Source organism: Zea mays, chromosome 7 (genome assembly GCF_902167145.1).
Source record: "Zea mays cultivar B73 chromosome 7, Zm-B73-REFERENCE-NAM-5.0, whole genome shotgun sequence".
NCBI classification, from domain to species: Eukaryota; Viridiplantae; Streptophyta; class Magnoliopsida; order Poales; family Poaceae; genus Zea; species Zea mays.
This window is the reverse complement of record NC_050102.1, coordinates 98526762-98598850: the sequence shown is the minus strand read 5'-3', so window position 1 is coordinate 98598850 and position 72089 is coordinate 98526762. Positions and strand designations below refer to the sequence as shown.

The window sequence follows — 72089 nt, the reverse complement described above, 5'->3', positions numbered from 1 at the left end:
TGCTTGAAGAGAAGCTACCAGATCTGAGTTAGTTATGCCCAGTCCTCTGCATACGTTGGGTAGTGAAGTTTTTCTTCACTTTGGCTAGAGCCCTGCATGTATGAGAGGTAACGGGTAGCCTCGTGTTTTGAAAAACTCTATTTGTGTGGCCCCTAGGGCATTTCAAAATGAATTTCACTTGATGTTTTCTTCCCTTTTGAGTGCATATGTGATGCTTTAAAGTTAGTGCTCATAAGTTGCATTTAGCATAGTTCTCAATTCAGGAGCCAAACAATAGTAGTTATGCTTAGCCCTGAATCTAAGTAGTCCGTGCTTTGGAAAAACTCTATTCTTTCCTTATTCAAAACATTTGATTTGTTTGTGCTTATCATTGCTGAGCTTGTGTGTTTTCTTTCTTTTTAAAGAAATATTTTCTCTAAAAACGTAGATCACAAATTAGAGCTAATCCTCACCTTATGCTTCCATTCTCATCTTAACCCATCTCAAGAGAAAAGCACCTTACCCAAGAAGATACCGAGAAGCTTACCCTTGAAGCCTGGAATGAGCTACAGGAGAAACATGTCTAGTCGATCAGTCAAAAGGACCGATTGTGAGAATCAAAGCACTGCCCCTGAGTCAAAGTAAACAGAAAAAGAGGACAGAAGGAGTTATTACCATACAGAGAGGCAAAGATTCTTGGAACCAAAGTCCACAAACATCAGGATCATCGACCCCACCACCCACTCGTGCCCCCCGCACGCGTGCCCTACCTCCAACCACTGCCCCACTCCCCCTTGCAGCGCACTACCGCCGCCCATGCCACCTTTGCAGCGCACCCACCACCATTACCACCAGCAACACCATCCCCCCTTCATCGCACTTGTTGCCTTGTGTCACCTGCTCCATCACCACCACTCCGCAACCGAGCACCCCTACTCGCCTATAAAACCCCCACCAGCTCCCTCAACTCCCATCTCGCTCAAAGCAAAGCACACTCCAGATAAATCCCCTCTGCCAAATCGCATGCAACTCCATTTTCCACTCCCTCGCCCCTGAGATCACAATGCTTGGTGATTCTTGGATTGAAGACTGTTGTACATGGTTCATAGTCTTCGGTTTCCTCCTCTGTATGATGGTAATACTCTTTGATAGAATCCTCCAGTGGGAAGAGCAAAGAGAAAGAAAGGGTCAGTGAGAAAAGGAAAAAAATAGTGAAGACAAGATAAGAAGAAGGTTCTCCCAGAATCAACCCTGCGTCAGTCATTTCTCTGCAGCCTGCTCAAGCAGCAACAGCAGAAGAAGGCCCCATAACACCCTTGTTATGTGGTACTTCAAGGAGTTCAAATCCCCAAGATTCAAGAGTTCTACCCTCATTCTTTTTAAGTGGGGTAGTGTTCCAGCAAGGTTCCTACTATGGAGAAGAAGAAGAAGGCTTGTAGCAAACTTGTGGAGGACCAAATCATCAAAGCATATAAGTTTCTGGATGAGAAGTGGTCACCCAAGTTCCGTTGATGAAGCACCAGAAGACCAATCAAAGAAGGAATCCATGTGGGAGTTCGCAAGAGGAAGGTTTGTGTGTTGGCATCGTTGCTTCTTCAATAAGCTAGCTACCAAGCGAAAGCCAGAAGCCTGAAGATGATTTTTTGAGTAGCCAGAATCAGCGTTTGTAATCAGCAACCAGATGCTCCTCAAAGGCCGGATTTTGTTGAAGTTCCACCTCCTCGATGAGTCTACAAAGTGAAGATATGTAGCTGAAGTAAAGCTATACCCATAACCCTTCTAAGCCAAATCTCGAGGACGAGATTCATTTTAAGTGGGGTAGATTTGTAGCATCCCAAAAATTCAAATCTTGAAATTTTCTCAAACTCGCTCTAACTTCAAAATGAATTTCAAATTTCATTTCAAAATGTTCATTTGCAAGTTGATATCAGCAAATAAAATATAGTGGTCTATATTCTCTCCAAAATCCTCCTCAAATATCCTACAAATATTTCCCTAGTGATCACCCTCAAATTTTTTCCAGAAATACTGCCCAGATATTTCCCCAATAATCCCCCTCAAGTTCTTTCCAGAAATACTGCCCAAATACTCCACCAATATATCTCCAAGTATTTTCCTCTTGAGAAATACCTTCAGAATCATTTTTCAAGTCCCTACAAATATTTTCTTCATAACTTTCCTCATGCTCATACGTATATGTATGCCTCCGATGTCATACATTGAGCTCTACAAGCTAATTACACTCATATAAGACAAATACATGCTAATCTCCCACTAATTCTCTCATCCTTCCACTAATCCTCTCATCCCTCCCCCTAATCCCCCACCATGGCTATAAATAGAGGGGCAAGGGCCTCCTCTCATCCCACCCCAAGCCATTTCATGGCAACTCTCTCCTCCCCCCCACACACGCTCACTCCACTTTCCACACAAGCACACACTAGCACAAGGATCGTTCGGTCGTTCTTCGATCGTTCGTCCCCCTATTCTTAGTTTGTTCATTCGTTCATCCGATCGTTCGATCATTCGTTCGATCGTTCATGGTTCGTTCGTCCGATCGTTCGATCGTTCGTCCGATCGTTCATGGTTCGTTCGTCCGTTCGTCCGATCGTCCGATCGTTCGTCCGTTCGTTCGTCCAAATAATCTTTTTCCTGCCATTATGCTGCCGAAATTCCGATTGTTTGTTCGTTCGATCATTCGATCGTTCATCCGTTCGTTCATAGTTCCTATTCATCGTTCATCGTTCGTTCATACTCCCTATTCATCGTTTTTCTAGATAATCTTTTTCCTGTCGTTATGCTGCCGAAATTCCGATTGTTCGTTCGTTCGATCATTCATCGTTCGTTCATAGTTCCTATTCATCGTTCATCGTTCGTCCATAGTCCCTATTCATTGTTCTTCCAGATAATCTTTGTCCTACCGTTATGCTGCCGAAATTCCGATCGTTCGTTCGTCCGATCATTCGATCGTTCGTCCGTTCGTTCATAGTTCTATTCATCGTTCATCGTTCGTTCATCGTCACTATTCATCGTTCAGCGTTCGCACGAACTATTCACCATCACTATACATCGTTACTATTCACCGTTACTATTCACCATCGTTAGTATTCATCGACACTGTTCACCATTGTTACTATTCATCGTTAGTATTCACCGACCCTATTCATCATTGTTACTATTCATCATTGTTACTATTCATCGATGATATCTATAATTACTTTTTCATCGTTATTATTCATCGTTCATCCGATCACCCCAAATTTCAACTACTCATCCATCATGCTGTCCTGTCCACCTAAGACCTGCCAGATCAATATTCTAGTCATACGAACTCCCGTGACTGTGATTTTCCTTCCAGTGGGAACTTTCCATCTGGACACCCATCCCAGGTTTCTCCAAGCTGAGCACGCTTAACTTCTCCAAGCTGAGCATGCTTAACTTTGAGATTCCTTCGAACCAGGCTTCCAAACTCCGATTCCAATAATTCTTCTTTCTAAATTCTTATCGAACTATTCCCTATCCAACCATGTCATCCCTTAAGCATGGTCCATATTGCAGAAAACTCCCAAAATACTCTTGTCCCATATTCTGCCTATAACTCTCATGTTCATACTAAGTCAGACGATTCATTCGTCACTATTCTCACCAACAGTAAACTTCACTGTGCTACACCACATACACCCAGCTATAAATACACCCAGCTACCCTCTCCCTCTCCACACACACTCAACACCCTCAGCCAAGGCAAACACCCCACCCACTCAGTTACTAAGCTCTACTGGCTACACGCATAGTGTCGCTTCGCCTCCAGTCCACCCTCCTGGTAAGCACCTCCACTCCACCACCAGTAATATCACAACACCATATGACACAGATTCTGCTCAAGACTCTACCCATCTATATATCGCTATTCTAACCACTATACTAAATATTTGTTGGTATACTTGCTGGTTTGTATGTTTGCTTGCTCATGTTGAATAGTTATCGGAGCGTTCGTGCCGTCTCATGGAGGCTAGATCTGCAAGTCCACACCAGGCAGTGGAGCTAGAAGCCAGATCTGTAAGGACGTGCGAGGAAAGAAAGAGATTCGGCATTCGGGTCTCACGACGGTGAGATCACAGAAACCGGACTAGTGGGTAAATTGTACCCCCTGCGCAGAGTTTCAAACCTATTCGAATAGTCTGTGTCCACAGGAATGGACGAGTCTGGTGTGGTATGACAATTAGTGTTTTGTTTTCAAAAAAAGGGTGTGTTTGAGAAAAGTGGTTTTTAAAAAGGTTCGGCGGTTGAGCCATGAGCTATGGTGGACGGGAAGTCCAGTAGCTGTTTTTGAAAATGAAAACCAGTGGGAAACTGCTGAGATACCTGGATGGTTGTACTCACCCTTGCTTATTTGTTGTTTTCAGAAAAAGGAGATCGGGTAAGAGTTACGACTGTTCCCAACCTTGCCTGTGGCTGTTGGACCGGTGATTTGCTTCGCTGCGTATATCGGGCTGCTTCAGCCCCACTATGATGATATGTCCCAAGTTGTGGACCAACTCTTAAAGTTGATTGCCACCTTTATAGGTTTGTCTTGTTTAAGCAGATCTAGAATCATCTGATGTATAAATGTGTTTACTAGCCTCCTGGGACTAGTAATTGTATCATATTTGAGTCCCAGAGGATTGGGGCACTTCAGCGTGGGGGCAGGGTGGTGCGGCTAGCTGGGCTGAGGATCAGTAATTCGGCCCATGCGCGGAGAGAGAGTCTTCTTTTTTTATTTATTTATTTCTGTTTTCATTTTCTTCCCTAAATTTCAAACTCTAGTATTTGAATTCAAACTTGTTTGTGGGTTCACACACAGGTTCAATGCCCAAACAAAGTTCTAGTATGAAGAATTATAAGTATTCGTATATTCCTTCCATTTCTATTTCGTTCTCCTTTCTTCTTCCTCTTTCTATTTTCAAGTTCTATTTTCCAAAATAAACTTGTCTCACAAATTTGAATACAAATGCGAAAATACAGGAACTCCAGTATGATATGCATTTTTTCTATATTTATTTATCTGTTGTTTAACCTATATAATTCCATTAACTGTATATGCACAAATAAAACAAACTCAAATGATCTCCAAGGGTTCCATAATCCCAAAACACTATATAATTATATTTTTTTATTTATCTCATTATTATTATTATTATTTTCTTGATACAAATTTTGGGCTTCACAAATCCTACCCCTTAACAGAAATCTCGTCCTCGAGATTTGTAAGAAGAGGGATACAAAGGATTGGTTTGTAATTCGGCTTTTAGTCTATAATTGGTTCAAAAATTCAGAGTCTCACTTTTTTATAGTCAATAGTTGGTGATTAGGAGAGCATAGGTATCCAACTACTTACTATGTGGGATAAGAAATGGATAGGTTAGGACAAGAATAGATTATGGCAAGAAAAGACTTTATCCAAGATGTTTGAGTCCTGATTCATCTCGAGATTTGCTTTGACTGTTATATCCTTCCTTGTCGATGTCGATCTTTTCTTCTCCAGACTTGGTCTTATAGATTCGAGGTTAGTGTATATCATCGGAGTTAGGAAATATGGTTAAGATATATATGGATGATATAGACTACATGATGTAGGTCAAAAGTTTGTTTGAGGTTAGGTGGGGATAGATAGATTATGCAATCTATCATGACACTATTGGTTGGGTTAGCTCTTATGCTCATGATTGAGTTGGTCTAATGCACTAATTTAGGTTTAAGTGCATGAGGGGAGAGCAAGGTTCATAAGACTAGGATCCAGTTTATTTCATTAGTGTTAACTTGTTAAGTGACTGTCCTTAGGTTAGCTCAACTTAAGGTTAGACTTCGTTAGGTTAGATTAACTTGTTAGGTTGGATCAGATCTAGAATAAATTGATATGACTATTTTAGACTAGATAAGATCCAATTAATTTGGGTTAGATCATGATCATGGTGGGATAAATCATGTCGTTTTAGTCACACAAATATAACTTAGATCTGATACCATTATTTTGGATTAGATCCTAGTTGTTACTTTAGGATGAGATAAGTAAAGAGGTTAGGATAAGATGAATCCTTCAAGATAAGATGTATCTATTAAGATAAGAGAGAATCTTTTAAGATAAGATGGATCCATTAGGCTTGATATATTTTTAATAGGGAATATTCTGGGTTGTTTATTTTATAAATATTTTCCCTTATGTCTAGGTGTATATGCAGATGCAATTATGGACATTACTCCACAACCCATCACACTCAATCAAAGATCCAAATCAGACAAGTATCATAAGAACAAGCACTCAAGCGTATAGATACTTATAAAAATAGTTTTGTTTTTGTTCCTAAGAGTAGGTCTCCTATTCCTAAAGGTCACTTTAGGCACATGATTTCAAAGTGTGAAATCCACATTTGTCTTTAGAAGGAAAAGGTAAGAATAATCAGAGTAAGCGGAAATAGATGAGAAAAGATTAAGAAAAGTTTGGATAAGAATCAGAGTAAGGTAAGTTGGTAAGGTTTTGTCCATTTCTATCTAGGTTTCATCCTACAGTCAACAATCCTCTCATACCACTTCTATCACACCCGAGTTTCAGGGCACCAAGACCCGGGCGCGAACATAATCACCAGGTGTGCTAGGACCAAGTCTCACACATATGATGAATCATAGCACAGGATCAAATGTCACAACTTTACTATATAATAGGAGTTCTGTACAAAATAAATAAATAATTACATTATAAGGAGACAACGGTCCAGCAACCCAAAGTTGACTAGGAGACGACGGCCTAGACCTCTCACGAACACAACACAGCATCCTCCATGCGCCTCATCCTACGGTACCTGTTCTTGACCTATGGGGGATGTGAGATAGCAAGAGTGAGCTCACATACGTTCATAGCTCAACAAGTTGTGGGGAATAATGTGCATGAACTCGCCAAAGGTGGGAGCTCACGTGAAGTGTAAGGCTTACCAAGGAGGATGTTTGAAGCTGAGCATTGCTTTTAAAGTTGGTCAAAATTTTATTAGCAATTACTAAGTATAAGTAAATACCAACCCAATTAAGTAGTAGAACAAAACTAATAACAACACCTGCAATGCAATGAATATGACAAATTGGATTTAAGTTCCATAAATTAATCATGTGAGTGTCCGAGCTGCTCATGACCGTGAGCACGGCTAGTATACCAGTTTTACACTCTGTAGAGGTTGCGCATCTTTACCCACAAGTCATGTTACCCATCTGCCAAGGGATCACGACTTCCCATACACCTCTACCGAGGAGGCGAGGCAGGGTAACACTACGAGGCCTTTATAAAGTTCCACTAGCTTCAGAAAACCCGCTACAGTTTCTAGGAAGCTCCAATGCAAGAATCCCTCGCCTGACCGCCATCGCAGCAAAATCAACCCGAGGACCTCCCTACACTGACCACTCCCCTACTGCCCTTGCCCCTTTCGAGTAAGGTAGTACTCCACTAGCTTTCCTAGTTAGTCAGCCAAGGGCGTCCCATTCCACCCTTGTGGTAGCACTGTTTTCCCTGGTGGTTCTCCATGTTCCAATTAACATAATCATCTTAACATGAACAGTAAATAACAACTGATAATAACGGTATAATCATGAATAAAGTGTATCTCTATACCCAAAACCACATAAAGCAATAGCAGGTACTACCCAAAAATTCAGTGGTAAACAAGGTATAAAGATAGTCAAACTAGGGTAACCTATTGGGTCCCATCAAAATTAACCTATGCAGATCATTATGCTTAATCAAAACATGACAGGGTAATAAGAAGTGATCAAGGGCACAACTTGCCTGGGACTTGAGATTCCAGGTACCAACTTGCTCTTCAGGTGGCTCGTAACCTCGCGCTAGTCGTAGCAATACAAACAAACATGGTATGGACAAAATTTACATCACACCAAACATATAAACAAAATACATAATAATCTACATATTAAAATAAGATCATAGGAAAAAGAATCATTAATTTTGGAGTTATAGATTTTAAGTTACGAATTTCCAAAGGTTTTATTTATTTGATACAAGATTAATAAAGAGATACATTTTAATATGGTTTTCGTATCAAAACAGAGACACTAGATGGTAAACAATATTAAAATAAAATTAATGTCTCTAGAATGAATTAATTTGGAGCTAAAATGAATTTAATATGAATTATATGAGTTTCTGGATTTATTTTTATATTAAAAACCATTTTTCTAAATAAATTCTAAATTTCCCATGGCTGCTGGACTAGGGACACTATTTTCCAGAAGCCCAGGGGGTCACAAGAATATTTCAGGACCCAAGCGTGATGATCTTATCACTATAATGGATGGCGGGTTGTTTTAACACAAGTGCAGGGGCTTTTTTTTCAAAAACGACCAGGGCCGAAGGGGTATGCTCATATCTCCACCGTCCGATCACACTAGGATGGAGCAGATCACATTGCACGCTTATGAACCGGTATCCACCCACAGCCATCCGATGACATCCCAACGGCCTGGATCTAATTCAGTGAAAGGGTACCATGCATCAAATCCGAGCCCTCCGATTTCATCCCACGGTTCACATTCAACAGTGAAGAGGTATGTTGCAACTTGATCTCCACCGTTCGATGATAGATCGATGGCCAGGACCCACATTTCCCCCCAGGCCAGCCAGACGTGGCGGCGCCGTCGAGCTCCCACGGTGGATGCACACCAGCGTTTAGGTGATCCGGCAGCCCAGCCCTCCCTTGTAGATACAGACAAGAGCTAAACGAAGCGGAGAGATCAACGATGCTAGCGAGGTAGCCCTTACCAGACATGGTGATGGTAGTGGCCCTCCCACGAGTTCTTGCGGCTAGATGGCTAATCTTTACTCCGGTGAGCAATTACTAGGCGGTCCGGAGCTTAATCCGCCCAAGTGATACCATGGTTGTGACCCCCAAGGTTCGGTGAAGCACCTAGGTTGGCACCGAGATGAGGACATGGGCCCACAACGGCGACCATCAGCTTCCTTCCCCGTGGCGATGTAGATTAGGTCGATAGGTCGAGGCGAAGTTAGGGCTTCTTATATGGGCAAGCTTCGGCCAGGGAACCGCATAGTCGAGATTCACAGAAATCACCAGGAGAGGATCACGGCGATGGATCTGCCTGCTGTTTCGCAGAAGTTGTTGTGCGGCGGTGGATTGGAGAAGACGAGCTGTTCGAGCGACCCAACGATCAGTGATCTAGAGCAAGCGCGCGTGAGCAGGGTGGCTAGCGACATGGGCCCACTTGGCCGGTGACTTAAGAGCGCACGATGGGTTCTGTCCATGGGGCCGCGATGTCAGCGAGACGGCCAAGGGTGGGCCGACAGGAGAGAGGAAGCAGCTAACCAGGACGGCCCACACGTTAGAGGCATAAGGCGGGACCAAGCGTCGGCGCAGGGTGGTGCGGCTAGCTGGGCTGAGGATCAGTAATTCAGCCCATGCGCGGAGAGAGAGTCTTCTTTTTTGTTTTTATTTATTTATTTCTGCTTCCATTTTCTTCCCTAAATTTCAAACTCTAGTATTTGAATTCAAACTTGTTTGTGGGTTCACACACAGGTTTAATGCCCAAATAAGGTTCTAGTATGAAGAATTATAAGTGTTCGTATATTCCTTCCATTTCTATTTCGTTCTCCTTTCTTATTCCTCTTTCTATTTTCAAGTTCCATTTTCCAAAATAAAATTTTCTCACAAATTTGAATACAAATGCGAAAATATAGGAACTCCAGCATGATATGCATTTTTTCTATATTTATTTATCTGTTGTTTAACCAAATAATTCCATTAACTGTATATGCACAAATAAAACAAACTCAAATGATCTCCAAGGGTTCCATAATCCCAAAACACTATATATTATATTTTTTTATTTATCTCATTATTATTATTATTATTATTATTATTGTTATTATTATTATTATTATTTTCCTGATATAAATTTTGGGCTTCACATTCCAAGAGATCATCCTTCTCGTTAATGGATTCTATCAATTCATTTATCTTTTTCTTTTGGTCCTTGGTAAGGTTAGCAAAAAGAGAAGTTAAATCATCTTCATTATCACTAGAGCTACCCTCATCATCGGGTATAGTATATTTAGGGTTATCTCAGGAATGTACCTTCTTCTTGCTCTCCTTAGCCATGAGGCACTTGTGGCCGACGTTGGGGAAGAGAAGGCCCTTGTTGATGGCGATGTTGGCGGCGTCCTCGTTGGAGGAGAAGTCGGTGGAGCTCTCATCAGAGTCCCATTCTCGCCCCATGTGCGCCTCGCCACCCTTCTTCTTGTAGTATCTTTTCTTCTCCATCTTCTTCTTCCCTTTCTTGTCGTCGTCCCTGTCACTGTCACTTGTATATGGACATTTTGCAATAAAGTGACCGGACATACCACACCTGTAGCAAACCCTCTTGGAACGGGGTTTGTAGTCCTTCCCCTTCCTTTGCTTGAGGATTTGTCGGAAGGTCTTAATGAAAAGAGCCATCTCCTCGTTGTCGAGCTTGGAGGCATCGATTGGTAGTCTACTTGGTGTAGACTCTTCCTTCTTTTCTTTCGTCGCTTTGAATGCAACGGGTTGCACCTCGGGTGTGGAGGTGGCGCCTTGCTCCAAGTTGACAATGTGTTTGGAGTCTTTGATCATGAGTTCAAAGCTCACAAACTTGCCAATAACCTCCTCGGGGGACATCTATTTGTATCTAGGATCTCCATGAATTAATTGAACTTGAGTAGGATTACGAAAAACAAGAGATCTTAGAATAACCTTGACCATTTCATGGTCATCCCATTTTGTGCTCCCGAGGTTGCACACTTGGTTAACCATTGTTTTGAGCCGGTTGTACGTCGCTTGTGGCTCTTCTCCTTTGTTGAGGACGAAACGACCGAGTTCTCCCTCGATCGTCTCGCGCTTGGTGATCTTAGTCACCTTATTCCCTTCGTGCGCCGTCTTGAGGACATCCCAAATTTCTTTGGCTTTTTTTAACCCTTGCACCTTATTATACTCCTCTCGACACAAGGAAGCGAGGAGTATAGAAGTTGCTTGAGAATTAAAATGCCTAATTTGGGCGGCCTCATCCGAGCCGTAGTCCTCGTCACCCGCCTGTGGTGCCTGCGCTCCAAATTCAACAATATCCCATATGCTTTCGTGGAGTGAGGTTAGATGGTGCCTCATTTTATCACTCCACATACAATAATCTTCACCATCAAAATATGGTGGTTTGCCTAGGGGTACGGAAAGTAGAGGAGCACGTTTTGGAATGCAATGATAGTGTAGAGGCATCTTACTATACTTCTTGCGCTCTTGGCGCTTCGAAGTGGTAGACTTAGCGCCGGACGTGGAAGGTGATGAAGAGTTGGTCTCATAGTAGACCACCTTCTTCATTTTCTTTTTCTTCTTGTCACCCTTCCTATGTGACTTGATGGAGGAAGCAGATTCCTCCTTGTGTTTGTCGTCGGCCTCCTTTGATGGAGTCCGTTCATTGTTCTTGCTTCTCGAGGCTTCGGCCTTTTCGCCGGTGACCATCTCCCTCTTGGTGTGTTCTTCCGACATCACTTTGAGTTGTTAGACTCTAATGAAGTATCGGGCTTTAATACCAATTGAAAGTTTCCGAGAGGGGGGTGAATAGGCAAAACCTGAAATTTACAAACTTTAAACACGCACTATGCTCGGGGTCAGTGTTAGAAATAATTCTGAATGCGGAAGATAGTTCTCCTTGCTATGAGTGCTCAATCAATGTGGATAACTTTGGGAGCAAACTCAAATTAACAAGAAAACTTTTAGAGAGAGGAAAGAAGGGAAACAAATCGAATGGAGATCAACACAAATGAACACGACAATTTGTTTACCGAGGTTCAGTTCCAAAGAACCTAGTCCCCATTGAGGAGGCCACTAAGGCCGGGTCTATTCCAACCCTTTCCCTCTCCCAATCGGTCACATAGACCGGTCGATTGCTTCTCCTTGATCACTTGGGTCACTAAGACCCCGCAAGGATCACCACACACTTAGGTGTCTCTTGCTAGCTTTACAAAGCACTTAGAAGAATTAGAATAGGAAGGAGAAAGCAATCCAAGCAACAAAAGAACACAAATGATCCTCTCTCAAGTCTCTAAGCAATTGAGTTAATTTTGGAGCTTGGAGGGAATTGAATGCTTTGATTGTGTCTTTGGAGTGTTTGCCTTTGCTCTTGTATTGAATGTGTAGTTCAGAAAACTTGGATGGCTTGAATGGAGGTGGTTGGGGGGTATTTATAGCCCCAACAACTATTCTAGCCGTTGTTGTCGATGGTGCACCGGAAATGGTACTGTTCACTGTCCAGTGCCTACCACGTCAGCAGACTATTGGGGTTTGGAGCGGTTGACCATTGGTCTTTTGTCCTCTTGCTGCACAGGACAGTCTGGTGGCACACCGGACAGTCCGTTGCGTTCTGACTTCGCTGCTCTGAGTTTTGACTTCTGCAATGTGCGCTTTTACTATCATCGCAGTCGATCGTTGTGTGCAGATGACCGTTGCTCCGTTGGCTCACCGGACATGTCCGGTGTACAGAGGATAGTCCGGTGAATTATAGCGGAGCGTTTTCTAGAAAAACCTGAGAGTGGCCAGTTCGCGAGGTGCTCGGTCCAGTGCACACCGGACTATGTCCGGTGCACCACTGGCAGCACCATTGCTAGTTTTTGCTCCAATATTTGTTGAGTGCCCAACTTAATTTCTTTGTTGGTTTATGTTGAACTTTATGCACCTGAGATAAATGATAACTAGGCAAACTAGTTAGTCCATATGGTTTGTGATGGACGTCAACCACTAAAATCGATTACAGAAAATGTGTAAGCCCATTTCTCTTTCACCTACCCACACACCCTAGCGACTTTTTGAGCCCCACCCGCACCCTCTCTCTCTCTCTCCCTGCCTCATTTTGCCCATGCTCGCCCTCTCTCGCACTCTATCGCTGATGCCAAAGCCCGTCAGAGATCCACGCCCGTCGTGCCAGCCGCCCAGAGCCGCGCCTGGCCTTCCTGAGCACCGTCCCGACGTGAGGAACTCGCTCCCGTGCTCGGTTTCTCTTAATTCTGCCCTGCATTAGCTAATTCGGCCTCGCTAGAGTTCGGCCGCGCTGGATCGCCGCGCCCGCGTGATGATCGGTTGATTTAGAACCCATCCCGAGCCCTTGCTTTTGTCCATAGCGTTCCACTTACCTCGTCGGAACTAGTCCGAGCCATAGTACGCCCGATTCCCCCTCCCCGCGGCCGGGATTCTTCGCCAGAGTTACCCTAACCGACCTGGAGCACTCCCTCCGTTGTTCTCTCGTCTCTGGCCGTGTTCTCATGGCCGGAGCCTCGCCAGTGTGTTCGCCGAGTCCTCCTCAACAGTTCTAGCCAGCTCCGGTGACCCCAGACCCCCTGGCGGCCACGTCTGCCTCATCTCCAGCGACCTAGCCGCTATGGATAGGAGCGGCGCCGGCCACTGAGGCGTAAACCCCTGTGCGCTAGATCCTAACCACCCATCTCTGATCCAGCGGTCCGGATCTACAGATACCGCTTTGTGTGAGCTCGCCCTGCCCCTAGGCCCCACCCGTCAGTTGCCTGCGCCCCCTAGCACTGGGCCCGACTGGTCAGCCTATGTTCCCTCCCTAGTCGCTGACCCCTGGCCTGCCTGTCAGCGCTCAGCCGCGCGCCCACATGTGCTCGCGCTCAGATCTAATCATTGTCGTCGAATTATGATTGGACAGTCGAGATCACCCGGTACCCGTTCGTTTGGAAAACTTGTTAAAAGCCCCCTTGGTTTTCTAGATATCAACCCGTTGTCCCTGTGTTTTGCACGCAGACCCCTGGAATTTTGCAAAGAAGCCCCTGACCTTTTATTTTATCACAAAAATAGGCCCAATTTTGTATTTTGAGTTCCAAAACTTGTTTATTTCATATCTTTTGCATATGAACTCCAAATTGGGTGGTTCAAATTGCAAAATGTTCATAAAATCATTCTCTATCAGTTTAAATGATAATCTTTCACTGCCTGCATGTCTTAATTTTATGTCTAGACTATAGGTTGGTTTAAGTAATGGTTTATTTATTTATGGGAAAATAAAAGGAAAACCCTAATGAATAGTTAGATGATCAACTTTGTGAAAGTAGTCTCATGTAATGTATGAACCCATCCCTAGTATAATTTTAATAATTCATTAAGATAAATGAAGTTAATTTATGTGATCCCCGAGGTAGACAGTACTTAGACAACCACAAAACCCTAAGTGTAATTATCCACCTTAGAACATAGATTTCGCTCTTGCGTTTATACTCTTCTTTTGAACTTGTCTTCACTTGATTGTGTATGTTTGGTGTACTGTTTCTTTCTCATTTTCCAAATGTGTTGAATGCATGATTGATTTACGTAGACAACGAGCAGTCCGTGGTTCCTGAGTGTGTTGCTGGAGACTTCCCTGAGCAGCAACCTGGTGAAGGCAAGTGTCCTCTGACCCATTATATCCTACTTACTTTATTAATTCACTGTCCTGCATTACTTAATTGAAACCTAAGGATTGACTAGCTTTGCAACTACCTTGTCCTCGATTACCTTTTGGGTTACTATGGGTAGCTTCATGCTATTGCTTTACTCTAAATCAACGAATATGATGAGAATACTTATGATACGATGATGTTATCTTGATTATGATGATGATCTTGTAATTCCTTAGGGGACTCAGGTTGTTTCCTGATTACCTCTCTGTAAGGACCTGTTCGTTGAGAGACCACACGGGATAACAGTACAGCCATGAGGGTGGAATGGGACGCCCTTAGCTGATTAATTAGATGAACTTGGGGGTGTAGTTGGCTTAGCCGGAGGGCCATCAATGGGGGCTAGGGCATAGTGCTGGCTCTGCTAAGGGTGGGTGTCGAGGCTCATTTGATTTGGTTTTGTTAGTCACCCACCTTAGGGAGGAGTATTGTGTTTGTACGACTGGTGAAACCTAACGAGCAACTGCACAGCAGGGGAATCTTTGTAAAGGCTACATAGTGTATCCCTGGCCATTCACCTCGGTAGTGAAGATCGAGTCTTGCAAACCCAATGAAGGGATCACGACTCATAGGTAAAGTGTGCAACCTCTGCAGAGTGTTAGAAACTGGTATATCAGCCATGCTCACGGTTAAGAGCAGCCTTGGGATCCTCTTTGATTAGAATAACTCTAGATATATTATGATGATGATTAATGGTGACGATTATAACTCTGGTTTCTGGTATATTCCTCATGGAGGGAGTACTCCTGGGTAATAACTTGGGTTTATTACTAAAAAACATGTCTTTTCTACTAGTAATAAATACCTAACCAACTAAAAGCAACTGCTTTAACCTTAACCCCACATACAGCTAGTCCACCTTAACCAAACCGGACATTTGCTGAGTATGTTGATGTGTACTCACACTTGCTTTAAACCCCTAACCCTAGGTTGTCCCCATTGCAATTAGTGCTCAGGAGGAGTTGAAGGGAACATGGAGGACTTTGAAGAGTTTCAGGATTATGATGAGTTCTAGTCATGTTTAGTGGCAAACCCCCAGCCAGCTTCCTGTGAAGGCCTTATCTTCTATGTTTCGTATTCTGCACTTTGATTATGTTAATGTCTGTGTCAAGTTAATGGCTTTGTGGATGTCTTGGACATCTTGATGTAATAAAGTACTATTTCTGCTATTTATTTTGAGCAATGTGTGATGATGTCCAACTATGTAATCGCTATGTATGTGAGTTTCTGATCCTGTCATGTACATGGTTCACATTCGGTTTACCTTCCAAAACCGTGTGTGACATAAGTGGTATCAAAGCTTTGCTGATTGTAGGACCGCTAACCTAGACTAGAATGGTCGTTTTAAAGACTATAGACCCTTACCCTTACCTTGACCCATGGTGTTACTTCAAAAGTTGGTCATCTCGACCAATTCTATGTTATATTACTACCTATATACTCATCTTACAAAAAAATTATCTCACTTTGCTTTTGGTTTACTTGCTGGTCATATAGTTCTATTCTCACTCGTTCTTACGATATCTTTTGTAGATGGCCCGTCTTAGATGCACTACACGTAATCGGTGATCCCTTTCTTGCCCTCTCGCCTTGCGGAGCGTCCATTGCGCCACACGGTGACAGGACAGTCGAGTCACCTAGAGAGACTACACCACTGCCTACACAAGGAGCAGCAGCAGGAGGACTTTTCCCCTTCGCCTAAGTAGGAGGTGGAGTCTAGGAGGCAACCCTCCCCTGCGCCGCAGCTAGAGGTGCCCCTGCACCACCACAGGGCACCCTAGCTGCTAGACGAGACCCTGACAAAGACGACGACGACAGTGGTAGTTCAGGCCATAGCATAGAGCTTTCGGAGGAGCATGAGCGGGAAGGATGGATCGCCCGACCCAGCACCCGTGACGCCGCTCGTGGTTGTCATTTCCACGATGCTCTCGACAACTTGCTATGTCGGGCCTTTGACTGACACATTTTGTCCATCGAGTATCGTTGTGTGGTCTACCAGCACCATCGCGGGTTATACCCAGACCAATGGGAGGCTATTGCTTGGTGCGCCATCCGGACGATGATCTCCGGGGTGCGAAGGCGTACTCAAAGCATTATTCTATCACTGAGCGAGACACTGCCGAGGCAGCCATGCAGGATGCTGCATGGCGTGCGCTTTCACAGTACTGTTCGTTGTTCAGCGGGGTAGCTGACAGCCTCGACCTGAAGTACTACCCCACCACTCGACCGGCAGTACTGGAGGTGTGATTGTCTCACCGGTTAACGAGGGCAATCCCAGATTGAGCAGCATAGTCAACCTGGTCACCGTGCTCAACATCGAGCTGGACCATGCCCTTGACAAGTTGGGCAAGGCTCAGGCAGAGATTGCGGAACTACATGCTGAGCGCACAGAGCGCCGCCATCAGGAGAATGGTTCCCTCGCTCCTGTTGGGACTCAGCACCTTACCGCTTGCCGCCCCGTGGTCATCATACTTATGGCACCCCTAACTGCAGGACCAAGATAGACTTGTAGCCCTAAATCGATAGAGTCGAAGTCTATAATAATGTTTAAACTAGTGTCAGAGTCTTAATCAGTCTTGGTTAGTTTTAGTTTGCTTATAATGTCTACATCGATAGACTCATGATGAAGTTGGCTCTTTGTGATGATTGTCACCAAGGTGTGGGCATCCCCTGCAACTTGGTGTAGTTATTAATAAAGTTAGTCATTTAGTTGGGCAACCTTTTATTTCCACTTTCCTCTTTCTCTAAGAAGTTGTGTTTTGCTATGTTGAGAGTCAGTGAATATGCTCATTTGTTAAATGTTATGAAGACTTCTATATATCTTTTCTTATACTCAAAGACTGCATGGTCAGGTCTGATGTGTGTATGCTTGCTACAGATGTTTGACAATAGGCGCTGAGGTGGAAGGCATGCCCAGCAAGAGCAGCAAGCACCCTAGGATGAGGCACTCCAGCAGTAGTTGCCACCACCACCCCCAATGACTATCAAGCAGATGTTTCTGATGTAGACTCAGGCAGTCCAAGCGATTGGTCAAACTCTAGCAGCCATGCAACCGGTGCAGCAACAACAACCTCCACCTCAACTTCAAATGCAAGTGCAGATGCCGTAGATGTCGAGGGACAAGCATGCGGAGTTCAAGAGAGGTCATCTCCCTATGTTTGCCCATTCTGCAGACCCCATGGACGCCGAAGACTGGTTGCGCACAGTTGAGCGGGAGCTGCATATCGCTCAGTGCAATGACCGTGAGAAGGTTTTGTATAGTCCACGTCTGCTAAGGGGAGCAGCACAATCCTGGTGGGAGTCCTACATTGCCACCCATGCTGATCCTGAAGCTATCACCTAGGAGGAGTTCAGAGACAACTTCTGTCGGTACCATGTGCCTGAAGGTTTGATGATAGTGAGGAAATAAAAATTCCTAGCATTGAAGCAAGGTCCTCTGTCTGTCAATGAGTAAGGGACAAATTTTGTAGCTATCTCGTTATGCACCCAAGGATGTCAACACTAATGCCAAGAGGCAGTATATGTTCTTGAGAGGTTTGGTTGACCCCCTTCATTACCAGCTGATGAACCATACCTTCCCTACCTTCTAGCATCTGATCGATAGAGCTATCATGACTCAAAGGAAGTGCCCAGCACTACTACAAATCATGTTATATAAGACGGTTAATTTTCAATTATTAAGACACTTATGAAGTGTCCAAATTTGACGGAGTCATAAAAGATGTCCCACATTTAAGATGGATGTAAACCGTCTTAAAAGATATTATATAAGACACTTTTTTAATTTATAACCGTCTAAAAAAGATATTCGTTTAAGTCATTTTGTCTGGTAAACCGTCTTGAATTAGATTTTGTTTAAGACACTTATTCTAAAGAACCATCGAGAATACGGACATTATAAGTCACAAAATATTTATCAAATTGTCTAGAATGTCCTATAATAATAGACGCTTGCAATAGGAAAACCATCTTATTTAGGCGACTAATATTAGACGTTTTAGGAACCGACTTTTTTAGAGACTGGTATTGTACGTTTTGGGAACTATCTTATTATGGTTTAAATGAAATGACTTACAGGCAATACATTCTTCAATTTATAATCATTTTTGAGATACCACATTATAATATACATACACACATATATTTAATAACATTATAGTTAATATAATGTAGATAAGTATCATTCAATATCTCATAAATAAGCATTGCTAAATAACTCATACATAAGTGTACTCTAAATCCAAACTAAAATACTAACTGAAAAACATGGTCACCAACAGTTTGCGCTAAAGTTGAGCCTAACTAAGTGTATATGATTTCAACTCTACACACTTGACCGACCACCAAAATTTGAGTTCCATTCCATCTTTTCCTATACAACAAATAAGAGAAGACAATAGTGAGTAGTTAGACACGGTTGAACACCTTATATTATGGCATATCAAAAAGGTCATATGAATGCTAGATTTAGTTATGTGAAGCATCCTCAACCCTACATAATCCACCAATGTCTATCACCTCATTCATGAAGAAGTCGAGCAACTGTTCTCGAACATTTGCTATCTCATCAAGCAATAGTTGGACCAATATCATGATCCAAACTTTCCAAGAAATGTTCCCAATGAAACAGCTCAAGAAATGAGCAATAGCTAGACCAATATCATCATCCAAACTTTGCCACACTATATCCCGAGACAAGTGCTCCAGCGACCAGGCATATTTTGCTTACAGGTGGACACATTATTCAGTTCCTTGATACTACTTTGTTATTATCATGTGAATATGAAAGGGTGCTATAATTTTTCAATAAATAGGTATTGCTAGGAAGGCAGCTATCGAGACTAAAAATGGCTAAGCGTCATAGGAAGGAAGCAGGCTTATAGTTACCTGTGCAAGATGTGTAATGAAACAGTAAGTATACCTAAGTTGTCAATCAAAAGGGCCTTCACATTCCATTTGCCATTGCACTCATGATTCTTGTTTTTCTACGTAACACAAAAGTAACTCATGTCAGAACATATAACGAAGCTGGCAGAATATATAACTAACTTGTAGCTATAACCCAATTGTCTTGTAACATGTGGCTCTCTTGTATAGTACTATATTTCATATCTGCCAAGATGCACCTAACATTAACCCCCTTTTTTGTTAGGAGATGATTTGAGGATGTCTTGTATACATACCAAAGAAGAAAACACCAAATTGCAAACAAGACGGTGAGTGCAAAAGTAATGCTTCTAGCAGAATTTGCAGAGAATGTAAAAAGTGGCTGGAATTCACAAGGGTGTAAAAATCTTTTTCTTCCCAGTATATCATGTTGGATGTCCTAAGACAAAAAGAATTCGAACTGATGATAATTAATAAAAACTTTGACAGGAATAAAAATTAGATGCTTAGCCTCATTTATCGCCCATGTATTGTCAATGTTAATATCAGTTAAAACTTTTATCACTAGTCAACTAAAACAGTACATAAGCATTACGTACCTACAGACTCCAAAATAAAAACACCTAACTTACTGAACTTGTCAAATATTGAAAAAGCCTTGCAACAAAGTAAGAGGGTTAGCTTCCTATTAAAGAACTTTCTTCTATAGGTGGAAAATGATAGTTAACTGAGCATACAATGTGGGGGACAGATATCCTCGGGTCCACTAGAAGGCAAGAAGGCCTCACAAAGGGCCCCAGGCCCATTATTTCGCAAGGCCATCCCTTTGTGGGCCAGGGGAAGAACTTTCGGCAGATCGGATCAGCTCGAGCCCAGACGGCCCAACAGATTTGAGTAACGTCCACAGCAGTAGCCCGACTTTCCCACGCTGCGTCTTCAGGCGTCGGAACTGAATGGCGATGAGTCGGCAGAATTATAAGAAGATAGGCTCAGTCGGTTCACTATTATTTAGGCTCACATTGTTATCATATCCGCATGTATCGCCCCATGGTCAAGTATATAAGGCCTAGGGGGCACCCCATCAAAATAATCTTCATCTCATCGGCCATCCACTTAATTCTCTAGCATCCCTCGTGCTGGAGAATTCCTTTGTAACCCACCCCATAAAAGATACACACCAGGACGTAGGGTGTTACGCGTCTCAAAGTGGCCCAAACCTGTGCAAAATCGTCTACTGTCTCTCGTGCATCTAGCACGAACCATTGAGCTACAGTCAGTAATGTCGTCCTACCCCAAAAGCATCTCGAGGGGCAACCTCGGGTGCGTGGTCGGACCCAAAACACCGACAGCTGGCGCGCCAGGTAGGAGGTGTGTCACTGATCCAAGCTAGCTCAATGACCATCACTTTCCACCACAAGATCATCCTCCGCCCTGGATCCGTGTTTTGCTTCGGAACCATTTCGTCCGTGGCAGACGAAGAAGGAACTCTACATCGCATCATGGATCCACCGGAGAAAAAGCCTTCCTCAACAGTCTCTAGGTAAGTCGGAGCAAAGCAGGAAAAAGCGCAACCTCCAGCGCTCCGAGTGAAGACTACCTCCTGCAAGCCAGGAACAGAGGATCCGTCTACCCGGAGGACTCCACTGTCCACCTCTTCTATGTAAAAATGGACATGGATCACAAGGAAAAAGGAAGCAAATGAGGTAAAGGCTCGTCAAGCTGCTCTTCTGGTATCTCCGCCCTCAAAGGAGAATAGGAAGAAGCTTGTCACTATGATGGTTCCATTCTACCTCGATGTCCTCTTTATCAAGGGAAGAGCAGAGTCAACCCCCATCTCCGATGATGAACCAACCGCGCCGGGAGAAGAACCTCTTCAGTGGGAATCTCGCTGACGAAGGAACCGACGCCGAAATATTCGGTGACATCACGAAGCCAGAGAGCGGGACCCGGCGCAACCTGTATCACGAGATGAGATCTCAGAGATGGGAGAAACCCCAGAAGAACGGGTCTTCAGGGAAAGAAGGAATTCTCGACGGCGTGATCGTCAGCAGGCTCAAGCGCAGGCCGAATAGGAAGCGAGACAACACCGAGAGAACCCTCTTCTTGGACGAAACATGAACCCCAACTTCACCCGAGCCATGAACACACCGAGCGAGGTCGGTGGAGTGTTGGCTCGAATAGCCGATGGCCTCCCCAGGACACCAGACGTCGAGGGCTATGGACGGCTGCTCACTCAGGCAGCTAATCATCTTCTACCTCTCGCCCATCCACTGAGTGATCTACGACACGCCATCAATAGTCGGTGGGACGCACGGAGCTCCATCAACACTTCGCGCGAACGACGACACGAGAACGAGATTCGGCACCCAGAAGAGTATGACCGGGATCACGGCATCCCTGCGCGAAGTTAGGCCACCAGAGTTGAGTCGGCAACGGCTTCAACTGGCGGCACGAACCGGGGATGATCGAGGCACCACGTCAATAACTCCCCTCCCCGGGACCGACATCAACATCGTCGACAGGAGGACACATGCGGAGTATCGGTGCTCACTCCCCGTCTTAGGGCCATTCAATGGCCCCCTAACTTCAAAGTCTCCAACGTCGACAAGTACGAGCCTAAGCAGGACTCGGGAGGTTGGTTGGCTGTATACACCACCGCTGCCCGAGCCGCTGGGGCAACTGAAGATGTGATGACCGCGTACTTGCCCATCGTCCTCGGGCAGGATGCACTACAATGGCTACGACACCTACCTCGACACTGCATCAACGACTGGAGCGACTTCAGTCGGTGTTTCATCGCCAACTTCCAATCTCTCTCCGACAAACCGGCGCAGCCATGGGACCTCAAATCCATCAAGCGCCGAGGGGATGAGACTCTTCGGTCATACCTCAAAAGATTACAGACCATGAGAAATCGAATCCCCGAGGTTGCAGAAGCAGTGGTAATCGAAGACTTCTACTGGGGATCTAATGACTCGGCTTTCGTCCGAGCCATATTGCAAAAGGCACCGACTACCTCCGAGCAGCTATTCCGGGATGCGGACCTCTACATCACCGCTGACGAATGAGCTCAGGACCTCATCGGAGGAGCGAAGCCTGCACCAACGGCACCACGGCGCGACACAAACCAACAACCCGACAAGCGTTGGGAGAAGAGGCCTCGTGAAGAAGTTCACGCCACCGGACCACCCGCCTCTCGCGCCCGAGGAGCACCTCAAGGAGGCGAGCGTACATTGGACGACATCCTCTACGCCCAATGCCTGTACCACAAGGACATGCGCCACACCCTCCAAAACTGCAGGGACTTTAAGCACTCTGTTGGGAACGGCCGACCCTTCCATCCTCTACCACCTCCCCCACCTCGAGGAGGACCCGGAGAGCCTCGACTGCCTCAACAACAGGAAGGGGGAGGGGGCGGAGCATTCACGCGCGTCGACGGAGAAGTCAACATCATCTTTGGTGGACATGGGTCGCAAGAAAGCAAGAGGCAACAGAAGCTCAACGACCGTCAGATACCGGTGGCAGTCACAGGGCCTCCTGCCCCGTATCGATGGTCTAAACACCCAATCACCTTCACTCAGGCAGATCAGTGACTCAACTTCGATCACCTAGGCAAATACCCGCTCCTCATCGATCCGGTGATTCGAGAGAGCAGGGTAAAGAAGGTGTTAGTGGACGGGGGAAGCAGCATCAACGTTACCTTCCCTCGGACGCTTTAAGGCTTGGGGTCGCACTCAAAGAGCTCCACGAGTCAGACACTCCTTTTTTCGGCATCGTGCCGACTGAAGGAGAATATCCACTCGGACACATCTACATGCTAGTCACCTTTGGAACTCCGGAAAATTACAGATCTGAGTTCCTGAGGTTCGAGGTGGCAAGCTTCGACTGCGGATACAACACCATCATCAGCAGGCCTGGATTGGCGAAGTTCATGGCCATTCCGCATTATACATACATGATATTGAAGATGCCTAGACCACAAGGAATCGTCATTGTGCGTGCCGACTTCCTAGGCGCCGCAGAGTGCTTCCGAGTAGCCATTCAGGCAGCTCTCACCACCAAACTATCAACGACTTCTTCTGCACAGGCGAACTCAAAGCCTGAGGAGGACCTCACAGTGCCTACAAATGAAGCTCAAGCCATGACCTCTATACGGCCGACTGAGGAAACCAAGAGAATCAACCTCGGGTTCGCTGATGAACGCAAGACTGCCATCATCAGCTCCATCCTGGATGACAAATAGGAAAGCGCGCTCATCCAGTTCCTGCAAGATAACCGAGACGTATTCGCATGGCAACCTGCGGATATGCCGGGAGTCCCAAGAGAGCTGGGCGAGCACAAACTGAAGGTCTATCCCCAGGCGAGGCCGATCTGACAAAAGTTACGTCGTTTCACGCCCGACAAGAGAGAATCCATCCGTGCTGAGCTAGCTTGCCTAGTCATAGCAGGATTCATTAGAGAAGTACTGCATCCTGAGTGGTTAGCAAATCCTGTTCTTGTACTCAAAAGGATAAAGTGGATTGGCGCATGTGCGTCGACTATACAGATCTCAACAAGCACTGTCCGAAGGATCCCTTCAGACTTCCAAGGATAGACCAGGTGGTAGACTCGACCGCCGGGTGTTCTATGTTGTCCTTCTTGGATTGCTACTCCAGGTATCATCAGATCAGCCTGGCAAAAGAAGACGAGGAAAAAATTGCGTTCATCGCCCCGTTTGGAGCTTTCTGCTATACCTCCATGTCGTTTGGCCTCAAAAACGCTGGAGCGACTTATCAAAGAGCCATTCAGACATGCTTAGCCGATCACTGAGGCAAGCGTGTAGAAGCTTATGTGGATGACGTAGTGATCAAAACAGAAAACTTAGAAAACTTCATTGAAGATTTGCAGTTGCTCTTCAATAGCCTGCGGCGATATCGGTGGAAGCTTAATCTAGAAAAATGTGTCTGAGTACCAGCAGGAAAATTACTCGGATTCATTGTCAGCCACCGAGGAATTGAAGCTAACCCAGAAAAGATCGAGGCTATCATGAGGATGGAAGCACCGCAGTCGCAGAAGAAAGTGCAAAGACTTACTGGATTCATGGCAGCTCTAAGCAGGTTCATAACAAGGTTAGGAGAAAAGGGCCTACCGTTCTACAAGTTGCTCAAGAAGGTGGACAAGTTCCAGTGGACTTCAGAAGCTCAGGAAGCCCTTGATGCACTGAAGAAATTCCTTACAACACCGCCAGTATTAAAGCCGCCACGCCGAGCTACGCCAAGTCAACCGCCAGAAGATCTGTTGTTGTACATCTCTTGCATGACCCACGTGGTGAGCACCGCGTTGGTAGTCGAGCGAGCAGAGGAGGGACATGCATATCTAGTACAGCATCCCGTCTATTTCATCAGTCAAGTTCTGGGGCCCTCAAAGAAGAAATATCCTCAAGTTCAAAAGCTATTGTATGCAGTACTTCTAACTGCACGCAAGCTCCATCACTACTTTGACGACCACAAAGTCATAGTAGTCACTGGATTTCCAATAGGGGATATTCTCCACAACAAAGAAGCCATTGGAAGAATAGCCAAGTGGGCCTGCGAGCTGGGAGCTCACGACATCGAGTTTTGACCTTGACTGCAATAAAGACTCAAGCATTAGTTGACTTCGTATCAGAGTGGACCGAGCAACAAGTGTTAGATAACCCAGAGACTGTAGAAGTATGGCAGATGTATTTCGATGGCTCGTTGAAGCTGCAGGGGGCAGGCGCAGGGATCCTCTTCATTGCACCTGGAGGAGGACAACTCAAATATGCTCTTCAGTTGTTATTCTCAGCATCCAACAATGCAGCAGAATATGAAGCTTTGATTCATGGACTAAACATTGTTGTATCACTGGGCATTAAGAGACTGATGGTATACGAAGATTCACTAGTTGTCATAAGTCAGATAAACAAAGAATGGGATTGCTCGAATGACTCTATGGGCAAGTACTGCACAGCCGTCCGAAAGCTAGAAGACAAATTCGAAGGGCTGGAATTTCATCATGTGGAGAGAGATCGCAACGCGGCAGCAGACGCGTTGTCGAAACTAGGATCCAGTCGGACCCAGGTTCCACCTGGGGTTTTTGTCCAAGAAGTGTCACGCCCGAGTATTTCCTTAGAACGGGCAGAAGAGTGCAATGTTCTGAGCCAGCCAGAGTCAGATTCCGATGACTGGAGAGAGCCAATCATCAGATATATAAAAATGAAGAAGAGCCAGATGACAAAACTGCAGCAGAACGCATCGCAAGGCAGTCAGCTCACTACACTCTCATTGGGGAAGCACTGTACAGAAGGGGCGCAACAGGAGTCCTCATGAAGTGCATTCTTTCGGCCACTGGGAAGCAACTACTAGATGAGATCCACGCCAGGCAATGCGGGATACACGCAACATCCAAGACTCTAGTTGGGAAGGTCTTCAGGTCTGGTTTCTACTGGCCAACAGCAAAGAGTGATGCAGCCGAGTTATTCCAAAGGTGTGAAGCTTGCCAATACTTATCAAAGCAGCAGCATTTACCAGCACAACGACTGCAGACCATACCCGTAACATGGCCATTTGTGTGCTGGGGACTGGACATGATTGGACCCTTCAAGAAAGCTCAGGGAGGATACACTCACGTGCTAGTTGCCATCGACAAATTCACTAAATGGATAGAGTACAAGCCCATTTCTTCTCTGACTTCAGCTAAGGCAGTGGAGTTCATACAAGATATAATATCCAGGTTCAAAATACCGAATAACATCATAACTGACCTAGGATCCAATTTCACTAGCTTTGAATTCTTCGATTTCTGCGAACAAAAAAGCATCCAGATCAAATATGTGTCAGTAGCACACCCGGGAGCCAATGGTCAGGTGGAAAGGGCCAATGGAATGATATTGGAAGCACTCAGGAAAAAAGTCTTCAACAAGAATGAAAAGTTCGCAGGAAAGTGGATCAGAGAATTGCCGTATGTGGTTTGGAGCCTAAGAACTCAACCTAGCCGAGCTTTGCATGCAAACACTCCCTTCTTCATGGTCTATGGTTCGGAGGCAGTGCTACTTGCCGATCTCAGGTTTGGGGCACGAAGGCTGATCTTCGAAAACATAGCCGAAGCAGAAACTACTAGACTGGAGGATATCGATATATTGGAAGAAGAATGACTGAATACAGTAATTCAGTCAGCTAGGTACCAGCAAACTCTGAGGCGCTATCATGATAAGGCCATACGACATCGATCCTTCGCAATGGGAGACTTGGTCCTTCGCCAAATTCTAACAGGGGAAGGATGGCATAAATTGTCGCCACTGTGGGAAGGGCCATTCATGGTAGCAGAAGTCACTCAGCTAGGATCATATCGACTCACTCAAATGGATGGCACGGAAATAGGGAATTCATGGAATATAGAGCATCTTAGGAAGTTTTACCCCTAGCTAGATTTCAAGAGCTATTGGGATAGCATTGTAGTCTGTAATGGGAAAAGTACATCATCAATAAAAAGATTTCATTCTCAAAGGCACTCGAACTATTTATTATCAATCTGCATACTTACTCGACTCAGGGTGACCACTATACCCTACTAACGGAGCAATTAGTTTAAGTCGGCAGCGACTCAAGACAGTGCGACATGCTCACGCTTGCTTAACTTAGGGTGACCACTATACCCTACTAACAGAGCAATCGGCTTAAGTCGGCGGTGACTTAAGATGGTGCAACATGCTCACGCTTGCTTCACTTAGGGTGACCACTATACCCTACTAACGGAGCAATCGGCTTAAGTCGGGAGCGACTTAAGACGGTGCAACATGCTCACGCTTGCTTCACTTAGGGTGACCACTATACCCTACTAACGGAGCAATCGGCTTAAGTCGGCAGCGACTTAAGACGGTGCGACATGCTCACGCTTGCTTCACTTAGGTTGACCACTATACCCTACCAACGGAGCAATTGGCTTAAGTCGGCAGTGACTTAAGGCGGTGCGACATGCTCACGACTACTCGATCTAGTATAAACATGCATACGATTACTCATCTTAGGGCGATCTCTATGCCTCATGAAATAGGAAGAAGTTTCAAAACCATCACACTGCACTTACTCCTACAATCATAACAACTGTTGAATTCAAACAACAGAAAAATAATAATAGCATTCAGTACCAAGAACACTTTCTAACAGAATATTCGAGCACATTGACCACATACGCATACCATTCATAAATGCATTCAGTGTTTCTACTTGGCAATGTTCTTCTCAGGAGCAACTGATGAAGAAGGGCGACTCGAGGAGTCAGAAGCAGCGTTGACATCAGCAACTGTGTCATCAGGAACAATCACGCCTGACCTTCTCATCAAGATCCGCCCCGCGCGAATGGCTTTATCCATAGCCTTGTCGCGCTGAGCCTTCAAAGTAGTGGAAGTGTCTTCAGCAACCTTGGTGGCCAATCGAGCAGCTTCTAGCTCCTAGACGACTGGTCTTTTGGAGGCGCGCAGATCCTTGATGATAGAATCTTTGCTCGACACCAATTGCCTAAGACGAAGGATCTCATCCTGGGACTCTTGCAGCTTGTGACGGTGATTATCCAAATCTGCCATGGTAAAACGATGGCTCCTCTCCAAGATAGTCAAAGAATTGATGGTGTCACGATACAACCTATCAAGGTTATCGCGAGAAGATGCGAGTACATATTTTTCTTCCTGCAGACAAGAATCAGCTCTCAAGCACCTAGTAAGCAGCAAAACACAGAAGAGAAAGTCAAGTAAGCCTACTTCATTAGCCGCCCTTTCAAAGTCAAGCTGAGCACTGAGAAAGGAATTCAATGAGTTGGCATCACCTAAAGAAGCAGAAACCCGGGCCAGATCGGTCTGACCTTGAGAATACTTCTCCTCGAGTTCAGAGTACCGTCGGGTCATATCTAACAAAAAACAGTTGAAGAAGGGCACACAGTTAAAAATAGACTACTCAAGAAGTCAAGGAAGAAAACAAAGGCACTAACCAGCATTAGTCATTTTCAAATCAGATATCTGCCTCTAAAGCATCATCGGATTCCAATGCGTTAGAGACAGAGCTCTTTCTGGGACAGAGGCACCTTGTGATCTCAGCTGACCAGCCATCTCGTCGACCAAAGCCTGATATTGAAAACAAATGAGTGCAAAAACAGTATTTTGCCTAGAGTATAGCCAGATCGGGAAAAGCCAGAGTACCTGAAGATTGGAGAAGAATGAAGGAAACCCCAAATCATGAGAAGCCAGGTGGTGGCTCGACGAAGGAATATCAACCAGAACAATCTGAAGAGCATCACCCAGGATCAACTCAACATCACCAGCAGGCATCAGAACTCTAGCATCAGGTGCGCCGGTCTCTAAGGCGACTTCCTCATTAAAATCATGCGCTGTTGCCATGCCATCAGAATGTGGAGGAGAAGACACAACATGGACATCCATGAAGGTATGAGAAGGAGAGCCCGCTCGGACTCCCTCGGGGGCTAGGTCGCAGCCTGCACTGCCCATCGGAGCCGGACCACCACCGGCAACACCCTCGGGGGCTAGGTCGCAGCTCGCGCTACCCACTCGAGCCGGATCATTACCGGCAACACCCTCGGGGGCTGGGCAACCGCTGGCACCATCCTTGAGAACTAGGTTCTCTGCAACAGCCACCTCTAAGGCTAAAGGACTCCCAGTCACCTCCATGGGAATTGAACAACCTTGACCAACCTCTTGGCTCCGAAGACCGCCCTCCAAGGTCGATGATGCACGAGACGCTGCCCGGGATACCTCTAATCCCACATCTGGAATGTCAGAGCAGACGTCCATCATATCACCATCAATGGGCTTGGATAGCAAATCTTCAGGGACAACATCCTCAAGAGCTTGATCAAAATTGGCTAGGGATAATTCTTGCAGACCGACGAGAGCAGACAAAGCTGGAGAAGGAATATCACTACTCTCCCCACTGATTATGTAACGCCGACTATTCTTCTGAATTAAGGGGATTTCCTCCTCTTCTTCTTTGTCCTCGTCAACAATACGAACAATACCCCCATTGGGATCAGCTCTGGCAGGATCACACCCATTGGGTTCAGCATCAGCAGGGTCACACCCATTGGGATCAGTTCTAGAAGGATCACACCCATTGGGTTCAGCATCAGTAGGGTCACACCCATTGGGATTAGCTCCAGTAAAGAGTTCCACTGGTACTTCTTCAGCAGCAGGAGCAGAAAGGCCAGCATCATGATCCAAGCACGACACTCGCCGTCGTCGTCACCGCCGCTCCCCTCCTCGAACGAGTCAGAGGAGTCCTCCTCGTTCGACGGCCCGGATGTATGTCCACACCTCGGCGGTGATCCCCTAGGAATCGTCCGAGTCTTCGAACGATGCCGGGGGCGAGGTGTAGACTGGCGATCCCTTGGACTCGGAGGAAAACTCCTCCTCCGAGTACTCGGAATCGTCGAAGTCCTCCGAGGGAGGGATCGGCTCAAGCTTCCGCTTATCGCCGGAATGGTGCGACGAGCTCCCACCATTTTTGCTCTTGCCCATGATGGAGTAGAAGAGAACAGAAGAGAGCAAGCAACAAGCGGCAGAGAGATGTGTGAAGACGCCAGAGAAGCAAGCGTTCTATTTATAGACGAAGAAGGCAACCGCTCATCTCCTACCACGGCCACTGAACAGTCGCAAGTATTCAATAAGCAATTCAAATCGCCTAGAAACAAGTCAGGCGGCTGACGCCGTTTCACGCAACACAACACCCATTGGGACTCAAGTCAACTGCATGGACGATATGATTACACCCGCAGTCACGTCAAGTTACTACTCAGGGATAGTTTGCTAAACGCTCAGCGCACCAAGCCATCCCTTGCCTACACCCATTTGGGGGGACGTCCAGGAATTTTCAATAGATTTTCCCAAACAGTCACATCCATACAGTATACACAGTGAATGTATCAAGACAAAAAAAAGATATTGATGGAGATCGGAGGAAAGCCACAAATAGCTGATGAAGTACAAGTCTAATCAACAGGAGCATTGAAGCATGAAGTGAAAGGAAGACCAGCTAAGGGCCATCTACCGGATGTCCAATCTGTCGCGGATCAAATAAATTTCAACAGGACATGGGGTAGACCCTGTTGTTGATCTCAAAGGCAAAACTGTATGCTGATTTCTAAAGCATAAAGTTGATGATATCATGCTGAATTCTAAGGCATTCGGCGAGGATAAAATGCTGACTTCTAAAGCATAGGATGAAGACCTGTGAGCGGATTATTTCCATTAATCCACTGGAAGCTCAGGGGCTACGCCCATTGGATGCACCTCCGGTGCACCCAATGAGTCGTTAACTCCAAAAGACGAAATGCTGATCTCTAAGGCATGAACTAACGTTAAAATGCTGATTTCTAAGGCATGAGATGAATACGAAAATGATTTCTGAAAAAACCCGAGATGAAGACCTTTGAGTGGATTATTTTCAGTAATCCACTCAAAGCTCGGGGGCTACACCCATTGGGTGCACCGAAAGAATCCTAAAACCCCGAAAACAAAGTGCTGATCTCTAAAGCATAGGCTGAGGGCAAAATGCTGATTTCTAAGGCATGAGTACAAGTCAGAGACAATGATTTCTAAAAAAGCATGGGATGAAGACCTTTGAGTGGATTATTTTTAGTAATCCACTCAAAGCTCGGGGGCTACACCCATTGGGTGCACCTCCGGTGCACCTAATGAATCCTTAAACCCTGAGAGCAAAATATTGATCTCCAAAGCATAAACAGAGCACCGATTCCTGAAGATTAAAAGCAAAAGATTGTGGAATGATACCAAAAGAAGATGACAGAAGATCGTTTTTACCAAGTTACTCAGAGTTGGAGGTAATGACTTAGCAGACATGTTTCAAAATCGCAAGCTGGACCTAGAATCTTTGGGCCGATTATTTCAAAATCAACACAAAGATTGGGGGCTTGTGGGGGGCAGATATCCCCCGGGTCCACTAGAAGGCAAGAAGGCCTCGCGAAGGGCCCTAGGCCCATTATTTCGCAAGGCCATCCCTTCGTGGGCCAGGGGAAGAACTTTCGGCAGATCGGATCAGCTCGAGCCCAGATGGCCCAACAGATTTGAGTAATGTCCACAGCAGTAGCCCGACTTTCCCGCGCTGTGTCTTCAGGCGTCGAAACTGAATGGCGATAAGTCGGAAGAATTATAGGAAGATAGACTCAGTCGGTTCAGTATTATTTAGGCTCACATTGTTATCATATCCGCATGTATCGCCCCACGGTCAATTATATAAGGCCTAGGGACACCCCATCAAAATAATCTTCATCTCATCGGCCATCCACTTAATTCTCTAGCATCCCTCGTGCTGGAGAATTCCTCTGTAACCCACCCCATAAAAGATCCACACTAGGATGTAGGGTGTTACACGTCTCAAAGCGGCCCGAACCTGTGCAAAATCGTCTACTTTCTCTCGTGCATCTAGCACGAACCATTGAGCTACAGTCGGTAACGCCGTCCTACTCCAAAAGCATCTCGAGGGGCAACCCCGGGTGCGCGGTCGGACCCAAAACACTAACATACAATGACTAACAACATAATGCATGACCAGTTACTTGTTCGCTATTCTTTTGGAGGTTCTTAGTTGTACCCCTCACAGAGAATGTACAAGGTATAAATTAAACCAACTAAATACCAGTCTTGAATCATTTTGGGACAAAGTTTTTAAAGGAAAACAATAGCTAATTTACCTAAGAAAACCTTGGACTATTAGTGAGCACAGATACCATCTAGCATTCTAGCATATGCAACCAAGTTGTCTAGACCCTCAGTAAAGGAAACAACCCAATCAAGAAGTTAGTGTTGTTAGATGAAGACCACTTGGTGAGCATCTCTCATCCTGGTACTTGTTTGATTCACCCACTTTAGCTTCGTCCATCGGCATTATCTTGAGATCAATCCAAACCTTGTCTTCCACATCATGTGATCAATTAACGTACCTAAATGATATGCATAATGCATATGAGTGAGTAGGAGCATAAATAGCACAAGATAGATAAGTTATACTAAGGAGGATACAGACTTAAAGCAAAACATCACAACTCTTAGGTGTAACAACTAGATATATTAAATTCTACATCAAACATGACATTCTAGTCAATCGGACCTAAATCAATCATCAAGTAACATTAGCAACATACAAGTCCTAATATATTTAGAATATAACACTGATGTACCGCAATACTTAAAAACAATTACTATATGTTGACATATCACTACGTATCACAATTATGTTTCTCTAGCTTAACCAAATCTAACACAAACATCAAACAATATTGAACCCTACACAAGCTATGTATTTTCCTTAACTAGAACATAGAATCGAGAGTCAAGTAACAATTCACGCTCACAATTATTGAACACATCTAAAACTTAGTATGTTAAAAATCATCCATCTAACTTTCTAAAACATTCCTCTAGATTAACTATCAACGTATATCGACTAAACAAAACATCAGAACATACTTAGAACTAACGGATAATTCACTACCAATTAACATAGTGTTCAATGAAATTGCACTCATCTTAACTTAAAGGTCTAAATAGTCGCTAACTCAAATACACTAACCAAAGTATTTACTTCCTTCTTAAAATGCTAAAGTCTAAGGCAAGCATTAAGAAAGAAAAGAACAACCATATGCAACTACCATACTTCATTAATCAAGGCAAGGACTAACCAAACCTAGTTACCTACACAAAAGAAATTCCAAGCAAATCATTTTAATGCCTGCTGATTTTGGACAGAAGCACAGCGGTTAATTGTTTTATTCATAACTCACAAAATATGCATCTAAAAATAGTAAACTAGGACTTTCTGGAAAGCTTATAAAGTCCTCTACACCTTTGGTATTATCATCACAACAAGATTTGACATTTAGAAAGGTCAAACAGAACTAAACATAAACTCTATCCAGATTTGGACAGAATTCGACTACTTACTTCAAAAATTCATAACTGGAGTTTCAGACATCCAAATCAGGTGATCCTAGACTTTTTAGAAAGCTAATAGAATTCTCTACAATTCATTTATAAATGTCCCAGGTTAATTCAATATATATCAAGGTCAGAAAACATGAGAAAGGCTCCGCTGTCCAAATTGGGACAGATTCAGAGATCCTAACTCAAACAGCTGTAACTTAATTTATATATCACCAAAAAGGGTGATCCAAAATTTGTTGGAAATCTTAATAAAAGTACTACAATTCTTCTATAATTACTAAGGGCTGATTCTCGAAACTGGACTTGGAAACCTATACAGAATTTGTTAGCCAAACAGTCCAATTTTCGAAACCTATACAGAATTTGGACAGATTCTGAAACTGGACTTGGAAAAATCATAACTTCTAAACTACTAGACCTATGACCATAAAATTTTTACACAAGCAAGAATAAGAAATGGCCTACAACTTTCCTATATAAGATTTCTACAGAAAACGTAATTAATTCCTCAAACAAACGGCGCAGCAAAAACAGTACATGCAGCCCAAAACAGCAACTAGTCTGTTTTAGTTTATACATAGCTTCTACACATTATTTGACTCGTTCTCTAAATCATCTTACTAGATTAACTTGCTTGACGCATAATTAAACATCACAGGCATGCCATGGATTAATGAGGGTCGACGTTCCATGGACTTCACACTACAAACAATCAACTCTATTATCCAATCTTTCTTAAGTATCTAGTATTTACTTTACTAAAGAAAAGGTGATGAATAGACTTAAACTGGTTATCTAACTGTCCATACCCAAACTGAATTAAGTTTTACTGCGAGCAACTCCAAGATTTAGTACTACAAAGCTCTACTTGGAAATTGCGATCTATGGACTTCATACAAATAAACAGACATTCATTATAGGTATAAACACAACCACCATATAGACACGATTGTATTCACCATGATTTCCTCACCTAACTTTCTTCTCCACTAACACCAATCCATACACATAGACATGACTTCGACCAAATCACTGCGAGTGACTCGTGCATTTCAATAAGTATTATACCTATGGCCATGACACACACATGCTACTGTCAAGAGGACCGACATAATTAAAACATCCAACTAATCTATCCATTCAACCAAGAAGAGAAATAGTAAACCAGCTCACCAATACAAAACGCGACTCAAATCCACAATATCAACGACGAAACCCAATTCGAACATTTCGTCGAACACTTGGCAGGCATCAAATTGAACTATGCTTCTTCTCCACCAAATCTTGGGATTTCCCCTTCACATCTCACACATAAGCAGACACATACTCACAATCAACCATAGACCACATGTATCAATTAAAGAGATAAGTAACACAAGACAAAAGGGACCTCACCGATAAATATGAACTGCACAAGTCGACAACGAGGCATCCATGGAGGGAGGTGCTGCTCAGGGAATGACGAACTCTACTGGCACATGGGGTTAGCTCACCATGTGCTAACAGCAAGGGGATAGGGGAGAGTGGCGAGTAGAGAGGCTGGATCGGCTTGAGATGAGGGCGTCGAATGGGCGAGGACGAGCGATAGAAAAGGAAGCTCGGCGAGCTCAACCACCAGGGGCGCGGCCGGGTAGGGAGCTCGGCGTTGGGGCTAGGGTGCCAAGGGAGATGGCAGAGCGAGCTGAAGCAAGATGTAGGGACGCGCCATGGGAGAGTGGCAGTAGGGAGATGGGCGGATCGACGCAGTGGAGCAAGCGACTTGAGGCGCGGCGGCCATGGCGCCAGAAACGTCGGGTAGGGAGAAGACACCGACCAGCAGAGCACCGAGGGGGAGAGGGAGGCGTCGGGGAATGAGATGAGGGCAGAGGACGCAGCCTCCAAGGGCGCTGGGGAGGAGCTCGGCAGGCGGCAAGACATGAGCTAGAGACGAGCACCATGGATCGGCCAGGGAGAGGAGCTCGGCTGATGCACCACGGAATCAGCAGAGAAGAAGCGATTTGGGGATAAGGCTGAGAGAGGAGGGGGCATTGCGCTATAGAAGGAAACAGCAGGAGAACATACGAATGAGATAAGAGAGCAAAGAACAGCGGTGAGATACTTCCAGAGAAAACACGTGTATTCTAGATAAGAAAGAGAAAAAATAGACACGTAGAAGATAAAAGTTAGCTTTTCCCTCTCCATATTTTTATCAAATTAGTATAGACATATATCTAACTTAGGTCTGGGTTTTGGACGAGAAACAATCGGAACGAACTGGAGCGATGTCAACAATGCTATTTTAGACTGCGTTCGATTCGATATGAAATCAAATAATTTCATATGTGGGCTGAACACCTGATTCCACGGCTATAGACAATTTACTAGAGAAACAGATCTCATTTACAAATCCTCGGACGTGATGTTTCGATTAACGAGAGGGGACTAAATTATTTTACACCTAAAAACTTCAGTCATCGAGTTCTATTTAATTTAGTTGAGCCTAGACGATTTCACCGCTATCCGAACATCTATCTAGAAAATAGCTCAATTTATAATTCTATGCCTGATTTTTCTTGGATACGGATTGTGATCGAATTTATAAAATCGAATTCTCATATTCGCGTACTAGATCGATCCAAATAGCATAGGTTCAACATCTTAAAAGTTTTCTAAAATCCAAACATCTCTAAAATATTTGGACAGCTTAGATAGACAGAGATAGATATGATATCAAAATAGCGATAACAAAGATGATTAGAATTTAGTGTCCATTTTATTTTCACTGATATCCCGTGCTTAAGTACATAGTCAACGTCGAACGAGAAATAAACACCTGAGCTGTTACAAAAACATTCGAATCTGAATATATATCCACATCTAAATTTTATGTCAATTAATATAACGAATTTTAAAAATGTATAACGAATTTAAGTTTTACTTTTTATGAATACTAATAGTCTTAATGCTAAAAACAAGAATATAAAATTACATAGTAAATTTTATATATTATTTATTCATAATTAAAGAAAGAAAATAAAAAAATAACATTCGACTAAGCATCGTTTGGGGGAGAAAGTGGGGGCTCTCTGCAAAACAATGGAGGCCATAGACAAGACGGGAAGGAGCCACCAGAAGGGCTTGAGGTTTTAAGAAAGATATATATCATCAAACTAAGCTGAATTTATTATTTACTATATTTTTCACAATGCGTCTTATCAGAAATATCATACGAAGACAGTTTCATATTTAGAAGTACCCAGTATACTCAATAACATCTAAGACAGTTCTTATAGTCTAGACGACTCTAATAATATCTTTATTTGAGATGGTTTTATATGCAAATGTGTCTAATATACTAACTAAAACCTAAGACAATTCTTGCAATCTTAATGACTCAAGGTATATTTATCTAAGACAATTTTTAATAATAACCCGTCTTAAATCAATATAAGACATTTTTTACGGTGTAACTGTCTCAAAACACTTCTTTTTTAAGACGGATCTCCAACAAACCGTCTTACCTTACTCTTCACCATACAATAAAAGACACTTTTATAAAATGCATTGATATCCGTCTTAAACTGTGTGTCTTAAATAAGCATATCTCTAGTAGTGAGGAGATGGGAGACCGGAAGCGCAAGGTCGGTGGACCGCAGGCTAGGAGCAGCAGCCGTCCTCGTTTCTCAAGCAACCCACCCCAGTAGTTTAAGTAGAGCCACCCTCAAGGGCACCAGCACCAGCACCAGCGTGAGCACCAATAGTAGTTCTAGAGGTAGTTTCCTCAGCAGCAGCAGTACTGCCAAAGCAACCAACAAGGAGGAAACCGGTATCAGTGATAGAACAACCAGGCACCTCGCCTTCCTGCCCCAGCAACCAATCAGAGCAACCAAGTAGCTCCAGCGCAAGGAGGAGGTCACGGATGTTTACACTATGGGGAACAAGGTCACTAGGCGACTCATTGCCCAAAGAAAGCAACTCAGCAGCAGTCATCTCCCAATGCCCCAGCAAGACAGAATGCACCTCAGCAAGGAGTAAACAACAGTGGACAGCCTCGTGTCCAGTATCAAAAGGTGAACCACCTGGAGGCCGACACAGTTCAGGAGACTCCAGGAGTGACACTAGGTACGTTCTTAGTCGAATCTCATTCTGTAAATGTGTTATTTGATACTGGAGAAACACATTCTTTTGTGACTGCATCATGGGTAGAAACACACAACATACCAATAGCACCCATGTACCCACCTATGAGGGTTTGTTCAATTGGTGGGAGGATCCAAACAGATAAATTTTGCCCTAGTGCAAGAGTTAAAATAAGGGGGATAGAGTTCCCTGATGATCTGATAGTAATGGGTACCCGGGATGTAGACATAGATGTCATCCTAGGGATGAATTGGCTAACCAAATATCAAGCAGGCCTTAGCTGTGACAAGATGATTGTGAAGTTAGTGTCCTTATCAGGAGAGGAAGTGTTTGTGGAATTGGTCTTGTCTGGACCAAGGAAAGGAAGCTATCACTAGATCACTGCCCATAGTGAGGAAGTCAATCCACTCGATGCCATCAAAGTAGTATCAGAATTCCCGGATGTGTTTCCTGAGGATTTACCAGGCATGCCACCTGAGAGAAAAGTTGAATTTGCCATAGAGCTTATCCCATGCACCGCCCCTATATATTTCTAAGAGAGCCTATAGACTGTCCGAACCAGAATTGGTGGAACTCAAGAAGCAGATAGACGAGTTGTTGGAGAAGGGTTACATCAGACCCAGCACCTCGCCTTTGGCCTCCCCAGTGTTGTTTGTGGACAAGAAAGATGGTACGAAAAGGATGTGCATAGATTATAGAGCTCTGAATGATGTCACTATCAAGAACAAGTATCCTCTGCCCAGAATTGAAGATATGTTCAATCAGTTGAGAGGATCTAGTGTGTTCTCGAAGATAGATCTAAGGTCAGGTTATCATCAGCTCAGGATCCGGTCTTCGTACATATCGAAGACAACATTCATCACCAAGTATGGAATTTATGAATACATAGTTATGTCCTTTGGTCTGACGAATGCGCTAGCTTTCTTCATGTACTTGATGAATAGTGTATTCATGGACTATCTCGATAAGTTCATAGTGGTCTTCATCGATGATATTCTCATATATTCCCAGGATGAGCAAGAACATGAAGAGCATTTGAGGAAGGTGTTGTAGAGGCTACGAGACTGTCAGTTGTATGCCAAGCTTAGCAAATGTGAATTCTGGATCAGTGAAGTCATGTTCTTGGGTCATATCATAAACCGAGATGGATTAGCTCTAGATCCAAAGAAGGTAGCAGATATTATAGACTGGAAAGCACCAAGAGATGTCTGGGGAATCAAGAGTTTCATTGGAATGGCTGGATACTATCGGCGTTTCATTGAAGGTTTCTTCAAGATTGCCAGGCCAATGACAACCTTGCTAGCAAAGAAAGTCGAATCAAGTGGGCCCCAGAGTGTCAAGAGTCCTTTGAAACATTGAAGAAGAAGCCGACTACAACACCTGTGTTGATTGTTCCAGATGTTCATAAGTTGTTCTCAGTGTATTGTGATGCTTCGTACACCAGACTGGGATGTGTGCTAATTCAAGAAGGGAGACTAGTGGTGTACTCATCCCGATAGCTGAAGGTTCATGAGAGGAATTACCCCACACATGACCTGGAATTAGCAGCAGTGGTTCATGCACTGAAGACCTGGAGGCACTACTTGTACAGAAAAAAGTGTGATGTTTACACGGACCACAAGAGTATTAAGTATATATTCATCCAGTCAGAGTAAAATATGAGGTAGCGAAGATGGCTGGAGTTGATCAAAGATTATGAGCTGGAGATACATTATCACCTAGGAAAAACTAATGTGGTTGCAGATGCTTTGAGCCGAAAAGCCAAGTCAACATGATGGTCTCTCATCCGATGCCATATGAGCTAGCAAAGGAATTCGACAGGCTGAGTCTCGGATTTCTAAACAACACCCAAGGAGTGATAGTTGAACTGGAACCCACTCTTGAGCGAGATATCAAGGATGGGCAGAGAAATGATGAGAAGATCAACGAAGTTTGGTAGCTGATCCTAGATGGGAAAGGCAAAGATTTCCGGGAAGATGCGAAAGGTGTGGTATGGTTTAAAGATAGGTTGTGTGTTCTTGACATCAAATCGATTTGGGAGTTGATTTTCAAGGAAGCTCATGAGACAGCTTATTCCATACACCCTGGCAGCGAGAAGATGTACCAAGATCTAAAGAAAAGATTTTGGTGGTACGGCATGAAAAGGGAGATCGCAGAGTATGTTCCCATATGTGACATTTGTCAGAGAATCAAGTTAGAGCATCAGAGACATGTAGGTTTGTTGCAGCCGTTGCAGATTCCTTAGTGGAAATAGTATGAGATTGGGATTGACTTTATAGTCGGTTTGCCTCGCACTCGAGACGGTTATGACTCCATTTGGGTAGTATTGGACCGCTTGACAAAGGCGGCTCATTTCATACCAGTCAAGACCACCTATAATAGAGCAATGTTGGTAGAGCTATACATGTCCTGAGATTATATGCTTGCATGGAGTACCAAAGAAGATAGTATCAGATCGGGGAACCCAATTCACTTCTCATTTTTGGCACCAATTGCATGAAGTCTTGGGCACGCACTTGAAGTTCAGTTCAGCTTATCACCCGCAGACAGATGGTCAGACTGAGAGAACCAACCAGATCCTTGAAGACGTGTTGAGAGCTTGTGCTTTGCAAGACAAGTCAGGTTCGGACAAAAGGCTACCTTATGCAGAATTCTCCTACAACAACAGTTACCAGGCTAGTTTGAAGATGTCACCATTCCAAGCACTCTATGGGAGGAATTGTCGAACTCTGTTGCACTGGGACCAACCCGGTGAAAGGCAGGTGTTCAGTCCAGACATTTTGCTCGAAGCCAAAGAGAATATCAGAATGGTTCGAGAGAATCTAAAGACAGCATAGTCCAGACAACGAAGTTATGCCGACACCAGGAGAAGAGAGTTGAGCTTCGAAGTGGGAGATTATGTTTACCTGAAGGTGTCACCCATCAGAGGAATCAAAAGGTTCGGAGTCAAGGGAAAGCTAGCACCTCGATACATCGGACCATACCAGATTCAGGCAAGATGTGGAGAAGTGGCATATCAACTTAGCCTACCAGAGAGTCTGTCAGCCGTGCATGATGTGTTCCATGTGTCTCAGCTGAAGAAGTGCTTGCGAGTGCTAGAAGAGCAATTGCCAACCAAGGAGCTCGAGGTTCAAGAAGACTTGACTTAAATCGAGAAGCCAACCTAGATTCTGGAGACAGCAGACAGACTCACTCGAAGAAGCACCATCAGAATATGGAAAGTCAAATGGGGCCATCATTCAGAGGAACAAGCAACCTAGGAAAGAGAAGATGACCTGAAAGCTAAATATCTCAAACTCTTTGCTAGCCAACCATGAATCTCGAGGGCGAGATTCTTTTTAAGGGGGATAGGTTTGTAACACCCTGAATTTAGGGGTATAAAATTTATTATCTAAATACCTAGCAAATTCATGTGTTACTCCTTTTCTCACTTCTATAGTGTTTCTTTTCTATTCTCTTTAATAGGATTTTCGGATAATTAGGTGGGAGATGTATTATTTTCTTGAGAATATCAAAACTTAGGGTATCTATGAATGTTTGCATCATGCTGAGCCTTGATTATTCTTTTTGTTTGATGCACATGTTTGAATTATTTGAATTGAATTGTGGTTGAATTTGATTTGAACTCCATAGAGGAAATAAAAAGAAAAGACATTTTGAAATTCAGGAAAATGGAAAACCCCAATTCAGCCCATTCAGCCCAGCCGGCTGCACGCACGCGTCTGCTCTGCCTGACAGGTGGGTCCCGCCTGTCAGCGCCCGCTGCGTCTGCACGCTCTCCCTCCCTCTTTCCCTATGCCCGGTGGGGCCGACCTGTCGGTGCCAACTTCCCTCGCGTGCGCCCCCCACTCTCTCTGTCCTGTGGGCCCTGCCTATCAGTGCCGCGAACCGTTCGCCCCACGCTCTCTCTCTCTCTCTCTCTATCTCTCTCTGTGCCATGGGCCAGCCCTGTCAGCTCCGTCTTCCCCGCAACCTCCTCTGACCCACGTCCGCGCACACGCCAAGAGGACCGGCCACGTCGCCTGCCCACGCACCCCAGATCCTTTTTGAGCCCCGCCCACACCCGCTCTCTCTCCCTTGCCTCATTTTGCCCACACTCACCCTCTCTCGCGCTCTGTCGCCGACGCCAAAGCCCGCCGAAGATCCGCGCCCGCCGTGCCAGCTACCTGGAGTCACACCATGCCTTCCCGAGCACCATCCCGAGGTGAGGAACTCGCTCTCGTGCTCAGTTTCTCTTAATTCTGCCCTGCCTTAGCTAATTTGGCCTCCCCGGAGTTCGGTCGCACCAGTTCGCCGCGCCCACGCGATGACCGGTCGATTCAGCCCCATCCCGAGCCCTTGCTTTGGTCCATAGCGTTCCACTTACCTCGCCGGAGCTAGTCTGTGCCTTAGCACGCCCGATTCCCCCTCCCCGCGACCAAGATTCCTCGCTGGAGTTACCCTGACCCACTCGGAGCACTTCCTTCGCCGTTCTCTTGTCCCTGGCCCCATTCTCGTGGCCGGAGCCCCGCCAGTGTGTTCGTCGAGTCCTCCACACTTGTTCCATCCAGCCTCGGCGATCCCAAACCCCTCGGTGGCCGTGTCTGCCTCGTCTTCAGCGACCTTGCCGCCGCAGACAGGAGCGGCGCCGGCCACTAAGCCGTAAACCCCTGCGCGCAAGATCCTAACCGCCCATCTCTGATCCAGCGGACCAGAGCTATGGAAACCGCTTCGCGTGAGCGCGCCCTGCCCTTGGGCCCCACCCGTCAGTTGCCTGCGCCCCCTAGCGCTGGGCCCAACTGGTTAGCCCGTCTTCCCTCCCCATTCGCTGCCCCCTGGCCCGTCTGTCAGTGATCAGCCGCGCTCGCTTGCGCTCAGATCTAATCATAGTCGTCGAATTGTGATCGGGCCGTCGAGATCACGCAGTACCCATTCATTTGGAAAACTTGTTAAAGGCCCCCTCGGCTTTCTGGATATCAACCTGTCGTCCCTGTGTTTTGCGCGTAGGCCTCTGGAACTTTGCAGAGAAGCCCCTAGTCTTTTATTTTATCACAGAAATAGGTCCGATTTTGTATTTTGAGTTCCAAAACTTGTTTATCTCATATCTTTTGCATATGAACTCCAAATTGGATGGTTCAAATTACAAAATGTTCATAAAATTATCTCTACCTATTTAAATTATAATCTTTCACTGTCTACATGTCTTAATGTTATGTCTAGACTATAGGTTGGTTTAAGTGATGGTTTATTTATTAATAGGAAAATAAAAGGAAAACCCTAATGAATAGTTAGATGATCAACTTTGTGAAAGTAATCTCATGTAATGTATGAACCCATCCCTGGTATAATTTTAATAATTCATTAATATAAATGAAGTTAAGTTATGTGATCCCCGAGGTAGACAGTCATTAGAGAACCACAAAACCCTAAGTGTAATTGTCCACCTTAGAACATAGATTTCGCTCTTGTGTTTATACTCTTCTTTTGAACTTGTGTTCACTTGATTGTGTATGTTTGGTGTACGGTTTCTTTGTCGTTTTCCAAATGTGTTGAATGCATGATTACTTTACGTAGACAACGAGTAGTCCGTGGTTCCTGAGTGTGTTGCCGGAGACTTCCCTGAGCAGCAACCTGGTGAAGGCAAGTGTCCTCTAACCCATTATGTTCTACTTACTTTATTAATTCACTGTCCTACATTACTTAATTGAAACCTAAGGATTGACTAGCTTTGCAATTACCTTTTCCTTGATTACCTTTTGGGTTACTATGGGTAGCTTCATGCTATTGCTTTACTCTAAATCAACAAACATGATGAGAATTTTTATGATAGGATGATGTTATCTTAATTATGATGATGATCTTGTGATACCTTAGGGGACTCAGGTTGTTTCCTGAGGACCTCTCTGTAAGGAACTGTTCGTTGAGAGACCACCTGGGATAACAGTACAACCATGAGGGTAGAATGAGACGCTCTTAGCTGATTAATTAGATGAACTTGGGGTGTAGTTGGCTTTGCTGGAGGGCCATCAATGGGGGCCGGGGCATAGTGCTCGTTCTGCTGAGGTGGGTGCCGAGGTTCATTCGATTTGGTTTTGTTAGTCACCCACCTTAGAGAGGAGTACTGTGTTTGTACGACTGGTGAAACCTCGGTAGTGTATCTCTGACCATTCACCTCGGTAGTGAGGATCGAGTCTTGCAAACCCAGGCTAGGAAGGGATCACGACTCATGGGTAAAGTGTGCAACCTCTATAAAGTGTTAGAAATTGATATATCAGTCGTGCTCACGGTTAAGAGCAGCCTTGGGATCCTATTTGATTAGAATAACTCTGGATATCTTGTGATGATGATTAATAGTGATGATTATAACTCTGGTTTCTGGTATTTCCTCTTGGAGGGAATACTCCTGGGTAATAACTTAGGTTTATTACTAAAACATGGCTTTTCTACTAGTAATAAATATCTGACCAACTAAAAGCAACTACTTTAACCTTAACCTCACATACAGCTAGTCCACCTTAACCAAACGAGACATTTGTTGAGTATGTTGAGGTGTACTCACCCTTGCTTTAAACTCCCCCAACCCCAGGTTGTCCCTATTGCAATCTGTGCTCCGGAGGAGATGAAGGCAACATGTAGGACTTTGAAGAGTTTCAGGACTACGATGAATTCTAGTCATGTTTAGTGGCAAACCCCCAGTCAGCTATATGTGAAGGCTTTATCTTATATGTTTTGTATTATACACTTTGATTATGTTAATGAATGTGTCAAGTTAACGACTCTGTGGATGTCTTGAACATCTTGATGTAATAAAATACTATTTCCGCTATTTATTTTGAACAATGTGTGATGATGTCCAACTATGTAATCGCTGTGTACGTGAGTTTTTGATTCTGGCACGTACATGGTTCGCATTCGGTTTAACTTTCAAAACCGAGTGTGACATCTTGTCGATTAAGTCTTGAGGATTTCCCCTTTAGGGTTTGTTTGGATAATCTCGGATTGAAGTGGATTGAGGTGGTATGTGGTGTATTGAAGTGTAATATGAACTAATTTTTTTTCAATCCCCTTCAATACACCTCAATACACTTCAATCCCTTTATACCCAAACAAAGCCTTATGTTGCTAGCTTCGTCGTCATGTATTTACGCCACTAATCTAAAGTTTATAGTCTCGTCTTTGCAATTGTGATGACTACACACCGTCTCCAATGCTGCGATAGACGATGCATCGCTGTCTTGCCAAGCTGGAATTGATCGGCAGCTTCGGTGCCGCTGCCGCCAAAATCCGCATGGATTCCGAGTTTCCGACCCGACCACGTCAGATACTTCAGAGCTCCACGGGCTGCGACTGGAAGAAATTTTCGGTCCTGCACATCACTTGCACTGGTACTGTACTGGCACATGGCACAGGTTAAGCTTTCCGGTCCTGAAAAATACATGTAGGCTATCCCTTATTATATAAAATCACGTAGAGTAGACGACAGACGACCTCTGCTAGATTAGGCTACTGTCAGTGTTGGGTAGTTGAAAAGTGTCTCTTTCACACATTGATCACCCCCATGCTTTCCAATCAGTACAGTGGCCTTAGTCAACTATAGTTAATAAAAATACGATTCTGAGAATTTTGAGATATATATTTTTCATCGTGCCTAATGTGTATTTTGGTTTTTTAATTAAGAATATGATTTTTGGTCATGTTCAGCGCAAAATCAGTCAAAGATGTCCCGTAGTAGGATGAGTCGATGACAGTCACATCCATTAGACGTGGGTATGGGTGTTAAATTAGATTTATGGGTGCAAGTACAAGTGTTAAATTAGACCCATGGTTCGGGTGCGGGTCTAGAGTTTCACCCACGAGTGTCCAATTAGCCCCATAAATAATATTATATTGTCCTAAGTCTTAATTTTTATCCTAAGTCTTAATTTTTAAGGAATTGAATTTGTCTTAGCTCACTAGAGTTTAGAACCATACTATGTTTGAATATTGTTTATCTTTATTATGATGATCACCAACTATTTGAACATATATAGTAATTATTATTTTATTAAGTGTAATTTCACCATTGCTAATCTGAGATACGAGAAGTTTGATTTGGCCTATCATTAAGCCTCATACAACACTATTATGTGACTAAATTGAGTTTAAAACAATGTTATCATGTGAATTGTCATCCTATTACATGTTGTGTTGATAGATTGACTATCTATATATTTATGTATGTTTTATATTTTATTTGTAGTGTAATGTGTGGTGCTACTTTCTAAGATTGCAATACTTACAAATGTTGGTCACCCAATGGGTGCCCAACACCCAACGAATGCGGGTGTGCAAATACACCCATTAGGTATCACATGTGCGGGTGTGTCTTAATGTAATAAGTGTCAATACGGGTGGGTGTTTGTTCCACCGTCGGGTGCCCATCCATTGCCATCCCTATCCAGTAGTCGAAGTTCGGCGACCATCGAGCCCCCATCTGATTGTCATGTTCATTATGTGATGGGGATCAGTGACTTTTCTCTTTTGGCTTTGTGCTTCGCAAAGAGGTGTGTCTTCAACTTGATTCTGATCTATGGGAGCAAGAACAGAACCAACAATTATAGGCTTGTTCGGAGGCATGATAAAGGTGCTCTTGATGTCCTTGATTCATTGGAGGTGGGCGCCAATGTTGATCACCTGCTTTGATTCCTAAGGAAGGACCAAAATAGGGCAACATGATCAACGGCAAGGGACCTTCATTCCTTTAATCTATTCGAAGAAGTTTAAAAAGGTGATTAAACCTTCGAACAAGACAAGAATGTTTAAAGAGAGAGATAGTGGTTATCATAATATTTTTATTACTTCTTCATCATACATAATTACGAATATACCTTTTGTGCATAGAAGAAGAAATAAAGGCGATACAACTTCATAGGCAAAGTGATATAGGTTACTACCACCAAAAAAGGTGTCCGCAATATATGGTATTGTACAACTATTTATAGTAGCGAGATACAACTTCGTAAAAATTACAATCATGCCTACTCATGAACTATGAAATCAACTAAGGGCACTGCTGTTTTTTCCCTTTGCAGTCTTGTCGATCAAGTCTTGAGGATTTCCCCTTGCTCTTGCTAGCTTCGTCGTCATGCATTTACGCCACTAATCTGAAGCTTATAGCTTCGTCTTTGCAATTGTGATGACTACACACCGTCTCCAAAAGAAGGTGTCCTTCGGCTATTACCTTTATACTTGAAACAGGCTTAGGAATATCTGATAAATTAGTGTTTTAAGGACCTTTGGCCAAAGAGGCCCCAACAAATAGCGTGTCCAATCCATCCAACTTCTTAGGTAGCTCCTTGAGCATCATAGTTAATGCCTCCAAAGCCTACTAGAACTTCTCGGACATTCGCTTCTCCACTACCTCCATTGTTGCGATCACGTAACATGTTTGTGCGGATGGTCGACTTGGAGTCGTAGCATACCCCTTACGCAAAAGCATTCGTCTTTGGGACTACGTGGTTCACCTCGCGGTGATAGGAACTAGATGACGATCGGATTCCTTGTAGTGAACCAGCTCTGATATCAATTGTGAAGACAGTCGATGAGTTTCCGACGATCAGTGGAGAAGAGAATGAGGAACGTGAACAGAGGAAGAAGACAAGCAGAGGTATGTGAGGGAAGGTTCTATTTTCATCGTTACCGGTTCAACAACATAGTTCAATAATTATATGACGTGGCCCATGTACCACAATTACACGGCCTGCTAACCGGCCATTACTTCAACCCAAACACTCTTCGCACCCTACCTTCTTCCTCAGCTCGCTGGTGTTCAGTTCGTGACGCCGCCATTCTCATCTTCAGTCTCCGGTGCCACCATATTCTCCTGCGCCGCCATCATCATAACACATCGATCCTTATATACTTATATCGGGACTCACCACTCGCCAGGTGGAATCATGTCATGTTCTCCCCCAAATCTCATCGATATCAGGCATTGTTCTCAGACGTACGTTTTTTCTTTTTCTTTTTTGGAGCGAGGCTGGATGATACATTGCAATTTGCAGCACAGACAAACGGGGAGCATGTTCAGATTGCTCAGAGAAGGGACATCCCTACAATTACAAATGCAATAAGGCCTCACACCACTCGCTGCGGTGAACTAGTATGAACCGAGTATTAGAAACCAGTCAGGTGAATTCTTAGAGATCGCCCCCAATTTCATTTCACATGAGCCGCTGCACTACTGGGTTTCGTTCGGTTAGGTTTGTTAGAAAATTGAATCTTCAGGTTTTGTTCAGTTTTCTAATGCTGACAGAAGATTCATGCTGTGGGATTCAGCTCCAAGATTAACTTGAATGCACAAAGAAAGCGAGTTGAGCTAGGCTAAAGACGTTAAATCCATAAGAGGCACCCATCTCATGTCTATCATGTGATATTTCATATCGCGTAGTACTATAGGATGGTTATCTGAAGATGTGCAGTGTACATTTCCTACAACGAAATGCACTGACGACATTCTGCCGTGGCAGAAAATCATCTCTACATTTGTTTTGAAAATTCAGTGCCCAAAATTCATCTTAAGCCAATCCATGCAGCTAGCCTCCCTTCGAGGAACTGTCGCTGCTAGAACCTCTTCGGTCCTACGCACCAAATTGCATCATGGAACCCTTCTATCCTTGAATTATCCCACTTCTGCTTGCGGAGAACTGCACACCACATAGCTCACATCTTCAGCTTCCCTGCTTCTTATGCATCGTACTTGCAAAGGTCCTCAAACCCCATGTACTCATGTCGCTCAATCTTGTGAACCATGTTAGAGACGCCAACCCCACCTGCAGGTTGAAAAGAGGATTATTTAGGTAACTTGCTTCAGAGAGTGGGATGTTAATCAATTCCAATCAAGCGTAGAAGATGGTACCGAGAGAAATCGCGCTGACAAAGATCATGAAAGCCAGTATGAAGATGATAAGTGATGCTCGCCCTAGCCAGTTGATCAACTTCCTCACCACATGCTGGCCAATGATGGCAGCAACAAATGCAACAACGATGAAATAAACAGCTGAAGAAAAAGCCATGGAATCGAGTCAAATATGTCTATCACTGTTAGAAGAGAAAACTTGCATGAACGTGAAAAGAAACAGGCCATACCATAAGGCACTGGAAACCGGTTCAAGAGGTAGTATTCGACAACCGACATGGAAGATGAGAACATCATTGCAAAGGTAGCAGTAGCACTTGAAACCTATCATGGAATCAGATATGGAGGTGTTTCAGTGTCAATGCATGATTTGAGCAGACATTAAAACAGGGGTAGGGAAGGAGTGTACTTGGGGAGGGATGCCAAGCTCCAAGAACAGTGGCCCCATAATGAAGCCACCTCCGAGACCAAGGAGTCCACCAACTAGTCCTGCGGCTATACCGAATAGACCGTATACGACTACCTGATGAAATTTCATGGTAGTTTGTCCACTTCCCTTTGATGATAACACCCTCTTCCCACTCATCAGCCCAAATCCTTCATACAGTGTCACTCCTACTGACACTGGAACCTATGTCCAACCAGCAGGAAGATTTAATCAAGCTGTGTTTGATACATATGGGTGTGGCCAATATTGTAAATTTGTAACCGCACACTAATCTTTTATATTCTGACATGTCATACCTGGAGAAGGTTCAAGACCCAGTACCATGGGGAGCAAGTAGCAGTGTAATTCTGAAAACATGAAACAAAACACCACAAGTGTTAAAATGTTCCTGTTGAGAAGGCCGAAAGAAACTGGAAAATATTGGAGAAAAATCATACTAATTTACACAATATCCACTGAATATTAGATGAGGCCGATGTTAACATCTAAATTTTTGAATGTAACTTTCTGCAGAAATCCTCACCTTTGTGACCTGAAGAACAAGGAATGCCACCCATACAAATGAAAGAAGACCAACCTTCTTCCAGTGTATGTTCTTTATAAGCGATGGCTGAAACAGTGGAAACTTTCTAGATTAAAATCCTTACAACTATAGTTTCAAAAGAGTGCAGCTGAGTACACATATGATCATTAGATGTTTACCGCCTCATCTGATGTGAGGGCTTTTTTGTTTGCTGCAACATCTGGTCCAGTAGGAAGTGCTGCATACTCTGCTTCCTCACCTGAACGGTTGAAAAAAGGTAAGGAATAGATTCAGTATTTGTGACAGATGAGCACATATATTTCTCTCTCTCTTACCTGCAGTTTGCTCCAAAAGTTTCGCAGCCTCCTGGAAAAAAAGAAGGCTATCACATTACTATATCATAGGATGTAAAAAAAATGTAAGCCAAAGCCTCATTGTTAACAAAGGAGACAAGGAAGTCACAAAAGATTACCCTTTGGATTACTGTCTCTTTCTTCCATGTCTCAATGCCCTTCAGAAAGGCTTTTGTGGATGTGCCTATCATCAATTTTGAAGATGTAAGGTCATTCATGAACAATAAATGAGCTATTTCATAGTTCTGGGAATCGGTACAAGATAAGCACCTAGGAAAAGAATTATCAGCAGAACTGTGACCAGCCAGTCAGGGAATATAACATTAAAAATAACACCAATGCTGATCCCAAGCATTAGCATAGGCTGCATGAGCACAGCCAGGTCATAATCGATCACTGGCATGTCCAAAGTCGGATGCTTTAGCTTGAGATTGTAGTAAACAGTTGAAACAGAGGCTCCCATAATCATACCTGTCCCAAAGAGTAAAACATCTCAATTATATTGAGAAATGATGATCCACAAATAAATGCTTTTACTATATAATTTGGTATACAAAGAACAGATAGATAATTAGGTATTGACAAAAGAGGAGGTCTATGTAATCATGTCTCTCTACACCTGGCAATTGACATCGGAAAATTAGTTTGCATGTGAAGGCAATATCCAACAAGCAAGGTGCATGCATACGGACAACACAGTGCTGGTATGCTGGAGTAGTTTAGAACCCGGCCAGTGCAGTATCCTTGTACTTCCCATCCATATTCTACCGTATACTTTATATTTCCTTTTGTACAGCTTTTGAGCTTTAATTTATAGCTTTTTTCTATGCACGAGATGAGCTCATGCTTTGTGCTGGAAATTAAGTACTGCTTCCAACAAAGGTAGAAAGATGTAATCTGTCGGCACATGAATCTAGAATTATAAACTATCACAGGAACCTGCATGGCATTAGGAAAACTAGTGAAAAGAGCAGCAGCGACTGCTGCTTTCAGGATATAATAAAAGGATCCTAACTAGCCAAAGGAAAGGGAGGGGGTGGGGTGGAACTACTCTATTGCTCTTCAGAAGTATACTACAACAGCAATGGGACAGAAAAGATACCAGATGAAGACGCACACTACTGCACACATGCATGAACCAACAGAGGAAAGAATACACTAAACAAGCTCTATACATCGATTGCTGACAGCGAGCAAACTGTCGCTTTCGGAGCAGCACACTGACTAGAGGAAGGATCCACGATGAGCAGTTAGATCCTCACACTTTGATATCGCAGTAGATGATTTCGGGTCAAACCCAATGATGAGCGTCAGCATCGGCACGAAGATCCCGCCGCCACCAACTCCGCCGACGCTCCCAAACGCGGCACCGAAGAATCCGATCAGTGACCCCAGCACAATTTGCCACCCAAACTCCATTGGCTGCAGAAAGCAACCCCCATAAGATTCACCGAGTTAAAACGCCATGCCTTGAAAGCATTAAACAGCAATAACTATTGAAAAGTATATGTAGGTCATCGCAAATTCAATAGGATGTTGTAGTATAGTATAGCTCGATCAGTTCTATCTGCATGGCCCAAACTGGATTTCATGACAAATCCAGAGCAGCAGATGAGCTCCGGACCTACCAAAATTTGTATGCAACATCTTGCCAACTTTGTAAACTTAATCCGACGCAGAACTGCTAAACCAGCAAGTGAGCGCTGGTAAAAACAAACAAATTGTTCTTTTGTGAAAAAAATAAAACAAAGAAATCCTGAAAGGCAGTTGGTAATTACCGGCCACACGTGCTGGTACGAGTTGCCATCGCCGTTCCACATCAGATTGGCCACCTTCCGGAGCAGACTCACCTCCTCGGGCGCCACCGCGGCGCCGACCACCAGCGACAGGCGCCGGTCGGCAGCGACGACGACGGCCGCCGCGAACACGACGGCCAGCGCGGCCACGGCGTGGCAGTAGTACTTCCTCCCCATTGCTTGTCGGCTCGGCACCACCAAGATCCAAAAAAAGGTAAGAGAGGCAAACTGTGTGCAGTGCAGTCCCCAAGATCCAAAAAAAAGACGAATCCAAGGAAGATTGGGAGCTAGGCTTTCGGTACAGGGGCGCCTCTGAAATCACGGGATCGAAGGGCTGGGTGGGAGACGTAACGCGCGAAGGCCGAGCGCAACTTTTCTGGGATCCCGGCCGGGTGGCGTGGGCTGGCCTTGTTGGAAGAATTTGGAGTGCACGGCCGGGCCGGAACAGGACGTGGGAATTAAAAACTGCAGAAATGGCGGCGGCGATTGAACCTGCAGCAAGCGAGGCGAGAGGACGGAGGGAGGCGGCCGGCAATGGGGCGAGAGGAATTGGGGTGTGAGCGGCGGCGGTGTAGAGACGGTGGAGAGGGGGAGGGAGAGCCCGGAGAGGGGTAGAGGCAGCGGCAGGGAACGTGTGCGGCCCTCTGAATTCTGAAAGACGGGAAGGCGACGAGAGCTCCGTGCCAAATTTAGAAGAGGGGCGCTCTGTACAATCCTCTCGTTTTTTTTTTCTTTTCTAGAGCTGGACGCTTCGCTCACTTTTTTTTCCCACGCTTTTTTTTACGTGGCTGGAGAGGGTTTCTTTTCTTGCTTGGTGTTCGCCTCATGCAGAGACGGCGGGAAACATGTGGATGGATGAATTGGATGGATGGATGAGTACGATGCTGCATGAACATTATGCGTGCAGGTTTACACGTCCATTTATCCTTTCTGTGCATTATCAAAAGGAACTGGAAAAAACAATGTCGTTTTTTTTTTGTTGGCATCTCGTGAAAGAAACACAAGGCTTTCCGTTTCCCGTGACCAAGTAGTAGTGGAGAATCTAGCTAGCGCTGCCGCTGCTTTCTGTGTTTTGCACGCCCGTGGAGAGAATAAACGAGACGTTCCCCTTTCCAAGAGAAAAAAAGAAGACAAAAGCTTCTTCTTCGTTGAGGACGATGAAGATTCCCCGTCATCCTGGATGGATGGCTGGCTGGTTGCCAATATGCATTGCCACATTGTCATGATCATCCCTTGATTTGTACCACACATATGCATGGATTGCAGTTCATGGCTTCTTCACTGCCACAAATATTCATTTCAAGCTTTCTTCTACTTGTTGTTGTTTTTATATACTTGTGGCCAGTCAGTTTTGGTCTGGCAAACTCACATTCTTCATATAATAACATATATGCCCTAACCTTGCTAGATTTCTATGTGTGGTCATGCTAACGTAATACATGGCTGTTTGGGTCTATTTGGTTGTCGGACTAATTGTCGAAGGGAAATGACGACACGGAACGACACAAACGGGGGCTGATAATAATGTCTCGTTTCGCTGGTACAACTGACAACCATCGGGTCAAGAAGACAATTATTTCATTTTACATTTTTTTCTTTTGTGCATCATCACGAGCACACGGAAAGGAACATCGTGGCCGGCCCCGGGAGCGCATTAAAACGCTAGTGCTGTTTCGGTTTGGTAGGATCGCGGACGCGAGTATAATCAATTAATATAATGGGTGGAGTTTTTTAGGGCATGTTTGTTTTCTCAAATAATTATATAATCCTGCTTATTTTATATAGATTATGTAATCCGGTATTATGATCTCTAGACATCTACTGTCTTTAACCTCTCTGGTTACAAATAATATATGGTCATCCTGGATGATTTCACTCGTTTTCTATGGACTTTTACTATGTGGCTCAAGTACGACACCTTTCACAACCTTACCCATTTGTTTGTTTGGGTCTCCACCCAGTTCTGTCGCTCGGTTCGTGCCCTTCATTATGATAATGGCCACGAGTTCGACAACTCCACCTCTCACTTCTTTCTCTCTCACGGTGTTTAGTTGCGACTCTCGTGTCTCTACACCTCCCCTTAGAACGGTCGGGACAAACGGATTATTCACACCACTACTAACATGATCCACTGTCTCCTCTTTTAGACGTTTCTTCATGCCAGCGCTATTGGGCAAAGGCCTTAAACACTGCTACCCATCTTCTCAACTACCTTCCCTCGAAAGTGGTGAGTCACTCCACCCCTCACTTCACTCTGTATGACACAACCCCTCCTATGTCCACCTTCGCGTATTTGGTTGTGCCTACTATCCCAACACCTCTGCCATGGCTCCATACAAGCTCTTTCCTCCCTGCACTCGTTGTCTTTTCCTCGGTTACTTTCGTGACACACAGTAGCGGAGGGCAAAAGAAAATATAGGTATGGCTGAAAAAATAAAAAAAAGTAGGCAACAAGAATCAATCTTGCGACCTACAGCTAAAAGTGTAGCAGCCCATCCATTGCACCAAATCTCTACTTGTGATTATAATGGAAGATATAAAGGATTTATAAATTTAGGTATAGCTGATGTCATACTAAGCCATAACGAGTCCTCCGCGACTGGTGACACAAGAGGTACCGATACCTTGACCTCCTCACCTACTGCATCATCATCTATATTCATATTGTTTTTATATTCATATGTAAAAAAGGCTATGCACATAGCTCTAGGACTGAGTACTGGGCATCGTGGACATTGTGGGCACAACACAGCAATATGTAAAAAAGCTATACACATAACACATGCATAGCTCTAGGACTGAGTACTGGGCATCGTGGACATTGTGGGCACAACACAACACCGTACCAATCAATCTGAGTGCGTGCTCTCTCTATATCCATCGTTGTCGCGGCGTCGGTAACACGTGCTTCACGCATGCAGAGAAGGTCATCCGGCACACGCGCAGAGGTACGCGCGCGCGCCATGCCACAACTTTGGAAAAATAAACAGATGAAAAGAAAGAAAGAGTAGTAGACGCAAGAGAAGACGACGACGCCTTTGGTCTCGCGCAGGCGCAGCGGCCGCGCCAGTGGACCAGGACACGGGAGCGAGTGAGGACGTTGCCCTGGCAGGTGGCAGTGGCAGTGGCAGTGGAAGGGAAGGTTGAAAATAAATGAATCAATAAAACTGAATAATAAACGTATGCTGGAGTGTGGACAAAAATAATAAACGAAAACTTGAAAATAAATGAACCAATAAAAATGAATCTGCAGATCAGATAAGGACCAAGAGTTGTGCGTCGTATCCGACTATCTGACCTCTGCAAAGCAAAAAGGAAGCCATGTTTTTCTTTTCTTTCTTTCTTTCTGGTCACGCCCTGTCGTCGTCCTTATCTCCGGAAACCCGGAAGCAGCAAAGCTCCGTCATCTGCTTAGTGCTTAGCCTTCTTTGAGTGCGACGACAGCAGGTACGGGTACACACAAAAGCTCCCACTTTTTTTTCCCCGTTCGTTCGTTCCACCCTTCCCTTCCTTCCGGGTTGGAAAATGCTATCAGCAACAACAGCAGGACAACAAGCTTAGGCACCAAAGCAGTACACACACTGCATGCCCGCTAGTGTGTTTTGGTTCCAAGGAAAAAGCGTGCAAGCTAGAGAAACGCACGACGGTTTATTTCGCCCATTATTGTACTCGCTCCGTTCATCCCCCTCTCATACATAGCATAGCAGAAGTGCAAGCAGGATGCTGGCAAGATCTCTCAGCGAATAGCCAGGCACCAAAAGCAGTAGGGGCAGGATCGCGCTGGTCCATGGGGAATAATGGGATCTCCCACGCCCGCCCGCCCGCCCGGGCCGGGCAAGGGCAACATTACATTACGCTGTGAAAGCAAGCAACTCGGCAGCTCCAACTTGCGTCTCCAGCCATCACATGCACGGTGACGGATCTTTGGGTTGGTAGACGGTCCGGATCACACGCCGTCGCTGACCCCCCACAAGGCCACAACGCGATCGACAGAGAGACAGCGTACAGGGTTCATGCCATGCCAGCATGTGTTGTACGAGGATGACTGTTCTGAATCTGTGGGGGTGTAGGCGTGTAGCACATGTACGTAGGGACATACAAGTTCTTGTCTTGCTCTGATGACTAGGACTCGCGTCGGATTCTTTCGTGGCCACCGATAATCTTTTCCGTCGATCGTAAAAAAAAGGGAGGGGAACCCTTTCGTTCAGTATCTTGCTTGGTTCTCTGTTAGCGCCTTTTTATCCCCAAACACTATAATTAACCGTTAATTAACCGTCTGGCGCTACTTGGTACCTTTAGATGACGTAGAGTCGAATAAAGTAAGGTCGGACAACAACTCTACGATGGTCGTCATCTATTTGGGACCAAACAGCAACGAACCCTAGGTCATCCTCGTGATGAGCAATACCCTGGGTTTGGCTCTGCGAGGTGAACAGTGGCGGCAGTCCGCGATGGGTCGTTGGTCGCCTGACGGTGCTCGTTGCGGCGACGCAGACGGTCCGTGACTCTAGGTCGAACGATCCGCGACCTGGCGACAGGAGCGGCTTCTTCCCTGCGTGCTATTCGGACGGTCCGTGCTCTGGGACGAATAGTCCGCGATGGCGTAGGGCAGTCTTCTTCTCCTCATAGGGCCTAAATCCCGCCTCCGGGGGGAGAGACCTTAGGGTGCTCCGGGTCAGCAGATCACCCGAGGCGTCCCCAGACGATGTAGAATCGCCTAGTAATTAAGTGATCAATTCAAGGAAGAGATCTTGAGTGAAGTAGACCAAGTAGATCTTGTCCATCAGGAGGGGTAAGATCCCAGGGTCGTCATAGGATCGGCAGACCACCGCAGGACGGATCTAGACGACGTAGAGGGGTGGAGGTGGATATGCGGAAGGTTACAACTAGAGCTACGTTACATCTACTCCTAGGGCAGGAAAAGTAAATAAAGTAGATAGGTTCGATTGGAATGTGTTCGAGGATTTTTCAATCGGCCGTACTACCCCTTTATTTATATAGGGAGACGTCTAGACCCGTTCCTAGACGATAGCTAACAAACTCCATGTGATTATATGGATAACAACGTATGAGATAAAGATAATCGACCGAGTTAATCTGATCGCGATGGCGCGGACCGTTCGGGCCCTAGGACCGGACCTGCCACTTTTGGTGTTCAACCGGTCCCTCCTTTTATTCATGAACGAATGCTGAGAAGATAGTAGTTATTAGTGCTTCTGATGACGATTCTGACGTACGTACATATATGCTGGTTGTGACGAATAAATTGTGCTTGAATAACAACAGTTCATCTATATACACACACAAAGATACACCAAACATATTTGGATCCCCGAAAACAGCTTTCGGCCGGAATAAATATGCTGCATGCCCCGCATTATGTAACATTATTAGTTGTTTGGCGGGGCTCGTTGCTTTTATATGTGGCGCCAAACAGGCTTTTCAGTGTCAGTTCTCGTCTAGGGACGTGCGGCACTGCAAGCTAGCTAGCTTCACGTGTATGAAACCGACAGCACGCGCCCCCCACTGATATATATATCTGAGCTACTACGTTTCTATTTATCGAGATGTACTCCTTCCTAGGGAAAATAAGTCTAGCTATTAGCACTGACAATTAGACAAATATTTCATCACGCTCGGTACGTACTAAAAACGAGTTTGAGTTGTTGTGCAAGGATTCCTAGGACTTTTGTTTTTATTATATAGATGAATTCTAGTGGATCTGTGATCCAGATTTATAGGAGTGACGTTGAAGTTAAACACACGATCAGATGATTCGCACAGACATGGATTGAATGAGATTGATTCGCGCTCCACCTCCCTCTCTCTTAGGCCTTATTCGGTTATTCCTATTAGATATGGATTGGATGATATGGATTGGATGAGATTGGAAAAAAAAAAGAAGTTTGATTTGCTTGGGATTTAAACTCATCCAATCTCATTCAATCTACATAGATTGAGAGTGAACCGAACAAGCTCTTAATTGACTCTCTAACTGAATACAACTAATTACAGTGAACCATTTTAACATGCCCTCTCAAGCTTAAACTGGTTCTACCAAGTTAAGATAGAGACATAATCTTAGACCAATCGGCAGTGGAAATGGACGATTTCCACTTGCGGTTCTTGAATCTGGCCCAGACACACCACAACTGAAACCGTCAGTGGAAATTTATGCGCACAGCAGGCATAGAGCCATTTTCTACAAGTGTAACATTCGTTGAGGCAGTGGTTTAGTAAAAATGCCTACCAATTGATCTTTTTTAAGAAACGAGTTATAATTGTGCTGCTTTCCCGACCACAAGTTCACACGAAAAATAAAAATCGACTTCAATATGTTCAGTGCCAGCATGGAATACTGGATTGCCTGTCATACATATATATATATATATATATATATATATATATATATATATATATATATATATATATATATATATATATATATATATGCGGCACCCAGATTGTCACACCAAAGTGTTAGAAGTACTGCTTGAGTGACTTTGAGTTCCTTTAACGGTGATCGTGAAACCACACCATTTCTGCAACTGCATTGGCAATAGCTTTATATTCTGCCTCAGTGCTACCCTTGAAAGTGTAGCTTGCTTTCAAGAACACCATGAGACTAGGTTAGACCCTAGATAAAAAAACAAAGTTATTTGTTGATCGTCTATCATCTGGGCACCCAGCCCAATCAGCATTAGAGAAGATATTCGGTTTAGTAGATGATGGTATATGAATCTTCAATCCACTATCAAGTGTTCCCTGGATATAACGTAGTATCCTTTTTACAGCTGACCAGTGATCCCTAGTAGGTGTTTCTATGTACAGGCAAACCTTACTGACAACAAATGAGATATCCGGTCGAGTTATGGTTAGATATTGAAGTCCTCCAACTATGCTTCGGTACTGAACCTAAGTTTGTCATGTCAGGAGTAAGCCTTTTCCCCTTGTCAACCTTTGTGATGATGTCATGGGAGTAGGCATTGGCTTACACTTATCCATTTTAGCCCTCTTTAATAAGTAATGTGCATACCTTTTCTGCGATAGGATCATTCCCCCTGAATAAGGTTTTACTTCTATTCCTAGAAAGAACAGCAACTGGCCAAGGACTTTGACTGCAAAATCACTCTCAAGCTGTTGTAGGTGATGAACCGACAATGATAATGTCATCCACATAGACAAGCATATAGATGGCCACTCTTTCTTGATAGAAGATAAAAAGTGATGTATCAATCTTTGATGCATTGAATCCCAGTTGTTGTAGTTTATATGTTAGTCTAGAGTATCACGCTCTTGGTGCTTGTTTTAGCTCATAGAATGCTTTCTTAAGTCGACACACAAAATGTGTTGGATACTTCTCATCTTCATATCCTGGTGTTTGCCTCATATACACTTCTTCTTCCAAGTGACCATGTAGAAAAGCAGGATATCTATTTGGTGAATGCTCCACGCCTTTGACAAGGCAAGGGACAGAGTTACCCTTACTGTAGCGGGATTGACAAATGGAGAAAATGTATCCAAGTAGTCCATTCCATATTGTTTCTTGAACCCCTTAGCTACAAGTCTAACCTTGTGTCGATCTATAGTACCATCTACTTTCCTCTTGATTTTATAGATCAACCTACAATCAATAAGGTTCATGCCTCTCATTGGTGACACTATTTCCCAGGTTTTAGTTTTCAACAGTGTCTTGTACTCATTGTCCCTGATTCCCTAGCTTGTTTCTAATACACATATATACTAAGGTTTCCTATATGTTAATAGGTTCAGATTCTTCATCTTTATTTGTTATTTGATTTCTAACAGTTGCTGCATTGAACTTCTAAGTTGATGAATACCTTAAAGTCCTATCTATGTATTCTTTAGGCTTGATCACATTATCCCTAAGTATGGTCCTCATTGAATGTCCAGCTTGAGCCTGAACTTGATGTTGTTCTAATTGGCTCAATTGAATTGGGTCACTCTATTCCTGTTTAGGTAGAGCTGCACCCCCACTTTCATGTTCTTGTTCAACCTACTGCTCTCTAGAATCACCTATAGAAGTATATGTTCTAGTAGTGTCATGGTTAGCAATAATGGTAGTTCTACTTTTATCATTTCTCATGGGAGATACATCTAGAGCTTATTTAAATGAACTGGCTATTAGGGCAGATTCAGAGTACACAGTAGGCTTGAGTGAGATAGGAAGAAGAGTTAGGTGATTAGATGTCTTAAGTGAGGTATCTGTGATATTTGTGGCAAATGGAAAGACATGTTCATCAAAAGGTAACATACATAGATGTATAGACTTGTCCTATACTTCTATCAAAACATTTGTACCCTTTGTGAGACGAGCTATAACCCAAGAACACACACTATGTAGGTCTAAAATTCAGTTTCTTACTGTTATATAGGGGCGCAAGTTAGGCCAACAAGCGCACCCAAAATCAGTTTATAGTCAGGCTCAGTTTCAAGAAGGCGATGAATGGGAGAGTCAAGGTTTAGGTTACAAGTAGGCATTCAATTTATCAAGTAGCATGCTGTCTGGAAGGCATCATCGTAGAACTTAAGTGGCATGCTAAGGGTTAGGTCAGTCTCAACTACACGTCTATGTTTTCTTTCAGCCACCCCATTTTGTTGGTGAGTGTGAGGACATGCTATATGATGTTCAATGCATGTGCATTTAAAATAGTGATGCAAATGATAGTACTCGCCCTCCTAATCAGACTGCACACATCTAATTTTGTTGAAACGAAAGGAATACATGTTCAACTTACTTGCATTTTAGGAAGTAAATCCACACAATTTGTTGTATTCATCAATGAAAGAGACATAATACTTGTCATTGTTAACTGAAGCAATAGCAGGACCCAAACATTAGAGTGTATTATTTCTAAGGGAAAGGAAGAAACATGATTTGGTGAAGCAAAAGGCAATTGATGTGCTTTGCCACATTGGCAGACACTACACACTGAGTCTAAAGAGATCCTATCAGGAATTACAACAAGTTTATGTTGTAGAACATAAAATATAACAAGTGTAGCTAGATGGCCGAATCTATGATGCCAAAGTTCTGAATCTAATTTGGTGGATGAAAGAGCCTAATGATATCGTTTATTCTGAAGAATATAGAGGCCTTGCCTACACCCTCCTTGGATTAGAGTTTTCCTTGTGATTTGATCATTGATAAAGAATAAATGTGGGTCAAACTCAACATAGGTGTTATTGTCAAGGGTTAATCTTTTGACATATAGCAAATGACGATTTACATCAGGTACACGTAAAACATTATTGAGATGCAAGGGTTGATGCAAACCAGCAATAGTAGTGTTTCTAACATGAGAAATTAACAAACCTAAACCACTTGCCACTTAAACATGATCACCATCTGTGTATTGTTCCTTTATTGCCAGGCGTTCCAAATCATGTGTGATATGATCTATTTCTCCTGTGTTGACATACCAATTAGGGTCCATGGTGTACCCGCTAGACACAACAACAACAACCATCTTGATTGATTCTTTAGGCTGATAGTTGTGATCAAACCTGTGCCAGCCAACTGGAGGCATCATGGTTGGTCTTGTAGCAGGTCTGACACAATACCATTCTTCTTGGAGTTGAAGTTGGAACACCCACCACGTCCTCGACCACCATCTTGCCCGCCAAGGTCATGGCCTTAGTGACCACCACCATCACAGGGCCCCACCACCATGCCCTTGCCTCCTACCAACTGAGTTGGCCAACACCTGATGGTCAGTGTTGTAGCGCACAATGCACATCTCATAGCTGAGCATGTGTGCATAGATATCGCTTAGGGTGTAGGAGTCACCATGTGTGGTGATGCTTGTGACGAGGGAGTCATATTCACCCCATGTCCTTGGAGGATGTATGTGATCAACTCTTCCTATTCAATTAGCTTGCTAATGGCTGCCAAGGTGTTAGCATATCCTTTTATCCTATGGTAATATGCAGAAACACTTACATCATTTTTCTTGGCAATGGAGAGATGCATCTGCTAGAGAAACATCCAAAGTGACCTCAATGGCAAAGAACCCGCCAAGGAAGCTAGCATGACAACAACACCAAAGCATCCACTAGAGAAGAGATGAATGATGAGCAAGTATATGCTAGAGACACACATCGATAACAACGAATTATATGCTACGAAAGCCAAACAATGTAGGAAACACATCCAGCAAAAACAACAGTAGCAAAGCATCTATCTCAGCGAGAACCAACAACATTCGACATAACATCCATTAGAGAAGCTACAAAGGTAGCAACAAAGCATTCATCGGAGAATCGACTACATAAGCAGCAAGGCCCTCGTGAAGTTGTGTATGGCTCTAGAAAATGCACTGTGAGAGGTACCATGCTCACCTATAAGAGACATGAAAAGTGACACTAGTAGAGCAAGGTGTGAAGAGAGATAAGTGGTTTGGTTGAATCATGTTCTAGAGCTTAGTTATATATGAGCATTGCACGTGGGATATTGACTTGCAGATCACCACTAGCAATAGAATTGACAACAACCTTAGGATTACCTCGACGGGGAATGAGTGGTTGGAAAACTACCAAACATCATGAGAAAAATCATCATGTCAACATTTATGTTATCGTTGGTTCGCAACTCTTTGGCACTATCTTGTTTATTCTTGTTCATATTTGATTATTGATTAGTATTGTTCTCGTAACTTATTTACTTGTGTAGTAAATTAGTTGCTCTCTTGTGCTAGTAATCTTGGATAGCTTAGTGACTTTGCTTAGCTTATATAGTTAAGTGGTTTACTTCTCTAATTTATCTTATGTAGCATTGCTAGATGAGTTGTGCTAGTGTGCTTAGGCTTTATAAGCTCTCACTAGTATGTGTAGAAGCTCATGGTTTGATTGAGTGCTAGTTGTACAGGTTTGTGTGACCTTGCCAGATAAAATTGTTGAGCTGATCTCTATCTAGTTCTGCACCTTAGTTTCTTATATTAGTTATTTAGAAAGTGCAAGTAATAGATAGAGGGTTTGTAGTCTTAGTTAGACCGATAAGTTTATTTACACATTTATTCAGTTATTCGATGCACCTAATTTTTAGAAAAGGATTATTCACCCTCTCTAATTCGCCATCTCGACCCTTATATATTGACAATTCTCAATTAGAAGAATTTGAAAACAAGCACAACATACCACTATCGTTGAATCTAGAAATTGGAAGTGATAAATCACCATCATTATGAGTTGAAGCAACAAGCTGGCAATGTTACACTATTACTCTGAATTCCAAAACAACCAGCAGTAGCATTTTAGCAGTGATTGCATGTTCTAGCATAGTTATATAATCCATGTCCTATGTAGCCAAGCTCAGAGGTATCATTATAAGCTATAGTAGTGTGCTTAAAAATGTAACAAGAAAACTAAAACTTGGCCTTAATGTTAAGACCAACACTAATCCTTAAGCAATAAAACAGTGTAAGTAGACAAAATCATGTGAGAGATTGGTGTTAATCTAGGACTTCTCTTGTAGCACATGAAGACTACATAAAACAAATAAATAAAACTATATCTTAGTACATTCTTCGATGTCCTAAGAGCAATGTTAATAATAGAGCTAAGTACTTGTCTATAAGTCATGTTATGAGCACTAGTACAAATAAGCTATATAGTGGCGGTCGTAAACCTATTTACAGTGGCGTTTTTCGTAACCGCCAGTGTTAGGGGTCAGTAGAAATCACCATTTTTACAGGCGGGTAACTGAGAACTGCCAGTAGAAATCGATTTTCACTGGCGGTCGGCGTAATAAAACCGCCAGTGAAAATCGTTTCCAGGAAACATAAAACAGATTTTAAAAATAGTAAAAAAAATATTTTTATTAGGGAGACCTCGCGGCCCGCCCACCCACCTGTTCGTTTTCGTCGAAGTCGTAGGTCGCAGAATTTTTCGTGCACTACACAGTTGCTAGGAATCGAACCCCTGACCTGAGCCTCACGTGTATCCTCCTCTATCACTCCAACTATGGTATGTTTTGTGTTTAGTGTGTAGTTTTGTTGCCCACATATTACAACTAACTGAGTGTAAATTGCTTGTTTGAGACCGTAAACGAATTCAAATAAAACAGTTGTCAACTACAAAGTTGAATAATTTTTGAAGTTCTAAAACTTTCATTTTGACACTTTTTTCATCCGAGGTCGTTTGCAAAATTTGAATTTTAAATTTGACAAATTTAGATACAATTTTTGATAGCCGAAATGATTTCAAATAAAAAAGTTATCAACTACAAAGTTTTATAATTTTGAGAGATATACAACTTTTATTTTGATAGTTTTATCATACGAGGTCGTTTGAAAAACTCGAAAAATTAAGGATAAAAATGATTTCTAGTGGCAGTTCCTTAAGAAAACCGCCACTAGAAATCGATTTCTACATGCGGTTTCTTAAGAAAACCGCCACTAGAAATCATAGATTTCTACATGCGGTTTTCATAAGGAACTGCCTCTAGAAATATGATTTCTAGTGGCGGTTTTCTTAAGAAACCGCCACTAAAAATAGCACAGACGGTTGATAACCGAATCCGCCTATAAAAATATAACGCACCGCAGGCTTTGAGTCTTTTTCTACTAGTGGAGATAAGTTATATAATAGCTAGCTTCTATTTGTCTAAAAATGCTTTTATTATTATTATTATTATTATTATTATTATTATTATTATTATTATTATTATTATTATTATTATTATTATTATTATTATTATTATTATTATTATTATTATTATTATTATTATTATTATTATTATTATTATTATTATTATTATTATTATTACTACTACTACTACTATGTTTCATATCCTTCTTTCTATTCCTCTTTACATATATTTTCGATATGGACCCACCATCGTATGGTCTCTATTGTCTAGATTATTGTTTGCATAGCAGTCAAACTCTCCGCTTCTATCATCTATATTAGAAAAGATGCTGACTACTTTGACATTTTGTAATTATTTTTCTTGCTCTAACACTATCCTCAACAGAGAAATTTATGATGTTTTTACTGAAATACTACATCGATAAGGACGCAATGAAAATATAAAACCTAGACGCAATATCTCGGTCGTATTTTTGTCATGGAAATGGAAACTTCGTTCTAATAACCATAATTTAAGCATGGATCAATTAAAATATGGACACATGCGGAATTAATCTACTTGTGTACTGTTGTTGGGGAGATACCTATATACCACAATCCTGTTGCAGGAGAGCAAATCGAAAAGCGTGTTACAAAATAGAGCAAAAACATAGTATGAGCAACTTAAAAAAAATTAATTTCTGCCTCTCAGGATTTCGCATCACCAGCGGAACATTTTCGGCTGTGCCAATGCTTGTTAATTATTTTTTTCTTTAAAAAAAACAGGGAGCATAGATCAATGCATGGAGTAGTTTAAGGGTGAGTTTGGTTTGATGTACACGAAGGGATGGAAGAGGGCGACTACAGTTTATATAGTGTTTAGATGAGAGTCACGTATGAATGAGATAAACTCTGTATACATAGTAGTTTTTGGTGACGGCGTGATCCTAAAAATTGATGAGACGGTGTCTGTTAGAATTTATGGGCTAGGTCCAAATTGAGAAATTCAAATAAATCCCAAAAAAATCTCAAAAGCCCATATAAGTGTATGACTAGGAAATAGGTGGAACCAATAGCACCATATTGCTAGTTCTAGTAGAGTAGAGCTAGCTTAAATATAAAAGCCACACTCACTCACCAAGTCATGGATGAGAGGAGAGAGTGTGGAGAGCCACATGCGCGTGAATGGTTCGCCGAAATCCAGCCGCAGCTTCCTTTTGCCGTTTGAATTTTTGAGATCGAAGAGCGCTATCTGGTCGCGAACTCGGCCCTATAAAAGGCGCTTGACAGCCAGCATCCAAATCATCCCAGTTTTCGCTTTCGCCTCTCTTCACAACTGAGCCGCCTTCCAGTTCTCTTCATCCCGACCGCAGACGTGCATCTGCGATCAGGAGAGCAGGTCTCCAAAACCCTTCGCCTTCTAGATCCTGCACCGGGAGAGGGCGAATAAGATTTTTGGGAAGCGTCCTCACACGACTGCTCGTGATCTTTTGACCTCGTCGACCCTGCTGATTTTGCTGCTTCGACGTCGTTGACAGTATATCTGATCAGTACGCATCATCTGATTTGACTTCTTACTTCAGTTATTCTGATTTGGTCATGATTTATATTCGGAATTTAATCTAGAATTTGTCTAATTATTCAACAATCCAAAAACCTTATTGTAGACAATTTCCTAGTTTTTCTATGGCTGCTTTTGCCGACGCGCTGAAGCTAGAAAAGTTCAATGGTATGCACTTTAAGAGATGGCAAGTCAAGGCCACGCTTTGGCTTACTGCTATGAATGTCTTCCATGTTAGTAAAGGCAAACCTGAGGGTCCACTGACTCCTAAACAGGAGAAAGAGTACGACCATGTCAATACTATCTTTACGGGAGCCGTTCTTAGCGCCCTTGTTGACCGTCTGGTTGATGCGAATATTCAGCACACAGACGGGAAAGTGTTGTGGGATGCACTTACTACTAAGTATGGTGCATCAGATGCTGGCAGTGACCTGTATATCATGGAGAGCTTTCATGATTATAAGATGGTTGATAATCGCTCTATTGTAGAGCAAGCTCATGAAATACAGTGTATAGCCAAGGAGCTCGACCACCTTAAGATAGTCCTTCCTGTGGCAGAACCGCCCGAATTATTCCAGCTTAAGTGCCTAAGTCACGCCTCGGGGGTCGTAACACACTTAAATCGGAATAATCCGTCAGTCCCTCAGGTCTAGTCTGATAAAGCCACTTAACCAGGATCAAATACCACAAACCCACTCGATGGTGAGTCACAGAAGAAATACAATAAAGCAGGAAACCTCAAATTAAAGTACTGGAGTTATTACATAAATCGGAGTTTTTCAAGTAGCTGATAAAAGTTCACAAAATAAAATACAGCGGATAATCGATATCGACGGTAGAGAGGAATCGGGCAAGGCCTAGCCCACTACTCCTCTTGCTCCTCTCCTGCTGGAGCAGCATCCCACTCGACCGTCCAACCCGGTGGCAGGGTGGTAGGCCAAGTCACACCGTCAACCATGTCCTGAAGCGTACCTGCAAAAATTGTGCCACAAGTAAGGCTGAGTATACTAATACTCAGCTAGACTTACCCGGTGTGAGGAATCTACTCCTCTACCTCTAGACCATGCAGCTGTTTGGCTGAGGGGTTTGGTTTGCCAAAAGCACTAGCTGTTTCTAAAATCAACTCTTAGCTTTTCAAATTCTAGTATCATTATCTTTAGCTAAGTTTGCTCCTTCTAAGCATACATGGCAACAAGCATTTAGTGCAAACAACAGTTATCTCATGTAAACCTCATTTCACTTCTTACTCAATGTAGTACAAGGGGTCAAGCAGTCTCATTAGCTGCGAGAAGCAGGCGATTCGAATCGAGTTTTATCCTTGCAAGGTAAACCTAAACACACGACGTGGAGAGGCACTCCATCCCCACACACATCAACCGTCTCCATCGATTCCCCGTTCGCGGCCAGGGCTCACCGCCTTGGCATACAATGCTCCACTGACCCCGGCTGCCGCCATGCAGTGACCGCACTTGTACCCACCATAGCTAGCATGGGAGACCCAGTCTCAGGACGAGTGAGGGGAAAAGTCCGCGCCCGGCTTCACTCAGGTACTAGGTTTACCGGTTACCATATTTCCCGACATGTGTTTAGTACGTTCAAACGCTTGACTCCGGTATCTACACATTAATCCTTAATTCCTTTTCCCGTCTCATGGACAAGGCATCCTCCCTGGATCCCGTCCATAGACCATCATAGATCCCGTTATCAAGATGAATACAATCAATTTCCTGACCTCACGTGAGTGCTAGAAAAATCACTCGTCTTCTACCGAGATACTAATTAGCATAGCAGCTACTCGACCTAGCATACTAATATTCATCTCAAAGGAATCTTAAGTTCATGCAACTAAGGTTTTCAAGCAACTCCTACACTTATGTGCACATTACAAGCCTACAAACATTAAGTGTAGTAAAGTAGCATATATAAATAGGGTTATGCATAAAACCGAGGCTTGCCTTCAAATGCTAGGGCTGCGGGGAGATCCTCAGTGGCAGTCTCGGGGGCTTGCTCCTGATCTTCCTCGTGGACAGCTCCTTGCTCGGGGATGAGCACGTACTATCCGTCAGCGAGATTGTAGTCTAATGAATGCACTGAGTAAGATATACGCATGATATGATATGCAGTTTAGCAATTAAACTTTGATGGTGACTAATCCACTTAAATAAGGTAGAGTTTACTCTTGCTACAAAAGATTCTTGTGGTATACTTAGCAATTTAGGGTCAAGCTTACTTAAACTAAGTGGTAAGTCTATTTTGGGGTTCCACTGATTTCCTTTTAATGTCTTAGTGAGAATTTAATAAGATTTCTAGTTAAACTTATTGGAGCGAGGTTTATCATTTTCCCTTTCTTTTTCTTACTTCCGTTATGCTTTTAAGGTGGGTTTGAACTACAAGTTATATTAATAAATTTCTAAAAATTCTGCAAAAATTACAATGGCTTCTTACTGATGTGTAATCCTCTGTCTCAAAATTTGGGGTTTAACAAGTAAGTAGTTCTTCCTGGAAAAATTATTAAATATTTGGGCATAAGGGTTGGTTTGAACTACAACTACCATTTAACAGAAGGTTATTCCTTAATACATATTTTTGCTGGCATCTAGATGTTATAACATGACTTTGCACAAATTTCTAGCAATTAATACTTACCAGTTATTTTATTATGATTTTCCAAAGTTTCTAGCCAAAGGAGTGCTTTCTACTACCACTATATTTGAAAAATATCAAACAACATGTTTTTGATTTTTCCTAGCTTCTATTTTGTGCAAGAGCAATCATTTTAAAGTTTGGTATCTTTTTGCTTAAGGGAAAGGTGGTAGGAATTATTTGGATTAAATAGCCTTTTTCATGAAGTGTTGGCAAAAGTTATCATTCTACATCTTTCAAATGGATTTGCATTTTTCTCTGGTGGCTTATCTTATCATTGGTTTAGTAAAATTTTATTTGCTCATTATTGCATTATTTTTGGGTTGCTCATGATTTACTTGAAATAGAACCTAATATCAAGTTTTATTTGTTTACCCTACTTAAAATGACGGGCTGGGGTGCTTATCATTTTTGTAGTGGGGTTCTAGTGGTTACAAGTCCACTGGATTTTTATTAAAAATATTGGATCTGTTTTTATAATTCTAATAATTGTTTTCTAGTTGGAATAATGCTAAATAAAACATTTCACTTTAATTCTGTTCTGGACTAGTGATCTTTTTATTTTTCCTAGCTTCTCTGTTACTTAAGTAGGCTAGGAAAAATAATTGCACTGACTGTTCATTATCTTTTAATGCCTTTCTGATTTTCCTAAGTATTGGGCAAAAATGGCTTTTAATAGATGTCCCTACTTAAATTTTCAATACTGGGGTTCCCACTAATTTTAAACAGTGTCTAATTGGGGTTTGAACATCTACAAATTTTCTCAAGTTCAGCACAGAAGCATAACAACTTTTCTTTAATTAAATAAGGTTTGGTCAGTTTCTGTATTTAATTCCAAACTCTAAAAATTAGAACAAAAAGCATGGGTTTAGTATTTTTATTTGATAGTCCATAATGTTCAGAATCTAGCAAAATTGGTTTGACAAAATTCGGTTAAGTATTTCTCAAGTTATGAATTTCCTAAGTCTTCCGCTGAATAATAAAAGATTAAATAGAAATGGTTTAAAGAAAAACAGTTTTGCGCTAGGGTCCCTGGCGAAAGTTCTTAAAAGAATTACAGACAGGTCCTCAGGGCACTATTCATCTGAGTCTACGGATGTACAGAAAACCCCCTAGGGTTTCTGGAAATCAAACCCGCGGTCCCTCCCTAATGGAACAATGGCCGTGGAGAAAGAAAGAGGCGGAGGGGCTTACCGGCGGCGAGGTTGCTCCGGTGAGGTGGTCGAGGACGTAGGGGAGGTCTCGAGGATCACGGAGATGTGCGGGTCGCCGTCGGGGATGGTCGGAGTCGGTCGGTCCACGTGTACAGGCGGAGATGCTCGTCGGCAGCGAGGAATCCGGCCTACTCACGGTGCGATAGATCAATTGAACGGGTCAGAGAGCTTCACGGGATGCTAGGGAAGATGTGGGTGCAAGGAATTGGAAGAAGACTCACTGGTTAGCTCGGTCCACGCGCGGCGGCGAAAGACCGAAGTCCGGTGAGGGTGAAACCGCCTCTCCGGTGAGGCAATGCCTCGGCTCAAGCTTGGAGAAGCTTCACGGCTTCACTGGGAAGCGATCCAGGGGCTAGGGCGAGGCTGGGGTTCAACAAAAAAGGCTGGCCACGATGGCCGAGCCTAGGCAGAGATGGCAGGCGGCGGTGCTCGCTGAAAGGGAATTAGGCTTACACCTAGTTCCTAATTGATTTTGGTGGTTGAATTTCCCAACACAAATAATTGGACTAACTAGTTTGCTCTAGTCTATAAGTTATACAGGTGCCAAAGGTTCACACTTAGCCAATAAAAAGACCAAGAAATGGGTTCAACAAAGAGAGTAAGGGATAACCGAAGGCTGCCCTAGTCTAGCACACCGGACAGTGTCCGGTGCACGAGGGAACTCCAAGCCAAACTTCGCACCTTCGGGAATTTTCAGAGGCGCTTCGCTATAATTCACCGGACTGTCCGGTGTACCACCGGACAGTGTCCGGTGCTCTAGAGGAGAGCGACTCTGAACTCGCCAGCTTCGGATTTCCGCTCCGCTATAATTCACCGGACATGTCCAGTACACACCGGACTGTCCGGTGAGCCAGCGGAGCAACGGCTACTTCGCGCCAACGATCGACTGCAACGCATTTAATGCACGCTAGCGCGCGCAGAGGAGCAGGGCACGCGCGGGTGGCACACCGGACAGTCTACAGGACTTGTCCGGTGCACCACCGGACAGCCAGGCAGGCCCACACGTCAGAGCTCCAACGGTCGGAACCCAACGACCAGGTGACGTGGCTGGCGCACCGGACACTGTCCGGTGGCGCACCGGACTGTCCGGTGCGCCATGCGACAGCAGCCTCCACCAAACGGCTAGTTTGGTGGTTGGGTTAATAAATACCCCCAACCACCCCACATTCAAGTCATCTAAGTTTTTCCACCTTCCAACTACTTACAAGAGCTCTAGCATTCAATTCTAGACACACTCAAGTGATCAAATCCTCTCCCAATTCCGCACAAAGCCTTAGTGACTAGTGAGAGAGATTTGTTGTGTTCTTTTGAGCTCTTGCACTTGGATTGCTTCTTTTCTTTCTCAATCTTTCTTGAGATCAAACTCACTTGTAATTGAGGCAAGAGACACCAATTGTGTGGTGGTCCTTGCGGGAACTTTGTGTTCCAATTGTTTGAGAAGAAGAAGCTCACTCGGTCCGAGGGACCGTTTGAGAGAGGGAAAGGGTTGAAAGAGACCCGGTCTTTGTGACCACCTCAACGGGGAGTAGGTTTGCAAGAACCGAACCTCGGTAAAACAAATCCGCGTGTCACACTCTTTTATTCGCTTGCGATTTGTTTTGCACCCTCTCTCTCGGACTCGATTATATTTCTAACGCTAACCCGACTTGTAGTTGTGATTAACTTTGTAAATTTCAGTTTCGCCCTATTCACCCCCCTCTAGGCGACTTTCAATTGGTATCGGAGCCTGGTGCTTCATTAGAGCCTAACCGCTCGAAGTGATGTCAGGAGAACACGCCAAGAAGGAGATGGAGACCGGCGAAAAGCCCACTACAAACCACGGGAAGGCTTCATCGGAAGAGTCCCGCAAAAAGGGGAAAGGGAAGGAGAAGAAAGCCTCTTCCCACAAGTCGCATCGAAGTGGCGACAAGAAAAAGAAGATGAGGAAGGTGGTCTACTACGAGACCGATACTTCATCACCTTCCACCTTCGGCTCCGACGCGCCCTCCGTAACTTCTAAGCGCCATGAGCGCAAGAAGTTTAGTAAGATCCCCCTACGCTATCCTCACATTCCTAAACATACACCTTTACTTTCCGTCCCATTAGGCAAACCACCAACCTTTGATGGTGAAGATTATGCTAGGTGGAGTGATCTAATGCGATTTCACCTAACCTCACTCCACAAAAGTATATGGGATGTTGTTGAGTTTGATGTACAGGTACCATCCGTAGGGGATAAGGATTACGATGAGGACGAGGTGGCCCAAATCGAGCACTTCAACTCCCAAGCCACAACTATACTCCTCGCCTCTCTAAGTTGAGAGGAGTATAACAAAGTGTAAGGATTAAAGAGCGCCAAGGAAGTTTGGGACGTGCTCAAAACCGCGCACGAGGGAGATGAGCTAACCAAGATCACCAAGCGGGAGACGATCGAGGGGGAGCTCGGTCGCTTCCGGCTTCGCAAAGGAGAGAAGAGCCACAAGACATGTACAACCGGCTCAAAACCTTGGTGAACCAAGTGCGTAACCTCGGGAGCAAAAAGTGGGATGATCACAAGATGGTTAAGGTTATTCTTAGATCGCTTATTTTCCTTAACCCTACTCAAGTTCAATTAATTCGTGGTAATCCTAGATATACACTAATGACTCTCGAGGAAG

General features: G+C 43.8%; 1 protein-coding gene, 1 long non-coding RNA gene and 1 pseudogene across 2 annotated transcripts; all 3 read right to left on the bottom strand.

The window, feature by feature from the left end:
• Positions 1-18601: 18601 nt before the first annotated feature.
• On the bottom strand, positions 18602-19468 carry LOC118472950 (uncharacterized). Its single transcript, XR_004851463.1, has 2 exons — positions 19404-19468; positions 18602-18854 (listed from the first exon to the last, which is right to left on the bottom strand). It is a non-coding gene; the product is annotated as an uncharacterized lncRNA (long non-coding RNA).
• A 15408-nt stretch (positions 19469-34876) lies between these two features.
• Positions 34877-35249, bottom strand: LOC111589720 (uncharacterized; annotated as a pseudogene).
• Positions 35250-47803: 12554 nt separating this feature from the next.
• Positions 47804-52006, bottom strand: LOC100279247 (uncharacterized). The gene is made up of 12 exons (NM_001360947.1): positions 51430-52006; positions 50914-51073; positions 49922-50122; positions 49771-49835; positions 49634-49664; positions 49478-49557; positions 49299-49385; positions 49072-49122; positions 48737-48958; positions 48558-48651; positions 48328-48468; positions 47804-48241 (listed from the first exon to the last, which is right to left on the bottom strand). The coding sequence occupies exons 1-12, from the start codon at positions 51622-51624 to the stop codon at positions 48156-48158; spliced, it is 1413 nt and encodes a 470-aa protein (NP_001347876.1). The 5' UTR covers positions 51625-52006; the 3' UTR covers positions 47804-48155.
• Positions 52007-72089: the final 20083 nt, after the last annotated feature.

What these genes read in the sequence shown, in the direction of transcription:
- LOC100279247 (NM_001360947.1), bottom strand. Translation starts at nt 51,624, where the DNA reads ATGGGGAGGAAGTACTACTGCCACGCCGTGGCCGCGCTGGCCGTCGTG. An exon ending in ACTTTTGGAGCAAACTGCAG is followed by an intron (nt 49,558 to 49,633) that starts GTAAGAGAGAGA and finishes TCAACCGTTCAG; the next exon opens with GTGAGGAAGCAGAGTATGCA. An exon ending in CCCTCACATCAGATGAGGCG is followed by an intron (nt 49,386 to 49,477) that starts GTAAACATCTAA and finishes CCACTGTTTCAG; the next exon opens with CCATCGCTTATAAAGAACAT.